Source organism: Lactuca serriola, chromosome 2 (assembly GCF_051521515.1).
Source record: "Lactuca serriola cultivar US96UC23 chromosome 2, Lser_US96UC23_V15, whole genome shotgun sequence".
Taxonomy (NCBI): domain Eukaryota; kingdom Viridiplantae; phylum Streptophyta; class Magnoliopsida; order Asterales; family Asteraceae; genus Lactuca; species Lactuca serriola.
The window spans coordinates 107,247,130-107,319,218 of NC_136409.1; the positions used below are offsets into that span (position 1 = coordinate 107,247,130).

General features: G+C 36.4%; 2 protein-coding genes across 3 annotated transcripts; one reads left to right on the forward strand and one right to left on the reverse strand.

The window, feature by feature from the left end:
* Positions 1–25,420: 25,420 nt before the first annotated feature.
* On the forward strand, positions 25,421–32,574 carry LOC145086608 (P-loop containing nucleoside triphosphate hydrolases superfamily protein). The gene is made up of 15 exons (XM_079024425.1): positions 25,421–25,695; positions 26,213–26,503; positions 26,604–26,782; positions 26,856–27,050; positions 27,120–27,296; positions 28,603–28,976; positions 29,466–29,646; positions 29,736–29,858; positions 30,767–30,883; positions 30,969–31,073; positions 31,184–31,324; positions 31,396–31,461; positions 31,891–32,052; positions 32,166–32,247; positions 32,332–32,574. The coding sequence occupies exons 1-15, from the start codon at positions 25,533–25,535 to the stop codon at positions 32,385–32,387; spliced, it is 2,412 nt and encodes an 803-aa protein (XP_078880551.1). The 5' UTR covers positions 25,421–25,532; the 3' UTR covers positions 32,388–32,574.
* Positions 32,575–32,738: 164 nt separating this feature from the next.
* Positions 32,739–33,868, reverse strand: LOC145086609 (uncharacterized). Of its 2 annotated transcripts, none has more exons than XM_079024427.1 (2): positions 33,472–33,868; positions 32,739–33,354 (listed from the first exon to the last, which is right to left on the reverse strand). In XM_079024427.1, exons 1-2 carry the CDS (start codon positions 33,752–33,754, stop codon positions 32,831–32,833), a joined length of 807 nt encoding a protein of 268 aa, XP_078880553.1. In that variant the 5' UTR covers positions 33,755–33,868; the 3' UTR covers positions 32,739–32,830. The 2 variants fall into 2 exon arrangements, with proteins under 2 accessions (XP_078880553.1, XP_078880552.1); XM_079024426.1 differs by having other exon boundaries at positions 32,739–33,349; positions 33,455–33,867.
* Positions 33,869–72,089: the final 38,221 nt, after the last annotated feature.

Below are 72,089 nucleotides of genomic sequence, written 5' to 3' on the forward strand. Positions count from 1 at the left end.
CTAACTAAGGATATCCTTCGCATGAATCAATTAGGAGGAAGAAAATCATGACGCGATGTGTAATTATAAGTATTCATATATAGGTATAAGTGAAAGAGATGGACTAACTGAGGATATCCCACTCAGAACTAGTAAGAGATAAGACAATCATGACGCTAGTGTGATTAGTCTTCCCTTGATCATGATGTAACATGTGATTAATCCTTCTCAGTGTGTCCAATGTATATTAGCATTCATATGTTGCTTGAATTTATATTCCATTCGGAGGTATATCGTTACTATAATGGGTGATTATTGTGTAGGCTCAAGATAATCAGATTGTAATATTGTGTGTATATTATAATATAAGAATACGATTACAATATATATATATATATATATATATATATATATATATATATATAGAGAGAGAGAGAGAGAGAGAAAAAGAGAGTACATATTTACACTTTGTACCCTTCTACTACTTAGCTATATTACAAACTGTCTAATATTCCCCCGCAAGCTAAGACCGGGTAACGACCTGCAGCTTGGACCGTAAATCAGCAAATCGTTGAGAAGATAAAGGCTTTGTAAAAATGTCTGCAATCTGATCATTAGTGGAAATAAACTGAACAGAGAGTTTCCCTCCAATAACTTTTTCTCTGACAAAGTGGAAATCAACCTCAACATGTTTTGTACAGGCATGAAAGACAGGATTAGCTGATAAGTATGTGGCACCCAAAATGTCACACCATAAAATCAGGACTGATGTCATTGGAACCTTTAGCTCTCTAAGTACAGCTTCAAGCCACGTCAGTTCAGCAACAGTGTCAGCTAGAGCTTTTTACTCGGATTCCATTGATGACCGAGATATAGTTCGTTTTTTTCGAGCTGACCACTAGATAAGATTGTTTCCAAGATAAATGGCATATCCCCCGGTGGATCGACGATCATCGAGACTACCAGCCCAGTCTGCATCCGAGAAAGCACACAAAGATGAGGCATAAGCGTCATTATAGGCATGAAGAATAGACCCCGAGTCATGTTTGATGAGAAGCCCATAATCAGATGTCCCGTGAAAATATCGTAGAATTCTTTTCACAACGGACCATTGATTTTCAGTCGGTGAATGCATGAACTGGCAAACTTTATTTACAGCATAGGTAATGCCTGGACGTGATAAGGTGACATATTGAAGGGCACCAACAACTTGGCGATATTGAACCGAATTGTCAAACAAGGGACTATCTCCAAGATATAAATTTGCAGTTGTAGTAATCGGAGATGGTACCGGTTTTGCATGTGAGAGATTTGCTCGTTGAAGTAGATCCAGGATATATATATATATATATATATATATATATATATATATATATATATATATATATATATATTTGAGATAAAATCACGTCCGAGTTCTTTTGAACTACCTCAATGCCCAAAAAATATGAAAGCGAACCCAAATCTTGAATGGCAAAAATTTGACTCAGATTGTTAATGATCTTATCAATGGCAATAGAATTATTACCTGTAAGAATGATATCATCAACATATACCAGCATATATAAGAGTGTGTCCTTAGAGGAATAAATAAAGAGTGAAGGGTCGGTTTTGGATCCTTGAAACCCAAGGTTATGCAAAGCCTTGGTTAACCGATGAAACCATGCACGGGGTGCCTGCTTTAGCCCATATAAGGATTTGTGAAGTAAACAAAGGTGATCAGGTTTCGTTGAGTCAATGAACCCTTGTGGCTGGCATAAGTACACTGTCTCATTGAGTTCTCCATGCAAGAATGCATTTTGAACATCCAACTGTCTAAGTGTCCATCTTTGTGTAATGGCAAGAGAAAGAACTGTACAAATAGTAGTAGCTTTGACAACGGGGCGGAATGTTTCAAAATAGTCAATGCCCTGTTGTTGCTTAAACCCCTTTGCGACAAGTCGTGCTTTGTAACGAGTGACTTTTCCTATTTGCTCTCGTTTAAGTTTGTACACCCATTTACAGTCAACCACATTTGCATTAGGAATAGGTGGAACAAGAGACCATGTGGCATTGCGCATTAGGGTTGCGTATTTTTCGGCCATAGCAGCCCGCCATTAAGGGGATTTATTGGCACTGGCAAAGGTTTTGGGCTCACTATCAGAGGAGTGGGTGTTGGTAGTATATGCGTAAGGTTTAAAGGGAACCCGTGGTTTGGGATTTTGACGAAGATTGGGTGGTTGTGCACGAGTTTGGGGTTGATCGGTGTGCACAGTAGCAGTCGGCTCGCTAATGGGAGCAGTAGGCTGGTTCGATGAGGAGGAAGAGGGGCTGGAAGGAGAGTCTTCAGTATGAGGGTTGTTAATAGGAGTGGTAGTAGGTATGGTAGAGTCGGGTGATGTAACGGGTGTATCAGATGGAATGGTGGTAGGTATAGTAGTATCAGGTGATGGAACGGGTGTAGGGTAACTATACGGATTTGAAGGAGAAGGTGGTATGGTTGAGGTTTGTAAGGTTTGTAAGAAGGGAAAATGTTGCTCATCAAACCGAACGTGACGGGCTATGTAGATGCGATCGGTTTGTGGGTCAAGGCACCTGTAACCATGATAAGTACTACTGTACCCAAGAAAAACACATGAAAGAGACCGAAAATCCATTTTGTGTTTATTGTATGGACGAAGGTGAGGATAACACACACAGCCAAAAACACATAAAAAGGAGAAATCTAGTTTGTGAGAAAAAGTGTGCTCAAGAGGAGAACATTTGACGAAGTACGAGACGGCATGCGATTGATTAGATAAACAGCCGTGTCATAAGCAAAATGCCAGAAACGAGATAGCACGCCAGATTAAGCGAGTAAAGTGAGCCCTGTTTCCACCACATGTCTATGGCGGCGTTCCACAAAACCATTTTGCTCACTTGTGTGTGGACATGAGCGACGATGAATGATGCCAAGTAGAGAAAAAAAGTTGGAGAAATTTCGGAATTCTCCACCCCAATCTGTTTGCACAGATTTGAGTTTGGTGTTAAACTCTTGTTCAACCATAGCAAGAAAGTTCTTAAAAGTGGCGTAAACATCAGATTTCTGTTTTAGAGGAAATATCCACATATAACAAGTAAAATGATCAACACACAATAAGAAATAATTGTGTCCATCAGAAGAAGTAACAGGAGCAGGCCCCCAAACATCACAAAACACCAAATCTAAAATACGAGAGCTCTTAAAAGTAGATAATGGCAATGATAGTTTGGATGATTTCCCTATATGACAAACATTACAAGGAATAGTTGAAGTTTTATGTAAAACATGAATAGATTATATTGATAACATAGAATGTAAAGCTGTGAATGCGGATGACCAAGCCATTGATGCCATGTATGAACAGGAGAACGAACAGTTGTGAAGACACTTCTAGAGACCGGATGAAAAGACGGAAGATGAAACGAGTAGAGCCCATGTTCACTTGGACCCGTGAGGAGGGTAGTGCGTGAAATCTCGTCCTTCACCGCATAAAAGGTATCATGAAATTCAAAGAAAACATTGTTATCATGACAAAATTGTTGAACAGAAAGAAGGTGTCGTTTGATTTGTGGAACATGAAGGATATTGGTTAAGGAAAAAGTTTTATTTGGAGAGTAAAACTAAGATGAACCAATATGTAAGATAGGTAAACCCTTACCATTGCCAACGTGAATAGAGTCCTCACCATAATATGGTTCAGCGGTGTTGATGCTAGAAGAATCTGGAGCTACATGACTGTTTGAGCCTGTGTCAAGAAGCCATGAAGGAGCTTGTGAACGGTAGTCAGCATGATTGGCTGAAGATTGTTGCCTGGTGCGAAAAGTGGTAGGGTCACGGTTGGGGCAATCGGATGGAATATGGACAATACCACACTGGTTGCATGTTCCATAAACCGTATTCTGATTAGATGCCCAATTGAACTATCCTCTATTGCTTCGATTGTTTGGACCACGACCACGTCCACGGTTGTTTGTGGTGCGACCACGACCACGGTTATGCTGAGATGAAGAGGTAAAGAATGCTTGTGACTGTTGGGTAATTGGTTGTAGGTTGAAACCAAGCTGTGAAGCAAGCTGATTTAGAGCTTGCATGGAATCCTGTTGTGAGGGCAGTGGCTGATGAAATGTTCCTATGGCAGCAGCATGAAAAACCTATGGTGTTGGGATAACAGGAGCTTATTGTTTTATCATTTAATCATGATCTGAAAGAAGTCCATGCAACTCGTTGAAGGTTGTGGGAACCTGTCGAGAAAGGAGAGTAGATTTCAAACCATTATAGTCATCACGAAGACCTGCAATCACAAGCATGACAATATCTTTTTCTTTAAAAGATCCGCCAATATTAGCCAAAGCATTATCATACTCTTTTGCCCGATTGAGATATGCAGAGGATGTTTCGTCTCCCTTCATCTGAATCTTTAGTAACTGTGTTTTTAGGGTATATTCCCTAGAAGATGTATGTGGAGCGTATGCACGCTCTAAGGATAACTAAACGTCACGAGGTGTAGTAGCACCTTGAACATGAGGAAAAGCAGCCTCTGATATTGTAGAGATAATCAACATTCTTACGTGAGCATCATTGGCGACCCATATCGCATAGTTCGGGTTCGGCTGGGATTGTATGGGAGCATCTTTATATGATGATGTTGCTTGTTCAATCAGTGGTGATGGGCAAGGGACGGTACCATCAACATAACCAATTAGGTTGTTTGTGATAAGAAAAGGATGAATCATTGTTTTCCAAAATCCATAGTTTGTTGGAGATAGAGTAAAACCGAACTTATGGGAATTATGAGAGGTTTTCTCAGCCGTTGTGAAAGCAACAATTAACGCCATTGTTAGCAAGAAAGAAAGAAAGAAGATGAAGATCAGAGAAGGTTTGGCGGCAACTAGGTTTAGCGACAATTGTGCTCTGATACCAAGATAATCAGATTGTAATATTGTGTGTATATTATAATATAAGAATATGATTACAATATATATATATATATATATATATATAGAGAGAGAGAGAGAGAGAGAGAAAGAGAGAGAGAGAGAGAGAGAGAGTACATATTTACACTTTGTACCCTTCTACTACTTAGCTATATTACAAACTGTCTAATAGCTCACTAAGCGTTTTTGCTTACCCATTGTTATTAATATTTTTTTGGATTACTAGAAAAGAACCTAACTTGACTGCAACAGCATCCACATTATACTTTTAAAACTCTTATTAACCAATTTATAATCATTATTAGAAGACACTACAATTTATCACTTTTAACTATTTACAAAATATTATTTGGGTTGTTTAAGTTGAACTAAAAATGATATTTAAGTTGACCCTATAAAGTTATATTTAAATTAACAATTTAATTATTTTATCCAAACTGTTCAAAAGTTGTAGCTTTGAAATGATAATGGTTTACATACAACAACATTTTAAAACTAATAAATTAAGTATAATATGTTAAAAGTTAAAGGCATAACTTTATAACTAAAAGTGTATATATATATATATATATATATATATATATATATATATATATATACATACATATATATATATATATATATATATATATTATTTTAATATCAAAATTTAGTTTATATATGATTACACTTTAGGTTTGATATTTATTTAACCTTATTTACCAACTAATAATCATTACTAGAAAGAAATTGAAAAGTCATGGGAGTTTCAAATAAATGTGGTGAAAGGAAAATTGCTTCCTTTATAAGTATATTAGGCGAATAGCCGGGCGTTGCGTAGAATACAAAAATATATTTGAAATCTTTACAAATATATGTTTTTTTAATTATATCAATGACGTTATTGTTAGTTCTTATATAATAACTCGTATAATATGTTCGTATAAATATTGTGTGTTTTGAATTATATGATCATGTAGACATCTTTTAAAATTCTATAATCTCAATTGTTTCAATGGCCCTCTACTTGCGGGTTACTCATGAATAAAATTAAATATAATATGTGGTTTAATGATATTTATAGTTGTTGATATCATTAATTAATTTTAAAAACTTTATTTGCTTAAGATATAAATTTCTATCATTGTAATTTTTTATATCATCAAACATTGTTTTGGTTTTTAAAGGTAACAACATAATTTCTGTATAAAATGTTACTTTTAACTATTGTTGTTGTAAGTTATTTAAAATAACGTATGTGGAAATTCTTAATTATTTTAATTTGGTTTCAGAAATATAACTTTTTAAAAATTTATTTGATTAATATTGTTAATTTCTTTAATTGTAATTATTTAAAGCAACAAACATTGTTTTTGTTTTTGAAGATAACATTATAGTTTTTTATATAATAATACTTTTAGCTATTCTTATTGTAAGTTATTTTTAAGCTACTTATTAAAAAATTCTTAATGATTATAAAAAATAGTTTCATATTTGTTTTTGTTAATTTACGATTACATATCAGGTTTAACACTATAATTTATAATTTTTAATTATTTATAAAATAGTCTCTCGATTTTTTTCAAGTTTAACTGAAATTTTTATTTAGGTTAACCGTTTAACATTATATTGAAATGAATAATTTTATTATTTTGCATAAAATGATAAATTATACAAAAGTTGTGACTTTAAAATGACAATTGCTCACGTATGACAACATATCTAAACTAATAAGTTAATTATAATATGTTAAAAAGTTAAAGTCATAATTTTTATAAATAGAAGTAAAATATGATATTTTAATATTGTATTTTAGTTAAATTATGATTAAATTTTAGTTTTATTGCATTAGTTTGACATTATTAACCAATTTATAATAATTATTAGAAATATTACATAAAATCATAAACAAATGATAGTTGCTTAGACAATATGTCTAAACTAATAAGTTAACTATAATATGTTAAAAAGTTAAAGTAATAATTTTATAAATAGAAGTAAAATATGTTATTTTAATATTGTAGTTTATTTAATTTATGATTAGAATTTAGTTTTTTGTATTATTTTGACATTATTAACCAATTTATAATAATTATTAGAAAAAAATTGAAAAGTAATGGAGGTTTCAAATGCATGTGGTGCAAGTGAAAATGTATCATTTATAAGTATACTAGATGAGTGCCCGCGTGTTGCATAGAAACACCTATATATTTGAAATTTTTACAAATATATGTTTTTTAAATATAATTGTTGGATTTGGTGTCTAAGCCCATAACTATAATTGGTATGTACTTGACTCGATAGTAACATGGTCCTTTAGGTTGCCTTCACCATAGCAACTTGACTGGATGAATTATGGAGAAAGAGGTTAATTCTGATTTATTAATATATTATAAGAATAATATATTAATTGAGAAATCATATTATTTGATTAGTATTGATCAAAAATTAATTTAGAATTAATTTGGTGATCAAAAGAGACTGATTAAATTAAGCGGACTGATATTGTAATTATAAGATAATTGCAAGGTTGGGCTTATGGATCCCTAAGGAAGGGATGGACGAATTCTATGAGGAAGTCCACATAGATTTCGTCCATAGGGGCTTTCTGGAATGATCTTATGGGCTGATTGAAGGTTAAGCAATTGGATTAGGGTTTTACCTAAAACCCTAGTAACTTAGCTACATAAGGAACTCTTAGGACTCCTAAAATCGGCCACTAGAACCCTAGAAGGAATACCAGCTGATTTTGAGCCTCCTAAACCTCTCTCATATTCTTCCAACTTGCTTTTGGTGTTTGTGACTCACTATAGGTGCAACAATTAGGGCACTAAGCTCTTGAAGGTCAACATCTAGTTGCTACAAGTCCAAGGTATTCATCTAACTTTGTTTTGTCTTATGAATTTCAAAAATCACATACTAGTTAGGGTTTATGCTTTGGATAATTTGAATTGTATGTATAACTTGAGAAAAACCTAGATCCAAAACATTAGAGTTGCATGTACACCATAAGAATGTTGTAGTGCTCAAAACCCATCATTGGTATCAGAGATTAGGGTGTTTTTCTGTTGTATTTGATGCCATGGTTGATTGTTCAAAGCTGAAAGAAGTCGAAATATGGACTCTGCCAGATGAACTCGACGAGTCCATAATGGGAATCGACGAGTTGAGCCTACTCGACGAGTATAATGCCTAACATGACGAGTTGACTCGTTAGACTTAAAAAAATTTCGGAATTTAAGCCTTAATTAGATTTGGATAATTACCATAAATTGATTTTACTGATAAAATTCAATTTTTACATTATGGTAATGAATATCCTCATCTAATTGATGGATAATTGTCAAATTTTAAGATAATTACTAGATTATGTGATAAACTAATTATTTGTAAAATTTGATTTGAATTATCTTGTTAAAATAAGTTAGATTATATCAAATTGGTAAAAGATAAAATTATATGATTATTTTATTTGTTTTAAAATTTGATCTAGAAAGTTTTGAAAAGTTTCATAACATGCCCTCAAGTTTTGGAGTTTATAATTTGATTAAAAAGTTTTAATTTTGAAATATTAAATTCTAAACCCTAGTGTTTCAAAAGTTTAAAATACAACCCTTATACTATTATAATATTACAAGCTTAATTATTATTATTATTATTATTATTATTATTATTATTATTACTATTATTATTATATATATATATATATATGTAAAAGATAAGTCAGTCTTATCGTTAGTAGGTCTCCTTCACGAAGTCGGTCGGGGGGGGGGGGGGGGGGGGGGTTGTAATAGGAAACTACTTATAAAATGACGGTTGAATGAGTGTCTACTCTCACCCACGGCTTCCTTGATTGGTGGAGGGTCGTTAGCCGAACGGGTAGGATATGACAACTAATTCCTCATTAATAAGTATAATGACTATTATAAGGTAACTAAATGTTTTCATAAAATTCCCAATCTTAGTTACTTTAGGCAAAATGTGAAAAATGATGCTATTCCATGAAATTGCACTTTACACCTTGCCTAGTCATTAGTGGAGTGTGTGTGGTTAACCGACACACTAACTTGGACTAACAAGGGTGGCAAGGGTAAATCTATGTTTATCATAGATCAATGGAGCGTGTGTGGCTATCCGATACATTGATTAGGTGATAAATGACATCGAGAGTACCAAACACATTTGCATGGTTATTCACACCTTGTTTGTGATCATCGGTATCCCAGTCACAAACTTGAAGGGCATAATCGAGATTTAAACATGCCATTGAAAAGTTTCAATGAATCTCAAAAGAATCTAGGAATTTAAATTCATTTAAAACCTAAGTGTCTATTTTCGTTTTTCATGGTGGAAATTGGTAAATCGACATTTACCTACCTTCAAATCTTTTGCAATTGGATTATGGCATCCCTCTTCCGAATTATAGAATATTGTGTTGGGTCCTAGCCTTAATATTTCATTTGGGTGTTATATTAATGATTCTTATCTAATCTAAACTTTGTTTTTTTTTTCTTTTTCAGATGTCAGGCTCGAACTCCTCCAACACCAACTCCTCGAACCCACTTTCTCTCTTAGGTATTTGTGGGAGGGTCACGTTTGATGGGTCCACCTTTAATGATTGGATTTGCAACATCCGCATGGCCCTTAGATACGAGGAAAAGGAAGACATTCTCAACAAGGAACTCGTCGAGACAAATGAAAACACTACTACTCCCAAAGAAATGGAGGAATATAGGTCTTAATGCAAAGAAACGACAAAGGTGTCATGCATTATGGTAGCCACTATGACTCCCGAGCTTCAAAAGTTCTACGAGGACTATTGGCCTTATGACATGCACCAAGATTTGATGGAAAAGTACAATTAAAGTGCATGTCAAGAGAGGTGCGAGATATATGCCTCATTAATCATGACCAAAATGAAGGATGAAGGGTCTATCACGACCCACTTGCAAAGGATGCAAATATACGTTGATCGTTTGCTCATGTTGAATGTCAACTTCAATGAAGAGTTGGTCATTGATATTATCCTCCACTATTTGCCTCCTTGTTATGAGCAGTTCAAGATGAATTATCATATAAACAAGGATGAAGTGACCTTGAGAAAGCTTCAAGGATTGTTGAGAACTGTTGAAACCGGCTTGAAAGGCAAAGATGTTGCACCAACTCCTACTGTTGCTGCCCCTATCTTAGCTAATGGACAAGGGAAAGGGAAGAAGAGGAAGGTAGGGGTGAGCATTTGGACCGGCCCAGACCGGATCGGCTCTTGGACCGGACCGGTTATGGAGAATTTTGTGGACCATGGAGCGGACCGGATGAGTCGTGTCCGTGTCCGTGTTCGGGTCCAGGTCCGGGTTTTCCGGTTTTTGGACTCGTTTGGACTGGTACAACTTTAATTGCATAGAGTATAATAAGTAATCTACATTGATGTATAACATTATAACTTGCAAAATTAATATGTTTCCGTTTCATGCCTAACTAATCTACATTGATGTATAATATTATAACTTGCAATTTGCAAAAATTAATTTTCCAAATAAAAGCAACTAACATATAAATCAAGTTCACCAACAAAAGTTAAACAATTTTATGACAAACATACAAAAGTATTATCACAACAACAAAAATCATAGTTTAAACTTTAAACAATCAAACTAACAAATTTCATAAACTCATAATCTAATCTTCCATTGGCCTCTTCCCCATATCATTGTCATCCATATGTAACATATTTAAAGCTTGTGCAATCTCTACATAAACACAAATGAAAATGTTGTTAGTATGTAATAAAAAGTAATAATTGTATAAAAAAATAATAAAGATTGTAATTTTTTACCCAAAGCTATATAATCATCGTTCAAGATGTCATCAACGTTGTCAACTATCGGATTTGTAAACTTTATCACCCAATCTTGGGTGCATAACAAAGCTTCAACTATCAATGTCGATAAACTAGTCTGATACTCACTTATAATTCTACCACATGTGCTAAACGCGGACTCGGAATTATAGTATAAAATAATACTAAAAAGCTGAAATATTTCAACTTTGATAGCTCTACTTTGAAGGATTATAACTCAATGAATATAATACCAAAATAAACAAAATTATAGTCTAAATTCATCTACAAACTGTAAGCTAAATGTTGGAAAAAACCGTAGGTCAATCCAACTTAAAACGAATGAGTTATGGATGTTTAAAAAACATCACAGATTACAAAATCTTGCTGAAAAGCTGAATTTTTTCAGCTTTGATAGTTCTACTTTGAAGGATTGTAACTCAGTGAATATAATACCAAAATAAACAAAATTATAGTCTAAACTCATCTACAAACTGTAAACTAAATTTTGGAAAAAATCGGAGGTCAATCCGACTTAAAACGAATGAGTTATGCGTGTTTAAAAAACGTCACAGATTACAAAATGTTGCTGAAAAGCTGAATTTTTTCAGCTTTGATGGCTCTACTTTGATGGATTGTAACACGGTGAATATAATACCAAAATAAACAAAATTATAGTCTAAATTCATCTACAAACTGTAAACTAAATGTTGGAAAAAACCACAGGTCAATCCGACTTAAAACGAATGAGTTATGTGTGTTTAAAAAACATCACAAAAATCTTAATCATGTCCAACCGGTTCTAAACCCGGTAAAAACCGGACCGAACCGGGAAAAATACCAGACCGGATCGGAAAGAAATCTTAGAATTGAGAACCGGCCCGGGGGTCCAAAAAAACGGTCCGGTTCACCGCTCCAAATGCTCACCCCTAAAGGAAGGCTCCTTCTAAGAGCCACAAGGGAAAGTCCCATGATGGATCCTCTTCCAGTGGGACCAAAGGTAGTCTGCTGCTCCTTCTTCTAATCCAAAGGATGCAGAGTGCTTCTACTTTCACGAAAAGGGGCATTGAAATGAAGCTACCCAAAGTATCTACAAGACATTAAGGATGGGAAGATAAAGCCCACCTTTACAGGTATTTACACTATTTGATCTAATAACTCATCACATGCTAGTTCTTGGGTCCTTGACACTGGATATGGTTTCACATTTGTTCTGATTTGCATGGTCTAAGAAGAAGTAGGGATGTGGAACACGGGAAGATAAACTTGATCATAGGGAATAGGAAAGCGTCGCATGTCACCAATATTGGAGTTTATTCTTTATTGCTTAGTAGTAGGTTAGGTTTAGAGTTGAATAATTGTTGCTACTCATCAGAAATGACAAGAAATATTATTTCATTTCATGGTTTATATAAATAAGGTTTTAGATTTTCGTTTAATAATGAAAGTGGTTCAATTAATGCTTTCTTTAATTGTACTTTCTATTTTGAAGCATTGCCTTGTAATGGAATATATGAAACTGTGATGGTTGTAGACAACTTAGGAAATAATGTGTTGAATATTAATTTGTCCAATGGTTTGTACAAGTCATGATTGTGGCATTGTCGTCTTGGACATGTCAACAAGAAGCGCATAGCCCAACTCCAAAAGGATGGAGTGTTGGAGTCATTTGAACTTAGGTTCGATGACATGTGCGGGTCTTGTTGGCTTGGAAAGATGACCAAGTCACCCTTCACTAGTACTTGTGAAAGGGGCGAGAGATTATTGGATCTCATATACACCGATGTGTGTGGGCCCTTTAGATCCACCACAAGGGATGCGAACCGCTTCTATGTGACTTTCACCGATGATTATAGTAGATATGGGTATATCTACTTGATCAAGCATAAGTCAAAAATATTTAAAAAGTTCAAAGAGTTTAAACACGAAGTGGAAAATTAATTGGATAGGAAGATAAAGATGCTTCGATCCGATCAAGGTGGTGAGTATCTTAGTATCGAGTTCCACGACTATCTTAAGGAATGTGGAATTGTTTCACAATTGACGCCACCTAGGACACTGCAGCTGAATGGTGTGGCTGAGAGGCGCAATCGAACCTTCTTGTACATGGTTCGTTCCATGATGAGTCGAGCTTCATTACCTATCTCATTCTTGGGGTATGCCTTAGATACGGCCACCTATATCCTTAATCTAGTCCCAACTAAGAAGGTTGCCAAAACACCTCACAATATGTGGATAGGGAAGGTTCCCTCATTGGCACATATCAAGGTTTGGGGTTGTGAGGCTTTCATAAGACAAGAGACTCACGACAAGCTTGAACCTCGTAGTGAGCAATGTATCTTCATCACGAGGAGAGGAGTTTTCCGAGAGAGAGAACTCATATGCCAAGAGGACAGTGGGAGGCAAATTGATATTAAAGAGCTTTGAGAATCAAGTGATGAAGGAACCTCAAACACTAGCACTCAACCCGAGGAGGAAACTCTTGTTGAATCGATTGATGAGTCCTTACCTCTTAGACGTTCTAGTATAGTTAGTGTTCTACCCGTATTATATGGCTTCCATATAACTGTTGAGGGTGATACATTTATGAGTGATAGTACACTAATAAATATGGATGAACCTAACAACTACAAGGAAGCCATGGCAGGCCCGGAGTCTGCAAAGTGGAAAGAGGCAATGGACAGCGAGATTCAGTCCATGCATGATAATCAAGTTTGGAACTTGGTTGACAATGTACCGGGTCGTAAGATGGTTGGGTGCAAGTGGATCTTCAATAAAAAGAGTGTCATGGATGAGAAAGTGCATACGTTCAAGGCACGATTGGTTGCGAAGGGCTTTACTCAAACTCCGAGAGTTGACTATGACGAGACCTTCTCACCAGTAGCCAAGATCAAGTCTATAAGGGTTATCCAAGTGGGAGACTGTTGGATTAGGTGTATAAGCCCATAACTATAATTGGTATGTACTTGACCCGATAGTAGCATGGTCCTTTTGGGTTGCCTTCACCATAGCAACTTGACTGGATGAATTATGGAGAAAGAGGTTAATTGTGATTTATTAATATATTATAAGAATAATATATTAATTGAGAAATCATATTATTTGATTAGTATTGATCAAAAATTAATTTAGAATTAATTTGGTGATCAAAATAGACTGATTAAATTAAGGGGACTGATATTGTAATTATAAGATAATTGCAAGGTTGGGCTTATGGATCCTTAAGGAAGGGATGGACGAATTCTATGAGGAAGTCCACATAGATTTCGTCCATAGGGGCTTTCTGGAAGGGTCTTGTGGGTTGCTTGAAGGTTAAGCAATTAGATTAGGGTTTTACCTAAAACCCTAGTAGCTTAGCTACATAAAGAACTCTTGGGACTCCTAAAATCGGCCACTAGAACCCTAGAAGGAATACCAGTTGATTTTGAGCCTCCTAGACCTCTCTCATATTCTTCCAACTTGCTTTTGGTGTTTGTGACTCACTAGAGGTGCAACAATTGGGTCACTAAGCTCTTGAAGGTCAACATCTAGTTGCTACAAGTCCAAGGTATTCATCTAACTTTGTTTTGTCTTATGAATTTCGAAAATCACATACTAGTTAGGGTTTATGCTTTGGATAATTTGAATTGTATGCATAACTTGAGAAAACCTAGATCCAAAACATTAGAGTTGCATGTACACCATAAGAATGTTGTAGTGCTCAAAACCCATCAATAATAATAAAGATGTTATTAAATTTGATATAATAATTCGTATGCTAAATTGATATAATATATTGATTATTTTGAATTATATGATAATATATACATATATTATAACTACATAATCTCAATCGTTTGAATGACTTCTACCCGCAAATTTACTTATGAATAAAATTAAATATAATATATGGTTTAATGTTATTTATAATTGTTGTTATTGTTAATTAATTTTTTAAAATTTATTTGTTTAACATTTTTATTTCTATCATTATAATTATTTAAAACACCAAACATTGTTTTTCGATTTTAAAGGTAACAATATAATCATTTATATAGAGTTATTTTTAACTATTGTTATTGTAAGTTATTTTAAGCTACTTATTTGAAAACTTTTAATGATTATAAAAATATTTTTAGGAAATATTTTAGTTAAATTGAGATTACAATTTAGTTTTTGCATTTAGCACTACAATTTATCACTTTTAACAATTCACAAAATATTCTTTGAGTTTCTTTAGTGGCATGAAATTTATATTTAAGTTGACACTGTAATGTTATATTTAAATTAACAGTTTAAGTATTATGCCCAAACTGTTCAAAAGTTATTGCTTTAAACTGATAATGGTTTACATACAACAACATATTAAATCTAATATGTTAAAAGTTAAAGACATAACTTTATAAATAAAAGTAAATATATTATTTTAATATTGAAATTTAGTTTATTTATGATTACACTTTAGGTTTGATATTTATTTAATCTTATTAACCAACTTATAATCATTATTAGAAACACTCTACAATTTATCACTTTTAATTATTTACAAAATATTCTTTGGATTGTTTAAGTTCGACTAAAATTTATATTTAAGTTGACCTTGTAATGTAATATTTAAATTAATAATTTAAGTATTTTATACAAATTGTTCAAAAGTTGTAGCTTTAAAATGATAATGGTTTACATCCAACAATATATTAAAACTAATAAATTAAGTATAATGTGTTAAAAGTTACAAAACATAACTTTATAAGTAGAAGTAAAGATATTTTTTTAATATTTATATATGATTACACTTTAGGTTTGATATTTATTTAACCTTATTAACCAACTTATAATCATTATTAGCAAGAAATGGAAAAATCATGGGAGTTTCAAATGAATGTGGTCAAAGGAAAAATGAATGGGAGTTTCAAATGAATGTGGTGAAAGGAAAAATATATGTTTTTTAAAATATGTTTTAAATATACTAGGCGAATGCCCGCGCGTTGCGCAGAAACACCTAAATAGTTGAAGTATTTACAGATATACGTTTTTTTTTAAATATAACAATAACATTGTTGTTAAATTTGATATAATAATTTGTATACTAAATTGATATAATATATTGATTATTTTGAATTATATGATAATATATACATCTATTATAACTGCATAATCTCAATCGTTTGAATGACTTTTACCCACGAGTTACACATGAATAAAATTAAATATAATATATGGTTTAATTTTATTTATTCTTGTTGTTGTTAATTAATTTTTAAAATTTATTTGCTTAATGTTTTAATTTCTATCACTATAATTATTTAAATCAAATATTGTTTTTTTGATTTTAAAGGTAACAATATAATCATTTATATAGAGTTATTTTTAACTATTGTGATTGCAAGTTATTTTAAGCTACTTATTTGAAAATTTTTAACGATTATAAAAATATCTTTAGGAAATATTTTAGTTAAATTGAAATTAAATTTAGTTTTTGCATTTACCAGTTTTAACTATTTACTAAATATTATTTGGTTTTTTTAAGTGGAACTGAAATTTATATTTAAATTGACATTGTAATGTTATATTTAAATCAACAATTTAAGTATTTTGTCCAAACTGTTCAAAAGTTGTAGCTTTAAACTGATAATGGTTTACATACAACAACATTTTAAATCTAATAAATTAAGTATAATATGTTAAAAGTTAGTGACATAATTTTATAAGTAGAAGTAAATATATTATTTTAATATTGAAATTTAGTTTATTTATGATTATACTTTAGCTTTAATATTTATTCAATATTATTAACCACAACTTAAAATTCTGCACAAAAAAAAAACATAACTATATCTAGTATATGATATGCAAATAGTCAACTTCAATGTTCCTAAAAACTAAAAAACATAACTTAAAATTCTGCACAAAAAAAGCTCTGTTTAGGGCTGTGTAACTCGGCAAAATCTTAAACAATTAAAATATTTTTTTGATCCAAAACCTAGCAAAGACAGAGAACTACAATTTGAAAAAAAAAATTGCACCATTTCGAGCTCGTATGAAGATTTTATAGTGGTTCAAATGTGGGGCAAATTTTCTAAAACATGTTGAAATACTAACCAACAATCACAACGATAATTGTTTAGGGTTGTATAACTTAGCAAAATCTTAACCAATTAAACTATTTTTTGATCATAAAACGTAGGCAAGACAAAGAACTACAATCTGGAAAAAAAAATTACCTCATTCCAAGCTCATATAAAAATTTTATAAGGGTTCAAAGTTGTGATAAAAAATATATAAAAAACTGAAATAGTAAAAAAATTGCTTTTGTACATATAAATAAAGCACAAACCAATAATTTTTTTTTGCAATGGATGAACACATATTACCATCTACATTAGATACAAAGATGATCAAACAATAAATCAAAAAAATTATCATCTTCTTCAAAATAAATGGATCAAACTATAAGCACTTAAATCAAACTAAACTTCACAAACACTAATGAGTTAGAACAAATGAGCGATTTAATCCATTATATGAAAAAATACCTTAATTGAAGAATTGTCGGGTTGCCAAGAATCGACTGGTAGAAAAATAGCTAGCACCAAAATCAATCTTGAAATTGATTTTCAATTTAAGTGCACCAAAATCACGATTACGATTAAGTAAGGTGTAAGGCATAATCATGCACACAATAAAATCAAATGTAGTCCAGTCCAAAATCATACTTGAAATTCAAGAATTTGATTGTCGAGTAGTCCAAAAGCAAACTTGAAATCAAAGACATCAATCCAAAATTAAAGTTGAAATCGAAGTGAAAAAAAGATGTTGAATGTAGAATTCAGGGATCGAACTGCGGAAAGCGGGTTTTGATTTCCATGTCTTATTTTTTTTTTTTTTTAAATATTTCTCTGATGCCTTCGCGTTTCAATTCCCCTATTTTCTTTATAAATAATAGAGAAATTTAATAAATTACACGAATGGTCCCTATGTGTGACATCCCCTAATTTCTCGGCCAGAAAAGACCGATTTAATTTATGCTTTTTAAAATAAAATCATAGAAATCTTTTTAAAAGATGTTGCGGAATTGGTCCCCAAAATAATACATGATAAAAGTTTATCAAAATCATTCCTTAAGAAATGTATAGTTTTATTTCATATCAAAACCTCGGGATGTCATGTTCCGATACAGATCAAAAGCATAAACAAGACATTATAAGCCTTTCAACAGTTATTTACAACTACTGACATATAATCAAAAATCTCTCATCATCTTCCGACTATGCTCGGGGTCCACTACCTGTAATCATAAAAAACTGAGTGGGTTAGGCTTGGGAGCCTGGTGAGCATATAGGGTTTTCAATCCACAATAATAATATACTTATTAAGTTCACCAATCAACAATAACCCTGATTACCCATTCCCGTTGTCCTCACTTTACGTCCCTAAACACCTATCACAAGGGATCTAGCCTAAGGATTATCATCGGGATGGACACTACTGCTAAGGGGTTTCCTCAGCCATACATGTCCTAAAGGCAACCATGAGGGGGATGGAGTACGCCAATGAACATTTAAGTCATCAACACCTACAAGTTGCGAACCTGCTAGTGTTTCACTGGACTGTCTAGAAAGGTCCGTGGTCATCATCTATACTCCGCTAGATGACAACAACAACAACAACATCGAGGCCTCTCACCGTTTTAACACACATCAGCTATTTCATCTACCCATGTTCTACCCAACATATTTTGTAGATAAAATACATATACAGTTTAAAACTTGTATAAAACATTTATTCAACAGTCACCTCAAATAAAAACTTAATATAATTACACATAGCACGTATTTTATAGAAAATACTTCATATATAGGTGTAAGATGAAAGTGACTACACTCACATGTTTTGATGAAAATCGGGCAGCAATTCGTTTCCTAAAACGATCGTTTTTAATAAAACCGGAAGTTTTATTGAGAAACCGGGCTCTGCAAAAGTCGGGCTTCGAAACCGAAAAGATAAATTTTTCGGGCTTCACGGGCTCTTCATGGCGTATTTCAGGGCTTATAATTGATACCGGGGCTTCGGGGGATGATAATATGAAAGAAATATGGAGAAAGGGGCTAAAAATGACAAGTTTTCAAAATACCCTCGGGAGGTCTCGCACCCCCTATTTATAGGGGCGAGGCTTCTGATCCAACGACCAGAAAGAGGACACGCGTCGCAGATCCGAAGGCTCGCAGGGAGGGCTCGCACGTGGGCTGCGCATGGCTCGCACATGGCTCGCACCTGCGAGGGGCTCGCTGTCGCCTCCCGATTGGACCGTGGTCTAGTCTGAGGCTTCCGATGTGGCTCCTTCTACGAGGCTCGGACACGAGGAATGGAACACGCGTCGGACCTCTAGCGGACCACTTCGGATAAGGCCACGTGCTCGGATCACTCAGCAGGACACGTGGCGCGTTTTGAGCGAGGGTAACGTTGCAGCTCTTGACTATGCACGCGTAGCTAAAATTATGCGAGCTCCGTTTTTGACGTTCTTTATATGCACGCCTAGCTAAAATTATGCTCTACAACTTCCCTTTAGACTTCGTCGGCTAATTTTGAATTTAATTTTTTTATTATTTTTTTTAACAGACTGGGACAGGAAATCTGTTAAAAATTCATAACTTCTTCATCCCACGTCCATTTTCGTTAGACTTTTTACCGTTGTGCTACTAATGACGAGACCTTCAACTCTCGTTTAGGTTGTGTCGGATAAAAATCACTCGATCTAAAATTCAAGTTTTTAGTTGTTTACTGCTAGACTGAAACTTCAAAAAATCATAACTTCCTCATATGAAGTCAGACTTGGGCATTCTTTTTATCGAACTTCTCAGTTTAATGAATACTACAACTTTCGTTTAGATCACTAAGGCTAAAAAGTAGTTTATCAAAAACTCATTTTTTACGACATTCAGCACCGTGCCGGTTTTGTCACGAAACTTCGACAAGTCATAACTTCTTTGTTATAACTCAGATTTTGGTATTCTTTATATCTCCGAAATCCTTGTTTCGACCACTACAACTTTATGTAAAGATATCGGGCTTATCTCACATTTTAATTTTGACGCTTATTTTTATTCTTAATTAATTAAACCCTAATAATTAAGCATAAACCACATAATTCACATAATATTCACATAATTCCTTTTCATTTCTTCAAAATGAGTTACAAAGGTTAACCTAGACTATCACCTCAATATAAATGCCTAGGCTAGAAACACGAGTGTTACACTATGGCTTGGGGTAATTTGCGCACTTGGTCCATAACTTATTTTTTTAACTAGGAAAGTTCATACTGCTTGTTTTTGTTATACGCTTGGTTATTGTCTTACCTAAAAAGACTATTATTTAAATAGAGAAAAATTGTAGGGTATGTAAGGTAATGTGATGGGGGGTGAAGTTGGGGGGTGTGTTTATTTAAATAAATTAAAAAAATCAATGGCAAAATAATTTTTTTAGGTAACACAGGGACCAAACGCGTAATAAAAACAAACAATAAGGACCTTTCGAGTTAAAAAAATAAATTAGGAACCAAACATACAAATTACCTTAAACAATATGAACAATTCATGTGGTTTACTCATGATGGAAATGGAATTGAATTTTTTTCTCTTTTTCTCTTCATTCTAATACAAAACACATGATGGAAATGGAACTGAATTTTTTCTCTTTTTCTCTTCATTCTAATACAAAAACAATAGGGTAATAGTGTAACGCCTGTAGATCAGGGCTAGTCAATTTAGAGACGATAGACGTCAAAAAATGAATTTTTGATGAAAGATTATTTAGAATGAATAATCTTAACTAAGTTATAGTATATGTTACAAGGTTTTCGTGCATATAAAAACGCCGAAATCTGAGTTATAACGAAGAAGTTATGACCTGTCGAAGTTTCGCGACAGAACCAGTACGACACAGCGCGACGTAAAAAGTGAATTTATGTTAGAGCGATATTTAGCCTTAGTGATCTAAACGAAATTTGTAGAGTTCGTTAAACCGTGAGCGTGCATAAAAAGAACGTCCAAATCTGACTTCGTATGAGGAAGTTATGATTTTTCTAAGTTTCAGCTCAGCAGTATGCAGCCCGAATACTCGATTTGAGATCGAGCGGTTTTTAGCCGAAACAATCTAAATGAGAATCGAAGATCTCGTCAATTGTAGTGAAACGATAAAAATATAGGCGAAAACGGACGTCGGATGAAGAAGCTATGAATTTATAACAGATTTTTCCAGTCCCGGCCTACTAAAAATAATATAATAAAAATAAATTTAAAATTAGCCAACGGAGTCTAAACGAAAGTTGTAGAGCGTAGTCTCACCTACGCGTGGATATAAAGAACGTCGAAAACGGATCTCGTATGCGAAAGTTACACAATTTAGAAGTTCGACGAGTCAAATTACGCCCAGCGTAATTTGAGTACGCCCAGTGTACTCAGTCGGATGCAACTTGTCTGACCAATACTCGAGTGGCACCAGTCGACGCACACAATGACGTCAAAGTACGCCCCGCGTACTGAGTACACCCTGCGTAATTTGAGATTACGCCTCGCGTAATCCCATACCCTCAGCCTATAAATAGAACTCGAAATCAGCCATTTTCTCTTGTTCAAACTCTTTCTTCTCTCTAGTTTTTGCCTCGTTTTGCATGCCGTCTATACCCCGAAGCCCCGGTAATATTTCCGAGCCCCGAAGCAAGATCCGAAGCCCCGAGGATCCCGAAGAGCGTTATTCCCGAGCCGAAGCGCTGCCCGCGAGGAGCCGGTTTTTGTGAAGATCTTCCAGATCTACGGAGAAACACTACTTCTGCAAGCCGTAGTGCTGCCCGATTATCTTCTGATCAAGTGAGTGTATAGTCACTTTCATCTTACACATAAATATGAAGTATTTGATAAAATACGTTTTATGTGTGTGTGTGTGTGTATATATATATATATATATATATATATATATATATATTGTTGTTTATATGCGTGAGTGTATAGTCACTTTCATCTTACACATAAATATGAAGTATTTGATAAAATACATGTTATGTGTGTGTGTGTGTGTGTATATATATATATATATATATATATATATATATATTGTTGTTTATATGCGTGAGTGTATAATCATTTTCATCTTACACATAAATATGAAATATTTTATAAAATACGTGTTATGTGTATATTTATATATATTGTTGTTTATATGCGTGAGTGTATAGTCACTTTCATCTTACACATAAATATGAAGTATTTTATAAAATACGTGTTATGTGTATATTTATATATATATATATATATATATATATATATATATATATATATATATATATATATTGTTGTTTATATGCGTGAGTGTATAGTCACTTTCATCTTACACATAAATATGAAGTATTTTATAAAATACGTGTTATATGTATATTTATATATATTGTTGTTTATATGCGTGAGTGTATAGTCACTTTCATCTTACACATAAATATGAAGTATTTTATAAAATACGTGCTATGTGTTATATATTAATTATCTATTTGAGATGGATTTGGAATTGATGTTTTTATACGGGTGTTAAATGATTTAAATTGTGTTTGTATTTATATCTACAAAAATGTTGGGTAGAACATGGGTAGATGGAATAGTTGGTGACGATGCGACTTCGTGCCTATTTGATAAACCTTGGTGACGATGTGACTTCGTGCCTTTTGGTGTAAACCCAGGTGACTATGAGACGTAGTGCCTATTGTGTAAACCCTGGTGACTATGAGACGTAGTGCCAATTATATGAACCCTGGTGACTATGAGACGTAGTGCCAATTGTATGAACCCTGGTGACTATGCAACGTAGTGCCTGTTGTATAAACCGTGGTAGCAAATGGACTATGTGCCAGTTCCTTAGGTAAACCCTTAGGAATGAATGAAGAAAGTATAATCGATTCTTAGGGTAAAACCTTAATAAATAAAGAAGATAATGGGGATGGGTATTTGGGTTGATTGTTGATAATTGAATATAATAAATGTATTATTGTGGGTTGAAAACCCTATATGCTCACCAGGCTCCCAAGCCTGACCCACTCAGTTTTCTTTGTATCACAGGTATCAATACGAATGCATAATTCACTGAGAGAATAAAGGAGATGTAAATCATTAGTGTAAATAATTGTAAGTTCTGTTTATGCTTATGTGTCTGTATCGGAACATGACATCCCGAGATTTTGTTATATAATGAAAATACTTTTTTTTAAGAAATGCTTTGATAAATTCTTATCATATTTTTTTTATTTTGGGGACAAATTCCGCAACAATTTTCTTTAAACGAGTACTCTGATTTTAAAAACAAAGCATAAACAAATCGGTCTTTTCTGGCCATGAAATTGGGGATGTCACAAATAGAAACAATTTTGTTTCCCTAAACCAAACATCCCACACAATTGGATTCCAATTTCTATTGTAATTCTACCAAATACCCCTAAGGCTAAGGGGAGTGGGCCTCGCTAAGGAGGTCGCCACCGGTCGTCAAGGGTGCTAAACACCGCCCCTTGGCTTGCGCCAAGGGGGTCGCCAGCAATAGGTCGCCAACACCATAACGAGAAGAGAGAGAAAAAGATCTGGTGGTTGTTGGCCTGTAGATGTCGTAATCTCCCTCTACAATCACTCTCTAGAACCCCCTTTCTCTCATCCATGGTGTCTCTCTCCTTCTCCAAACTAGATTTCATAGTTTTTCTTTTTCGATAAATACCCAATAAACTTTCTTTTACTTATCGAATCTCAATATGTTTTCTTGTTAATTAGTTGTCTTATATGTTTCAGATATGCTCAATAAGATGTTGCTGGAATCGAATTTGACAGTAACATCCTTATTGATTAGTCATTTTCATTTGGAATCATGCTAACTTGAAGCACCTGATTATATAATTGAGTCTTTGATAAGTGATAACATTATTATACTATGTGATTTGGTTTACAAAGTTCTGAAGAAGAATCAATTTTGAGGAAACTGTTATATGATGTTATATTGCAAACTAATTCCTCAATTTACATCAACTTATTCGCCAAATCTTGCTTACCAGGTTCTCTCATCAAGATGGTGTATTTCTCCACTAAAAGAGAACAACCTGTTGGGTTAATTCAGAAACAGGGACAGTTTTGGTCCTAGGGGTATTTTGGGAAAACTTTCCAAATTTAAGGTTTGGAGTTAGTTTAGGTTTCTAGTCAGTTTAGTATAAACAGGGTATGGTTGTGTGACATTTTTAATTAAGCTTTTACAGTCTTTGTTGAATAAGATAGTTGGAGCCAAAGTAGTTTTCCCAGATTTCTTCTACACAACTAACATTTGTCTCATAAATGAATCAAGTGAATTGATCCCTGTTGAAGTGTTAAAGTCCTACTGTTGTTTCTTTGCCTTGTTTGTGTGGCGTATTCATAGAATCAAGTTACTTGATTCACACCCTGTTTTGCCCTGTTCACTTCTTCCTTCTTGTTATGTTCTGTTTTTCTTACAACAAGGTTGCATCAGGTGGTATCATCAGGTGATATCTAACACAACCTACAAATAAAACATAGAGAAATGGACGTATTCTTAATGGAAGACTTTACATTTTAAAATTTGAAACAAGCAAAATCAATGAATGTTTGGATTTTATATTATATTAAATGTTTGTGGTTTAAAAAAATAAAATTTGTTTAATATTCATACATAAAAAATGTTTGTTTATTAAAATAAAGTGATTTAATTAAATTAGAAAAAGAAAATAAAAAATAAAGTGTTGGGAGTGTTACCACTTCTTACCAAATGCTAACCTTAGGTGTTAAATAGAAAAAAATAAGGTGGCAACCAAAAAGCTGATGTGCTAAACTGCTAGAAATGTTACCACTCCCTTAGCCTAAAATTGAATTCCAATTTATGACAAATTGTAATTCTTTGATAGATTCCAGTTAATCTACTCTAATAAATGAAATGTTTTTTTTTGCCACTTGTCATCTTTTCATGTATTTTGCCACATGGCATTTTGTGGTAATTTTAAATTAAATTATATCTACATGTTATTTTATGGTTTTTTCTTTATATTTTATTAAATTTCATATATGGTATTAAATGGATACTAATTTTAATAATACACTTTCTAAATTTAAAATTTCTTATGTTTTAATGTCATTAAATTATGAACAAAATTAACCGGTGTTTTTGGTAAATATAGTCTCTACATCTCCCTTCTTATATTCTTATTTCTTCTCTCAATGATGATTTCTATACAAAAATCTATTATATTACTATATTATTATATTATTTCATTTATTAAAAAACTTACGGTTAAAAATTAATTTGGAATGTGATATAGAAGAACTTTTGATTTTATCCTATTTTATTTTTCGAATGTATAGAGTATCTCACTGAAATATAATAAATATTGTTATAATATATTATATTTAACATTTTATTAATTTATTTTTTTAACTTTTGTTATGTTGTAAACGAATCCAACCGAACCGATTATAACTTGATATTTTTTTAAATCAATTCGTGTATTATACGAATATTCATGCCTACTCTATACATATTCTAAAAACCAATCTGCGTTCAAAGTACGGACAAATTAGTAAGAAAAACAACTTTAGTGTCCGAAGTTAAATAAATTTATATTACCTGACAAATTGATAAAAGAAAAATAACTTGAACTTGTACGTGAGGCTATGTGGTTTGCACTTTATTGATTGGTAGGCTAAATTGCTTCACCAAGGAAGTGCATGAAGTAAGAACAGCGCCACAACCCCTTAGCAAAGCATCACCGCCGTTTTACGCTAAAACCCTACCGGCGATGGCCTCTCAACCACCAAAGAAGAAACAGAGAAAGAGGAATATAGTAAGACAGAGCGCGGGACAACTAGAACGATTCGACTCACTCCCATGGACCTCATCACTTCCCGATACCGACGACGATCCGTTCTCTGCACTCGCCGGATTGAATGACTTCGAAGGAGGTTCGTATTTGCTCTAGCATCAGCTCATTCTATTGATTTTTGGAAATGATAACTTGTTTTGCTGATATTTTAGGGTTTATAGGTTTTTAGCTCACTAGCTATTCACTTTCTTCTTCATAAAAGACAAGAAGTAATTGAAATTAAAGAATAGGAGAGTTTGGAAATACTTGCTACAATCAATCCAGTTTCTTTTCTCTACGAAAAATATAACTTCTGTTGATATATATGCTTCATTGTTCGAAGGCTCAAAACCAAATGTTACAAATTTACAATATCTGAATGTATTGTAGAAAGCAAAGAGAACGCAAGTAATGAAAATTAAAGTGTTCCTAGGTTATTGTCTTTCATCAATTTAAGTATCCATTAGATGCTCTTTCTGTTACTTTCTTTTGTCTAGTTTACATCCTTCCTATATCAAGACAGATTTGTAGATAATGTTTATATTGTATCATGAAAAAATGGATCCATAAGCTGTCTCATTAGTATCTTAGTTGACTATTCAGCTTTGTTGCTGCAGGTGTTCTGTCTCTTGAAGAGATTGATGAATCAGAGTATGGATTGGAGCTTCCAAAAGGATTTCAAAAAGGAGGGAAGAAACCAGAAAAACTGACAAAAAGGAAGAGGGAAGAAAGTAACAGTGATGAAGTTGTTAAGGAGGAGGTTAAAAATGATGAGACTGTAGAGGAGGTTATTGATGGTGAGACTGAAAAGGAGGTTGGAAAGACGAAGAAGAAGCAGAAGAAAAAGAAAAAGAAGAAGACTAAAAAGCCCAAGGAATCCATGGACACTGAAGAAGAAACAGCTACTGGTTAGTGTTACTTTAGTTTCAAATCAACAAGTACTATACCATGTTTTAAGCTCTATAAATTACTGTATTGACAAACTTCCTTCAAAAATTCTTTCAACAGTTGCAGAAACCAATGATCAAGTTGATAAAGAAGAAGATCAAGTTGATGACTCTGAATATCATGCATGGTATGAGCTTAGGCTTCATCCATTGCTTATGAAATCAATATCCAGGCTCAAGTTCATAGAACCAACACCTATACAGAAAGCTTGTATACCTGCAGGTGCTCATCAAGGAAAGGTCTGTTAGTAATTTGACAAGTTTTCATGCTACCGTTTTATGTGGTTCATCTTTTAACATTTTCCTTTGTCAGGATGTGATTGGTGCTGCAGAGACAGGGTCTGGTAAAACACTGGCATTTGGATTACCGATTTTACAACGCCTTCTTGAAGAAAGAGATAAATTAGAGAGACAGGTGGAAGAAAAAGGAGAGGCGGATGAAAAAGTTGTTTCAAAAGGTCTTTTAAGAGCACTTATTATTACTCCCACTAGGGAGCTTGCACTTCAGGTACCCTAAACCCTAAACCCTAAACCCTAAACACGAAACCCTAAACATTAATGTTTATTCCTCTCTTAGGTCACTGAGCATTTGAAGCAAGTGGCAAAAGGGACAGATGTTAGGGTTGTTCCCATTGTTGGTGGAATGTCAACAGAAAAGCAAGAAAGACTTTTGAAAACAAGACCTGAGATTGTTGTTGGAACTCCAGGGAGGCTATGGGAACTAATGTCAGGTGGAGAAATTCATCTTGTTGAGGTGAGTTGGAAATTTTTTTGATGTCTAATATATAAAAACTCAAACTAGGGTTAAATGCAAGAAATAGCAACATACCTTTATTTATTTGTTTATTGTAGCATTCTACTTTTATTTTTCCCTATTGTAAGCTGCAACATTATACTTTGAAAAAGTATGCAGTTATATTAATGTCATCCAAATACAATATATATTTTCCAAATGGTATAATTCGGTAGAATTTTTAAAGTACAGTGTCTTGATAGAAAATAAAATAAAAAATTACAATGCTATAATTGCCTAGAATTTTCAAATCAGAATGCCTTAATAAGAATAAATTGAAAGTACAATGTTGTAATAGAAAGAAATGAAAAAATAGGATGCTGTAGTAAACAAATAAATAAAAGTATGTTGCTATTTCTTGCATTTATCCCTCCCTATTACAACATTGTACTTTGAAAAAACTACCCAACTATAGCAATGCCATCCAAATACAAAACATATTCAATGCTATAATTTGGTGGATTTTTTAAGGGTTAATCTAAAAACAAACCTTATATATATATATATATATATATATATATATATATATATATATATATATATATTTTCAGATTAAACCTCAAATTTATTTTTTCCCTGAAAAAGAGCTTGCATTTTTTCATTTTTTTTTGATCTGGCCCTTTAGTCATTTTTTCCCGGTTTTATGCAGAAAAGTCCCATTATTTTGGGAATCTTTTTGATAAAACCCTAAATGTTTTTTTTAACAGAAAAGTCCCATTACTTTGGGAAAATCATATAATCTGTCATTTTCTATTAAAATAAAAAAAAGGACTTTTTTGTTAATTTGGGCAAACTATTAAATAATCGGGACTTTTCTGTTCAAAAATAAAAATTTAGGACTTTATCAAATTTTTTCCCAAAATAATGGAACTTTTCTGCATAAAACCCTTTTTTTTCCAAAAAAAATTGTAAAATGCGAGGGTTTTTTCGCAAAAAACTAAAAAAGTCAGAGGGTTTATTTGGAAGCATTTAGAAGGTCGAGGTTTTTTTTTCAGAAAAAAATACAAAGTTGAGGGCTTTTTCCGAAAAAACGAAAAAAATACAAGGTCTTAAAAATAAATTCAAGGTTTAATCCAGAAAAAACACAAAATCTATAAGGTCTTTTTTGAGATTAACCCATTTTCCAAAGTACAACATCTTATTAAGAAACAAATTTATAACTACAATGCTATAATTGGCTAGATTCTTCAAAGCACAAATAAAAACTGAAAGTAAGTACAATGCTATTATTAGTTATAATAATATTAAGTGTTGATGATTTTTGCAGTTACATTCACTGTCATTCTTTGTGCTGGATGAGGCAGACAGAATGATAGATAATGGTCATTTTCATGAGCTGCAGTCAATTATTGACATGCTTCCCATGATTCGTGAAGGACATCAAGAAGATTCTGAAAACTGTGTCACAGCTTCAGGCTTTCAAAAAAAGAAAAGACAGACTTTTGTGTTTTCAGCAACTATTGCCTTATCTTCTGATTTTAGGAAAAAACTTAAACGTGGATCTGTGAAAACAAAATCAGATGGTGAATTGAACTCAATTGAAGCGTTATCTGAACGTGCTGGGATGCGTTCTAATGCTGCTGTTATTGATCTCACAAATGCTTCAATTATGGCAAATAATCTTGAGGAGTCCTTCATTGAGTATGATAATACCCCTTCCCCTTTTATTCATCTGTTTGCTTTTTTTTTTAATAGAGTAAATTACACGAATGGTCCCTATGGTTTGGGATAATTTGCACGCTTGGTCCCTAACTTATTTTTTTAACTCGGAAAGTCTCTACTGTTTGTTTTTATTATGCACCCGGTCCCTACTGTTTGTTTTTCTTACGCCCTTGGTCCCTGTTTTACCTAAAAAACTATTATTTAAATAGAAAAAATGGTGGGGTATGTAAGGTAAGGTGAGGGGGTGAGTTTGGGGGTGTGTTCATTTAAATAAATTAAAAAAATCAAGGGCGAAATAGTCTTTTTAGGTAAGACAGGGACCAAGCGCGTAACAAAAACAAACAGTATGAACCTTCCGAGTTAAAAAAATAAGTTAGGGACCAAATGCGTAAATTACCCTAAACCATAGGGACTATTCGTGTAATTTACTCTTTTTAATATTGAATTTGATTAAACATCAATTTACAGGTGTCCGGAAGAAGATAAAGATGCATGTTTGTATTATATTTTATCTGTTCATGGACAAGGGCGTACTATCGTCTTTTGTACATCAATTGCAGCCCTTCGTCACATCTCTTCCCTCATGCGCATTCTTAGTGTCAATGTTTTGACCCTTCATGCACAGATGCAGCAGCGTGCTAGACTCAAGGTTATTATTTGTTAAACATAATTATTTTGATATGTAAAAAAAAATTATATAAATCATAATTGTTGGTTGAAATTGAAATTGAAATGCAGGCGATTGATCGTTTTCGTGCAAATGATCATGGAATACTTGTGGCTACTGATGTTGCAGCTAGAGGTCTTGATATTCCTGGTGTTAGGACTGTTGTTCATTATCAACTTCCTCATTCTGCAGAAGTAAGTTGTTTGTTTGTTTTTATCTGTTATATTATTTATTGAATTTTCTATCTTCTATGTATAAGTATATAATAAATAAGTAACTTTTTGGATTCTGTGTTCCCAATCACAACTATCTAACTTTTGGGATTGGTGGCAATGGAAACTGGAAAACTGTAAAAAACTAAAAATCACATTTTTAATTTACATACCATTTGGAAAACAGAAAATTTTCATTTTCTTAAAAACCGAATCAACCAAACCAAACGCAGGCTTAATGTTACTCCTTCATATTTAATATTTCTTTGAGTAAATTACACGAATGGTCCCTATGGTTTGGGGTAATTTACGCGCTTGGTCCCTAACTTATTGTTTTAACTCGGAAGGTCCCTACTGTTTGTTTTTATTTTGCGCTTGGTCCCTACTGTTTGTTTTTGTTACGTGTTTGGTCCTTGTCTTACCCAAAAAAACTATTATTTAAATAGGGAAAAATGGTGGGTTAGGTAAGATAAGGTGAGAGGTGGGGTTGGGGGTGTGTTTATTTAAATAAATTAAAAAATCAAGGGCAAAATAGTATGTTTAGGTAAGACAGGGACCAAACACGTAACAAAAACAAACAGTAGGGACCTTCCGAGTTAAAAAAATAAGTTAGGGACCAAACGCGCAAATTACCCTAAACAATAGGGACCATTCGTGTAATTTACTCTATTTCTTTAGTTTTGTAATATATAATAACAAAAAGCAGTCAAGAGGTTTACATATAACAACACAAGTAATTGGAGTGCAATGGAAACCGGAAAAACCTTAATTAATTAATGAAAAATTGCAATGTAATATAATTTTTTTATAGAAGTTTTGTTTAGATTATTTTTTAGTTTTTAAAAATAACCAAAAACAGAATTTTTATAATGAGTATGTGAAATTTTCAGGTTTATGTTCATAGAAGTGGTAGAACAGCTAGAGCTTCTGCGGATGGGTGTAGCATTGCGCTAATTTCACCAAAAGAATCATCAAAGTTTTCTTCTTTGTGCAAATCATTTTCAAAGGTTAGTTTTTTATGCTATAAATAATACTTGTGTTTTTTAGTTTTTTTTTAAAAAAAACTCATTCTGGTTTGGTTTACATTTTCAGGAAAGTTTCCAGCAATTCCCTATAGACTCTTCATACATGCCTGAGGTAATAAAGCGCTTATCTCTTGCACGCCAAATAGACAGGGTTTTGCGAAAGGAATCACAGGTAAAAGTAAATTTAAATTTCATTTCTTTACTTTACTTACATGATATCAACTTACTTACAGTTTATTTTTTTACTTGCCTATAAAATATAAATTACTTTACTTGTTGTAGGATAAGGCTGATAAGACCTGGTTTCAACGAAATGCTGAATCAATTGAACTGATTGTAGAAGAAAATGACAGCGAGGATGAAAGAGCAAACACTATTAGAAAAACCAAAGCAAATTCTGCAAAACTAAAAAACCTTCAACAGGTTTGGTTTTTTTTATTTTCATTAAACCATAAATTATTTTCTTCATGCTGATTTTGACTATTTTCATGCAGGAGCTCAAGTCACTGCTTTCTCGTCCATTGCAACCCAAATCATTCTCTAGTCGATATTTGGCAGGGGTAATTCATCATTACATTTTATATATATATATATATATATATATATATATATATATATATATATATATATATATATTTTTTCCCTTTTTGAGGATCATTGCAAATTTGTAATCTGTTTTTTTCCTATTTACTGTTTGCCTGTTTGAATAAACTACTTTTTAGATAAAATATTGTGTTTCGGATTAAACCTCAATGCTTTCTTATCAGAACATTATACTCTGAAAAATCTGTTATTTGGATGACATTTCTAGAATAGGGTAGATTTTCAAAGAACAATGATGCAATAGGAAGAAATGAAAGTATGACACTATAATAGACTAAATCAATGAAAGCACATTGTAATGATAAAAATAAACTTTTTCTTTCATGACTTGTTTTCAAGAATATTAAAAAAAAAATGAACCTCCTTTGAGTGTTTCTCTTTTGCAGGCTGGTATTTCACCACTTCTTCAACAGCAATTTGAAGAATTAGCAAAACAGAAACTTGCTGAAAAAGAAAACCCGAGAAATAATAATAACAAGAGGAAAATGGTTGTTATTGGTCATGATTGTATCGAACCACTCCAAGCACTCAGAAGCAGTGGCCATGAGGTAATTTTTATTCCCATTTTGCCCTTTTTCCTTTAGGCCCCATTCATTACACTTGATCTCTCGTTTGTGCAAAAGACGTGAATACCCTTCTAATCCTGGATTTATGTTTTCAGGTTTCCATGGATCTTAAAGGGGCAGGGGAAAAGCGAAGAAGCTTAGACAACCTAAGAAGAAAGAGGAAAGAAGATAAAAAACGTAAAATCCATCTTCCAAAAAAATAAAAATAAATAAATAAATCGTTTTTTATTTTGTTAATGATATTGAATTTTTTTTATTCAGGGTTGCATGATCAAAAGAGAAAACAAAGGAAAAAGCTTAAATCCGGAGGCGATTAGAACCTTAATTAGCAAAGCAATCATCAAATTTTGTTAAGACTTGAAGAGTACATTAATTTCATGCGATACTTTTCCTCCATGAAAGACTGAATTTTTGAGAGGCTGTGGTAATTTATATTTTATATGCACATTTGTTTTCTAAATACTGAAGAAAGAGAAATACAAGAAAAATATAAATTGTGAGGAACATAGCAATGTATTCTACTTTGATGTACTTAATTTTTTTAATCCATAAAAACTTAAAAGTATTTGTTACATATTTCATTAACAGCGAAAAGATGTAACTATGTAAGTATGTTCCTACAATGGCAATGTAATTTTTTTTACCAAAAAAATAGCAACGTTCTTGCATTTTGCTGCAAAAATATAAATATATTGCTACTGTTTTATAAACAAATAAAATATTTTGCTCATTATTTGTATAAAAGATCATTGTAATCTTATTATAGCATTCTAGTCCATGAACCTAAAAATGGGAAGACTGCAATCAACAATCTAAAAAACAATGGCGTCGTGCTTCGTCTTTCTCTCCTGCTCAATTTACTCTTCAATGGCTTCCGCTTTCCATCTGTAAACGACCCACTTTTTCTATCCAGTTCTTCCCACCCACCAAAACTCGCCGATGAACCACCACTTTTTTTATCACTTGGACCACCGTCTCCGGCCACCCATGTTTGATACCCGGGAGCCCTTTTTCTTTCCCCTCTGGGGTACTCTTCTTCATCCATGTCCACATAGCTTGCACCATCACGTCGCGGCGGCGGTTTCCTCTTACCCTCGCTCTTGCTCTTGCCTCGACGTCTGGTTTTATTCTTCGGTCTTCCCCAAACCGTTTGAAATAACATAGAAAGCGCCGATTGGCCGAGGGGAATAGCCATCGCCATAAGGAACGCTTTCGGACCTGACGTCAACAGTAGAGACGAGATTATCGCCGGAAGGAACCACCCAAATGATCGGAATACCTGCACTGGTTATAAATAACACACTGTCATATGTCAATGAACTCCGATGGCGGATGCTATTACTTTCCGTTTTCAGGACTCAAAAGTAAATAAACATTAAATCACCTTAAAAATCCACACACCGTCAATGAAGTCTTCAAGGATGTCGAGCCACTGATTTGCATCATCGTCTTCAAAATCGTCATCGTCATCGTCGTCTCCGGAGTTAAAATCGAAGCTTTGTGTTCGGAATGTCTCTGCGTTCGAGTCCCAGCGGCGTGCCTTTGTGTGAATCCGGCGTGGGAAAGTGGGAGTGGGGTTTAATGGGAAGAAGGGTTGGGAGATGGCCGGAGCCGGCCATAGTTGCTGATTGCGAAGAGGCGGCGGCGTAGGGTGTATGTGTGTATAGAAGATTAAGAAAACCATTTGTTTGAAAGGTGGTGGACGGTGGATTTGAGCTTCAATTCATCTGATTTCCGATCGGAAACATTATCCACAAGGTAACGTCCACTCCGGATTCTTGATAAAAGTGTTGCTGTTTTCATTTGGTTCACTACTTATCATGTCTAATTACATTTATGCCCTTGTGCGTTTCGAATCTCACCCCTTAATACTATTTTTTTACATTATACGGGTAATTATAGTGTAAAAAATAATTGTACCGGTAGCTATAGTGTAAAAAATAGTGTAAACACGAAAGTCTTCCAACCCATTATATTATATTTAACATTAAAAAATATTTTAGATATACTGTTCTTTATTAAACATTATATTTAGTATTAGACTATCCATATGTAAAAAACTTTCAATATTTGCAAGACTATTCAATATAAAAAATGGCCACACCTATCATATAAAGTTAATTATTATGGTGTATTATTTATTAAATAAATATAAATTATAAAGTAATATATTATTATGTTACAAGTTGATAACATAGATGATCTACTTACCACTTGAAAGACTTTCAATATTTGCAAGACTACGTAAGCATGCCATGTCATTTGAAAGTGGTTTGCAGTTTCATTTGCAAGACCGATGTAGATGTTCTTACACTAAAATCTAACTATATATATATATATATATATATATATATATATATATATATGGGGAAAAATGAATATGTGGTTGTTATGTACCTAAGCTTAGATATAGAACTTTTTAAACGACGTAGTTTTAAACAAAACAAATCCAATTTCATTTTATCTTAGTTTTGTTTTAATAGAATACCATTGTATTAAGTTCAATTATGGTATGAAAAAGATCAGTTATATATATTTTTATTGCAAATGATTATTGAGTTTATAAAGAAAATAAAAAACCAATAGTTTTTAACGAATATAACTCAAGTGTTTTGTATTTCAATTGAAAAAATATATCCAATGATTTTGTGAAAAACTTGATTGAGTTATGACATGTTCTTCTTTTATCTTTTATTCTATTAGTTTTCATTTAGAATTTAGTAGGGTTAATGAAATGGTCACAACTTTTAATGCTTTAAGTTCTTAAACACAATAAAGAAAAAGAACATAAATTTTATCGATTTAGTAAGTCACATGATTAATAGAGAATAGTAAAAGAGATATCATGATTAGTTTGGATATAAATTGATCAAAAACTACATTGTTTGGAGGGTTCTATATATAAGCTTAGGTACATGACAGCCACATATTCCCTAAGCCCATATATATATATATATATATATATATATATATATATATATATATATATATATATATATATATATATATATATAATGTTACACTAAAATCCAACACTATATATAATGTTAGGTATAATATAGAAGTGAAGCATTAACGACTTTTTTAGTGTAGGAGAAGCCTAAAATGAACCCAACCTAATCCTTCAAATCCATTTGCCCTATCCATATTTCTCATGCCTTCAAAAATCCATTCCAAATCCATTTTACTTTTAACTTCTTTCCTTTTCATTCATTCAAACATAATTTTCTTTTAGGTACATAATCACAAACTAATTAAAATAACACAAAATTAATTTTAAAATAGTTAAAAACTAAATTTTAATTTCTAATTTTAAAATAATAACAAACTAATTAAAATAATACAAAATTAATTAATAAAAATATTAAAAACATATAAAACTAATTAAAGCATACAAAACTATTTTGGTACAAGTCTGTATGCATGATTTACAAGTAACAAAAGCTTGAGAGTAGAAAGAAAAAACAATGAAACCTACCATCATACACTTTAATGCTACCTTATGAGTTGTCAGATTCGTTGCCATAATGATACTGTTGGTCGTCTACTCCTTTAACATCAGAACTCCGTACGCCCTAGAGAATACACACTTTTGCAATATTTATGCATTTTTAAGAGGAAAATCTTCAGAAAAGTCCATTTTTGGGAAAAGTTACCCTTTAGTTCCAATTTTTTTTAACAAAAAAAACCCAGGAAACCGGATAAATTGAACATTTCAACCATTTTCATCTGCTGACCCTCATTTAACGGGTAACACTTGATGATGTTGCCAGTAGTTGTTGAGGTGGTTGGTGACTCATTAAATGTAGGTTAAATTTAAAGGCTATCAAACTCATTTGTGCCCTAAAAACGGACCAGGCAACGATCGAAGTAGGAGCAGCAAGAGATATCGTCTTCATCTTTTATAAGGAGCCAAAGATCAAATCAAGCTATGATGAATAGTCTCAGAAGCATTGTGGTGATCTCGTAGGAAGATGTACTTCATGGACTCCAATAAACCCGTGAAGAAGGTTTATAGGCTGCCAAATTACCATGATGAACTCAAAGATTGCAAGTACTTTCATTGGGTGGATCATCCTCTACCAAACTAGTGGTATGCAAACCTCTTATTAGAATTTCACAACAATGTCAATTTGGAGAACCATGCAATATTTGGGGAGGTTGGGTAAGAACAACCTGCAGGGAACCTTGAACTATTTGGAGACTTTGTGGAACAACTAGCGACACACAACTACCGTTGGAGGGAGTGGGCATTCAACATCAGAATGGAAATGAAGGTGGAAGATGTAAATCCTTGTTTTATGTGGTTGTAGTTTCTTTTGTGTTTGTGTTGGTTATGTGGAAGGATTGGTAGGATAAAAAGTTGTTATGACTAAGGATTGTTAGGCTGGTATGAATGTTGTATGTTGTGTCTCATCAGATTATGAATGAATTAACAAGTTTATGAATGTCACACCCCTAAACCGAAACGGCGGAAACGTTCGAGGGTGGAGGACGTCATGTACAATATCACAACAATTGCATCACCGTAATTAAAGTAAACACAACCATTACATTGAAATATAGGTGTTTACATCTGTTTGATACATAGGCTGTATACATCAAAAGTATAACAAAAAATAAAAGACATGACTTTATACACTCCGTCTTCTCAAAAGCCTGCTAGAGTACCTGTCTACTGATTTCTTGAGAATACAAACGATTTTTAAAGAGTATCAACATTAAGCTGGTGAGTTCATAAGGATGTTTTTGTAATGAAAACTTGTGATCGAATCTGTATAAAAATGTTTGTATGCTTTCCAAGAAAATCCAATATTTTCTAACATATGTGTTTGTTACTGTGTTCCATAAGGTATTAGTTGCATGCCTGGTTACTACCAAGAGTATTGTATATCATTACTTTAAATGAAAACCCTGGCTACCACCAGTGTATTGTATAGTAGTTCTATTAATTAAAATAAAAATAATGAAGAATGAAATCCCATAAACAAAATGTTAGTTTATACTATTGTGAGTCGTATAACCATGCTTGATATGACTGATGACCTCTACGACGTTCTTCAGGCGTCGGATGGTATGCTATTTGTCACCCCATGCATGCCTGCCTAACTGTAGCTAGCAGTTTAGGTGTAGGATTGTCAGTCCCGAATAGATCTATTCACAAATCTCACGCTCTCCCTCCAAGAGACTCTGGTTACATTAAAGGATAGGATTTAGCCCGTACCCCGAAGGGTACAAATGAAAGTGTCCCTTATGCTCAACATGTTACAAAAGGGATAAAATATCTCAAAATACTTTATAAAAATAGGTGATCTTTTAGTTGTATCAATTGCATAAGTTTTAATCGTATAGAGGTTTTGTGTATAAAGTTCATTAAAAACTATTTGTGTTTGGCTTGTATCCCCCCCCTTTAAAACGCTAAAATAATAAAAGCGTAGGGGTATGAACTCACAGATGATTGTGTGTATGTGCCGGACAACGAGACTGGAATTGAGGACCCTCGAGTTGTAAGCGAAGTTAACGAAATCCTATCAATAATTAAACACATATTTGTATCTAAAATTAGCGATTTCATTAGATAAAGTGTTGGAAAAACACTTGCTTTCGGTTAAGGAATGTTACCGAGGCTCGATCGAAGTGGAAAAGTGGGTTTGCAACCAAGATTCACAGTGCAGGGCTAATTACGGTCGTGATGGGATTACGACCGTGAACTGTTCTCGGCCGCAAACAGTTTACTGCCTTTGAAGGGTTTACGGTCTTTGAAGGTTTGAAGGGTTCACGGTCTGTTCTTGGTGAAATATGAAGATTTGAAGGGTTCACGGCCGTGAACTCAAGAACTACAATGTTTGAATCGATGAAAAAGCTGGTGTTTGATGCTCCAAAACGTGTTTTAAGGTGGATGGAGTGATAAATGAAGAGAAAACTTGAGAAATCTTGGGTTTTTCGGGTGAGGGTTTTTAGAGAGAGAAAGTGTGTTTGTTGCTAGAAAAGTATGAATGAGGGTAGGAACCACATATTTATAGGCTGGGAGTATGGTCGGTGATGGGATCCAGCCGTGAACGATTTATGGCCGTGATCGGGTTCACGGCCGTGAACACCACTTGGACCGGAAACAAATTGATTTTCGAAGAAATCTCGGTTTTTTCGCACGATTTTGGTTCCGAATCTTATATAAAGTTTGATTATATAACTTAAATGATTTTCCAAACTGTAAGAACTTGACAGAACTAAATAAAAATTCAAAATCTATTTAACGAAATCGACTGACGTTAACGGAAAAAGGTTCGGGTTGTCACATCCCCCCGGATAGAGGGAATTTCGTCCCGAAATTCTAACATAGAAAACAATCATGTACTCGTAAAAAGATGCGGGTACTTCTGTTTCATCTGATCTTCACGTTTTCAAGTGAATTCAGGTCCCCGCTTGGCATTCCAACGGACCTTCACTGTCGGTACGTGACTTTGCTTTGTTCGTTTGACTTCCCGATCCATGATTTCGACTGGTTCTTCCAGAAAATTAAGGTTCTCATTGATCTCGATCTCATCAAGAGGGATCAAAAGGGTTTCGTCAGATAAACACTTTTTAAGGTTCGACACTTGGAAGACGGGATGGATGTTGCTAAGCTTTTGGGGTAAACAAAGTTTGTACGCTGCGGGACCGATCCTAGCGAGAATCTCGAATGGTCCAATGTATCTCGGATTTAGCTTTCCACGCTTCCCAAAGCGTATCACGCCCTTACAAGGTGAGACCTTCAACATAACATGGTCACCAACCTGGAACTCCAAGGGTTTTCGTCGTCTGTCGGCATAGCTTCTTTGTCTATCCCTAGAGGCTTTCAGTCGCTTTATGATTTGTATGATATTTTCCATGGTTTCGCGAATGATTTCCGAGCCTGTGAGAGTGTTGCCGGGGACTTGGACCTTAGCTAGCTGCATGTCACCCACCTCATCCTAACACAGAGGGGATCTGCACTTACGACCATAAAAGGGCTTCAAACGGCGCATCCTTGATACTGGTATGATAGTTGTTGTTGTAGGAGAACTCGACCAAGGGAAAATGGGAGTCCCACGACTTACCAAAGTCTATAACACATGCTCTCAACATGTCTTCCAAAGTCTGAAGGGTTCTTTCACTCTGCCCATCGGTTTGTGGATGATAAGTTGTGCTCATATCCAGCTTAGTTCCAAGAGCCTTCTGTATTAACTTCCAAAGTCTTGAGGTGAATCTACTATCCCGATCGGAGATAATGGACACAGGTATACCATGCAGACAGACTGTCTCTTGTATGTAGATTCACGTCAGTCTCTCCATCTTGAAAGTTTCTTTGATTAGCAGGAAGTGGGTGGATTTAGTCAATCTGTCGACAATTACCCAGATGGTATCATACCCACTCGGAGACTTGGGCAACTTGGTGATAAAATCCATCGCAATCCTTTCCCATTTCCACTCAGGTATTTCTGACTGTTGAAGCAGACCTGAGGGCTTTTGATACTCCACCTTCACCTTGGCCCAAGTCAGACACTTGCCCACGAAGGTAGCGATCTATGCTTTCATATTTGGCCACCAATAGAGATTTTTGAGATCCAGATACATCTTATTTGAACCTGGGTGAACGAAGTATCGAGTTCTGTGAGCTTCGCTCATGATAACCTCTCTGTAACCGCCGAACTTTGGGGTCCAGATCCGGTTCATGAAATAGTAGACTCCGTCTCCCTTGATCTCTAAATTCTTTTCCATTCCCCTCAAAGCTTCATCTGGCATGTTATCTGGTTTCAAGGCTTCCAGCTAAGCCTCTCTGATCTAAACGAATAGATGAGAATGGAAGGTCATAGTCAGTGCCTTCACTCTGTGACCATAGTACTCTTTCTGGTTGAGGGCATCTACTACCACTTTGGCCTTGCCTGGATGATAGCGTATATCACACTCATAATCATTGAGTAGCTCCACCCATCGCCGTTATCTCATGTCCAATACCTTCTTATCGAAATGTGCTGTAGACTCTTGTGGTTGGTGAAGACAGTGATGGGTTTTGAGCAATACATCAATCCTATGGTGTACATGCAAAACCTAATAGCTTTGGATCTAGTTTGTCTAATGAACATGCAATTGAATATCCAAAGCCATAAACCCTAGATCTAACATATTATAAACTAAATTAGGGTTTAGAGAATTACCTTTGATTGTTATATAGCAATAACAATCAATTCCTTGCTTTGATTGACTTCAGAAAGCTTAGTGCCTCAAGTGTTGCACCTCTAATGGAGTCACAAACACCACTAAGCAACAAGAATGATTAGGAGAAGAGAAGAGGCACTCAAAAACGTCTGGAAACCCTAATCCAAGTGTTAGCCACGTTTTTGGTGCCCAAGGGTTCCTTATATACTTAGGCTATTAGGGTTATAAAACAAGGAAACCCTAATTTGACTGCTTAAGCCCTAAGCAGCCCATGGACCCCTTCTGGAACATGCCTTAGACGATTTCTAATGGGCTTCCCCATAGAATTCATCCAACCTATTATTCCAAGGTGATCCATAGCCCAATTTTAATTATCTTATAATTACAACTCCAGTCCCCTAAGTTTAATTAATCTCTTTTAGCCACAAAATTAATTGTTAATTAATTCTTGACCAATATTAATTAAACAATATGATTTCTCCTTTAATAAATTATTCTCATAATATATTAATAAATCATAATTGAACCTTTCCCTCCTTAATTCATCCTACATATTGCTATGGTGAAAGCAACCCAAAAGGACCATTCTCATAATCGGGTCAAGTACATATCAAAATAGTTATGGACTTAGACACTAATCCAACAGTCTCCCATTTGGATAAGTCTAATAACTATTCTGCATAACTTCAGAACCTGATCAGCAATCGTAGCTTTCAAAAGCCGCTGTCAACTCTGATCTTATCAGATACGCGTGTCCTTTAGATAATGGATCATATATTCCTCCATTCTCAAGATATCGTATAGACATAAGACATGAATTTTAATCATTCTCTCTATACTCTTTCCCGACTTCCGATTCATGATGACTAACAACAGACTACAATTGAACACATCAACTTAGTCCCGGCTTGGCCAAGTGCTTAGGTGTCATCACTAAATCATCGAGGGCCCCACAAATATCGCTTTTATCCCACTTTAGGTAAAAGGAATGGATAAACTTCGACTCAAATGCTCGCTTGCATTTACTAATTGAATCACACGCAACAATAAGTTTTATAACACCAAGTTACTGGTGCATTTACTTATTATCAATGTGCAACCGACCAACAAATAACAACTCACATGTCTCAGTTTCAAGAATATACAATATTATCGACTCACAATCACTCGTGATAAAATCCAAGAAGTGATTCACGTGAGCGTGGGTTTAATACAATACTCTAATCTTATTAAAGCACTCATGAACTCTGCATCAAACTTGTGATATGTCTAAACTCTTCAGACAATCTACATACTCTTCATGACAGTCTTCCTTCATACCTACTTCCAATGTATGACCGACTGTGGAGGTTCCAATAACCTAGTTATTATGGAAGTCAAAACATGCAAAGTGAAACACAATGATACTATTTAATCCTATATGGCCCCAAAACTTTTGAGCGTAAATAAAACACTTTTATTTAAACACCATATTGATTACTCATTTTGCATTGTTTACTGTTTCAGAAAATCAACTTATTATTCAAATTACAACAATAGTTGTCCCATGCACCAAGCATGCACACTATGTTTCCTATGGTCCTTACTTTGTGAAATAGATCAATTGAAAAACTTTTCCAATGATGCTCATTTCACAATTCTCAATCCTTATCATTAGTGTAAGAACACAAAGTTCTTGCCACTACTAGAATATACTAGATTCTAACATTTTATGCAACGATCCTTTCGTAAAGTCATAGCACAAAAGTCACTAAGACTTGACCAATGTAATTACAAAGTACTCTATCAGAAATTGTTACAAGACAATTTCATAGACGCGAAGTCTCACATTCAAAGTACATTCCTTTGAACATCCTTCTTGCATAAAAGTTTCTAATCTAGACATAGACTCTCAATATCCAACTCCCAATATGGAAACATTTCCATTTTTTCCATATGACAACTCATTCTTAATAGAATCTTATCTATTCATAATAATGTCGATATGGTCCATCCAATACCATAATTCCAACTACTCACAAGTGACCAATCCTCAGCGAACTTTGGATCGTCCTTTGATAGTTGTTCAATTATTTTAGTCAAAACCGATTCTAGTCCTTTTTCCCTCTTAATGCGCTAGACATTTGGAAAATTTTAGAATGGTCAAATATTATAGCATTTGCAATCGATCTTATACCCGAAGCGTATGGGACACGATGCATAATGTATTACATAAAGATATGATACTTTATCAATCTTCTGCCATAATATTTTATGTGTCACGTTATCACAATTCGAACTATGAAGAGGGATGCCGTAATCATAATCGAAATTTAAGAACACACTATGTATCCTTCGACTAAATTTATTAAAATTTATCAATCTAAGCTTTAGATTTTGAAACGAATTATAATATTCTCTCCCTTAATTATAGCAAAACAACTTTTCAACCCTTGCGACTTTGCAAAGTATAACTCTTGTTTTCTATAATTAATATTGCTAACTTGCAATACTTGCCTTAATAATCATACAAGCATAACATTTATGCTCCTACTAGCTTTGACATGTATTCAGAAAACAGCTGAACTTCCAGAAAACAATACCTATTGAATTTCTGAAGTTCATATTTCTAATACCAAATGCTTCGATAAGCCTTTATCTAAGCTTCTTAACTTTATACACCTTTGCCTTAGCTAGCTCACATGTGTGTCTAGACAAATTCAGAACTTATGTTACTAAGTCCCAAATGTTAGACTAATTGCAAAATCTCACAATTTGAACTATGGAAAGGGATGCCGTAACCATAATCGAATTTGAGAATACAATTTTCACAATTGCTATCTTCTTAAAATCTCTCTTAGTGAAAACATTTCTTCACAATCATTTTCATGAAGGAGGGAATCTTATGATAGTTAGATTTCATGGTGTATGTGTTTCTATCCATGTGAATTTGCCAAAACCAAAGTTTGCGACAAATCCAAACTTATATGGATCGAACGTGCTCGATCTCGATTTCTTGCCTTATGGTAGCACGAGTGCCCACCATATCTTCCAAGTAGTTTAGCAACTTATCCTTACATATCAATGTACTTTCCATTGATCAAGGTGCTTTGTCTTTATGCATTCAAATGAGAACTCATAGAACTCACATGCATAATTAACTCAATTGGAATGACACAGAAACAAAATAATGTCAACACAACAGGTTGTAAACCTCAAGTCTTGTGCTAGTGATGATCGATAAGGTTTATTCTTGATTTGGTCTTGAAACTTTTTCAAGATCATTAAAACTCCCACTGGCCTCTTGACATATATGATTCTCTTGTCAGGAAACTTTCCTAGACAAAACAAATATTCAAGAGTTAGTGTAGTTCTTATCAAGACAAAACACTTCACAAAATTGGTCCTAGTTGGTCTTTGTCTTATCCAGGACATCGCAACTTACCAATTTCAAATGTGCAAGAATAAGAAATTTTTTCCAAATTCCACATTTGATGAGTGTTATAAACCTACTTAAGACTTTTCACTCAATTCACAATCTTGGAGTATAACTCTAAGACTCGATGTTGGAACGAAGTATGATTGACTTCTTGATTTTAACCATTTTCACAATTCTCGATTCCTCTTCTTAGCCATATAAATGCACTAAGACTCACTTAGAGGATCAATTGAGACATGGTTATTAATCATTGAGACTAATCATAAAAACACAATAAAAGGTACTCTACCTTCTTCTTAGAATGAAGAAACTTTTATCTTTCTGCCTACTTGATTCTTCTTATTCGCTCTGCTATTCATTGAAACATTTTTCAATCAACTCAGAATTACACTTAATCTTATAAGTATATTCATATTTACTAAACTTTAGTAAATCAACAAATATCTTATCTCTCTTTGTGGTGGACTTGATCAACGCACAACCTAGTGTACTCGATCTCCTAGTCCTTCACTTGACACTTTGTCAAAGAATTAGTCTAATTTCCAAATATGAAAGTTTTCATTCATCATACAATACAAGTTGCATGATTCCAAGTTTTTGTCCAATTGAAACTTGGGCGATGAGAAACTCTACCTATTTGGTAAATTCTTGACATTTCCACAAATAACATAATTAAGAATCAAATCCATTATTGCTAATAACAGAAACCTTCAAACGTCAATTTTTCATACACGCCATTGCAATGATAAATAAATAAGATAAAATCAAAATTTATTTTATTGCGGAAAAATTGTCCTTACAATGCATTCAATTAAAAAACTATGTTATTACATATTTCTTAGCAATCTATTCTAACTCCAAGTAGTAGCTCAAAAATCCAATCTTCAAGCAATGCGATCGAAATCCATTTCTTCACGATTAGATTCAACCCACTTCTTCCCTTAAGCTTCCTCTCTTTTCTTCGACCCTACAAAACATCAAAATGTAATCTTATCACATCATGTATTAAGAATCTAGAATAGGAACTTAAAAGAGTTAGTTAATGGATTTTACCTGAAGTAGAGTCATATGTCTTGACTCTCCCATCTCTTAGATCTCTCAGGTAAATAGGGCAGCTTCGTCTCCAATGCCCCTTTTCTTGGCAATAAAAGCAAATGGACTCTTTTGGAATGGCACAAGGAACTATCTCAGAGTTTTCCTTTTCTGGATCTCCAATGTCACCATTTTCAATGTCCATTGAAGTTTGGGAGTTTGATTCACCAGACAAATTTGCTTGACCAGCACGCCAAATCATTGCTGATTCAGTAGCTATAAGCAAATAGGTGAGATCAATGAGGGTCACGTCGTGGTCCATCATATAGTACTCTCTAACGAACTCACTATATGATTCAGGAAGCGACTGAAGAACCCAGTCAACAACCAACTTACCTGAAATCTTGACACCCAACATCCTTAACCTATCAATGTGTGACTTTATCTCTAAGACGTGTGCACACACAGGTTTCCCATCTTCATGTTTACTTGCCAAAAGGGCTTGAGTGATCTTGAAGTTTTCAAGTCTTCGAACTTGTGGGCTAGGGAGAACAATTGGAGGAGGTGGAGGAAGTGAAGCATGATTTCTTGTTCCTCGATCATATCATGGACCATCATCTTCCTTCGAAAACTTATTCCATGTGATTTGGGAAGACCATGATTGTCAGAACTAGACATCTACAAAACGGGAGAAAATTCAAGTTAAGTTAATTAGAATCCTTGATGTAACACCTAAATGAAACATCAAGGCTAGGATCCAATACAATACTCTACAACCTAGAAGAGGGATGCCGTAATCTAGTTGCAGAATATTTGAAGGTAGGTAAATGACGATTTACCAATTTCCACCAAGAAAAGCGAAAAAGAAGTTTAAGTTTTAAATGAATTGAAACTCCTAGATCTTTTGAGATTCATTGAACTTTTCAATGACATGTTTAATCTTGATTATGCCCTTTTATTTGTGATTGGGATGCCACAGATCACAAATAAGGTGTGAATAACCATACGAATCACGTGGTGCACCCAATGCTACTATCACCTAATCAATGTGCCGGTTAGCCACACACGCTCCATTGATCTATAATAAACATCAAGCCACCCTTCGATACCAATGTCATCCCCAAATTAGTGTGCCGGTTAACCACACACGCTCCACTAACGTTTGACAAGGGTACGAAGTGTAATTCAATGGATTAGCATACAATTTCACATTTTGCCTAAAGTAACTATGATTTGGGAATTTGCAAAAGCATTTAGTTACTTTGTACTTCATTATACTTATAATGGAAGGTTTATGGCCTATCCTACCCGTTCGGCTAACGACCCTCCACTAGTCAAGAGTGCGGTGGGTAAGAGTGGATACCCATTCAATCGTCATTTTATAGGCAATTTCCTTAAACACCTCTTATAGACTAGCTTCGTGAATGAGGCCTACTAACAGTAAGACTGACTCTTTACTCATATATATAATATTAGACTTTTAATGTTACATATATATAGTATAGAGTGTATTTTACACTTTTAAAATACTAGGTGGTCTAATTTAATAAATTATAGTTTTAATTTAATTAAATGTAAACCAAAACTTTATGGGTTTATTAAATCTCCTTTAATTATACACTTTAACTAATTAATAAAACCACAAGGGTGTGATTTGAACTTTTCAAAACAATACTAGGGTTTTAGAATTTAACATTTCAAAATTAAACTTTTAATCAACTTTTAAATTCCAAAACTTGAGGGCAAGTTTTGAAACATTTCAAAACATTAGGGTTTAGAATTTAAATATATTTCAAAATTAAACTTTTAATCAAAAATTTAAATTCCAAAACTTGATGACAAGTTTTGAAACTTTTCAAAACATTAGGGTATAACTATTTAAATTTCAAAAACAAAACTTTTAAGTTCAAATTTAAACTATAAAACATAAAGGGGAAAATTGAAACTTTTTCACAAGATAATTCAAATCTAAATTACAAATAATCAATCTTTATCAAATAAAACAAAAGATTATCTAAATTTTTACAATTATCTTCTATTTTGGTAAGGATATTCACCCAAAATCAATAAAAACCAGATTTTATGAATTAAAAACGTTTATGTTTAGTATCCCAAGCCAAAACAGCAAGCAAATCGCCAAAAAACGCTGCCAGACTCGCTGACTTGTTGAGTCAGCACTGGACTCGTCGAGTCCAACCTCAAAAATAAAAAAAATTTCGTTTTTCAGCCAATTTTCGATCAAATAAGCATCAAATTCACTAACAAATAGCCCTAGGCTCTTATACCACTGATGGGTTTCGAGCAATACATCAATCCTATGGTGTACATGCAAACCCTAACAACTTTGGATCTAGTTTGTCTAATGAACATGCAATTGAATATCCAAAGCCATAAACCCTAGATCTAACATATTATAAACTGAATTAGGGTTTAGAGAATTACCTTTGATTGTTATATAGCAATAACAATCAATTCCTTGCTTTGATTGGCTTCAGAAAGCTTAGTGCCTCAAGTGTTTCACCTCTAATGGAGTCACAAACACCACTAAGCAACAAGAATGATTAGGAGAAGAGAAGAGACACTCAAAAACGTCTGGAAACCCTAATCCAAGTGTTAGCCACGTTTTTGGTGCCCAAGGGTTCCTTATATACTTAGGTTATTAGGGTTATCAAACAAGGAAACCCTAATTTGACTGCTTAAGCCCTAAGCAGCCCATGGACCCCTTCTGGAACATGCCTTGGACGATTTCTAATGGGCTTCCCCATAAAATTCGTCCAACCTATTATTCCAAGGTGATCCATAGCCCAATTTTAATTATCTTATAATTACAACTCCAGTCCCCTAAGTTTAATTAATCTCTTTTAGCCACAAAATTAATTGTTAATTAGTTCTTGACCAATATTAATTAAACAATATGATTTCTCCTTTAATATATTATTCTCATAATATATTAATAAATCATAATTGAACCTTTCTCTCCTTAATTCATCCTACATATTGCTATGGTGAAGGCAACCCAAAAGGACCATGCTCATAATCGGGTCAAGTATATACCAAAATAGTTATGGACTTAGACACTAATCCAACAGACAGTGCACTTGGTTCTGTAGAGATAATGTCTCCATATCTTTAATGTGAAGACCACTGCTCCCAACTACAGGTCGTGAGTTGTATAATTGACTTCATGCACTTTCAGCTGTCTCGAGGAATAAGCAATGACTTTTCCTCACTTCATAAGCACACAGCCTAGGCCCTGATTGGATGCATCGCAGTAGACACCAAATTCCTCTGTCCCTTCTGGCAGAGACAGGGATAGGCACGCTGCAAAAGGCCCGCTTCAATGTTTGAAACATACTGTCTTGCTTTTCACCCCAACTAAAGGATACACCTTTCTGAGTTAGGGTGGTCAAAGGCTTAGCAATCCTGGAGAAATTTTGGATAAACCTATGATAGTAGCCAGCGAGAGCCAAGAATTGACGGATTCAGTGGGTGTCTTCGCTGATTTTGGAAGGGTCCACATGTATGCCTTCCTCGCTAACCATGTGACTGAGGAAAGTTACTTTTCTGATCCAAAACTCACATTTAGACAATTTCGCATATAGCTTCTCCGCCCTTAAAATTTCAAGCACTAGCCTCAAGTGCTGTCTATGATCTTCCTTACTCTGAGAATAGACAAGTATGTAATCAATAAATACTATCACAAACTTGTCTAGGAAAGGGCGGCACACCCGATTCATCAGATCCATGAATACCATTGATGCGTTGGTTAGACTAAATGGCATCACTACAAACTCATAGTGACCATATCGAGTCCGAAATGTTGTCTCAGGAATATCACCTTCATGGACTCATAACTGATGGTACCCTGATCGTAGGTCTATCTTCGAGAAGTAACTGGCTCCCTGAAGTTGATCGAAGAGGCCGTCAATTCGGGGAAGAGGATAGATGTTTTTGATGGTGAGTTTGTTTAGTTCGCGATAATCTATACACATCCAAAAGGATCCATCCTTCTTTTTCACAAACAAGACCGGGGCTCCCCAAGGTGAGAAGCTTGGTCTAATGAATCCTTTGTTGAGTAATTCATTGAGTTGAGTGGATAACTCTTGCACTTCTGTCGGTGCTAGACGGGAAGGGGATTTGGCTATAGGAGTGGCTCCGGGGATTAAGTCGATTCTGAACTCGACTTGGCGTTCGGGAGGGATTCCGGGGAGATCTTTGGGGAAGATATTAGGAAAGTTGTAGACCTCGGGGATGCTCTCGAGATCCTTAACTTCCTGCTTTTCATTCACGACATGGGCTATAAATGCTTGACATTCTTCTCGAAGATATTTCTGGGCTTTGATGTATGATATGATACAAAGGTTTTTGCTGAGTTTATCACCATAAATGATGAGGGCTTCGCCATTAGGCAGATTAAGGTGAATGGCTTTCTCGAAACAAATGATATCGGCACGATGAAGACTTAACCAGTCCATGCCGATAATGACATCAAAGCTTTTTATGGAAACTGGCATGAGGTCGATTGGAAAGGAATGATCATTTAGGGTAAGGGTATAGCCTATGAATACGTCGTCAGTGATCTCTTTCTTATCGTTAGCCATCTCGACAGTAAAAGTTTCGGTTAGAGGTTGGGACTTATACTTGAGTAGATGCTTAAATGCATGACTAACAAAAATTCTCTCCGCACCTGAATAAAAAAGGATGCATGCATAAGAGTTGTCGAGGAAGAACATACTCATTACTACGGTGGGATCCGCGATAGCCTCCTCCTGGCCCATAACTAGCACTCACCCTGTGTTGCCAGCCGTTGCCTTTGGGCAATTTCTCTTGAAGTGCCCGGTCTCTCCACATCCATAACAGGCTTGACCGACTCCAGCTCCAGGAGGCTGATTGGTTGGTTGGACTGGTGTCTTGCAGAAACGGGCTGTGTGACCCTTTTTGCCAGAGCTATTGCACAACATCTTGCGGCACTACTCGTGATGATGAAAATTACATTTATCGCACCTTGGAAGGGTACCGTGTTGGTTGGGCTGATTGGTTGGTTGGATTGGTGTCTTGCAGAAACTGCCACCATTTGTTGTTTCTTTGAGGGCTCCTGTGAATATTTGCCTTTGCGCTTGTTCCACAACTTCTTTTTCTCACCACTCACTTTTGGTGGTTCGGGAACGGCTGTTACAGGTTCATGATCAACCCCCTGATCTATCAGAGTCTACGCTAGGCACTTGGCGCAGTCAAACGTTAGAGGTTTTGCAGCCAAGACATTCCCTTAAGTTGGGGGTGTCAATCCCCATATGTACCTCTTGATTTTCTCGCTTTCCGGGGTGACCATCCTGGGACACAGAAGAGCTAGGTCACAGAACCTCGCAGTGTACACAACAATGTCGGAACCCTTTATCTTCAGGTTTCAGAGCTCGTGCTGCAATTTTTGCATCTCGCCCCTTGTGCAATACTCTGCAAGCATTAACTCTTTCAAACTCTCCCAACCCATGACATTAGCTAATGGCAGAGTTAGGGATTTTACTCGGCTATTCCACCAAGTCAGGGCTCTATCGGTGAAGGTGCGCGGCGAACTTCACCTTGCTTGCCTCGGGGCAGGCACATATCTCAAAAATTGATTCGATATTCTCGAACCAACGAGTGAGGGCAATGACACCTCCATTGCCGTCAAAGGATTTGGGTTTTGCTTTCATAAAGTCTTTGTAGGAACACTCCTTCTGGTGTCCCTGACCACCATCAAGATTAAGGGGATGGGTACCACTTCCCGATCCGCTAGAGCTGCCAGAATTAATCTGCGACATAGCGGCAGCCACATCGGCTGTAACTGCTGCTTGGAACATAGCAGGATCGAACTGAGGAGGTGGCGGCGTTGGATCTGTCGGGGGATTGTTGTTCTTTCTGTTGGGTCTCTTCCTCGGAGGCATCTTACTCTAAAAGAATCACGAAGAAGAGGATGGTAAGTCCCTTAGAATCAAGTGATATGAAACAAGACATATCTCAACCTAATAGACAAAGTTTTCTACTAAGCGATATACAAAGAAAGGCTACCGATACAAGTGAACTAGCACTATGAAAGAAATAATTAGCAACACTTGGAATGAATCTCTACACTGAGTTCGGCTCTAGCTAAAATACTCCTATAGTATTTTAAAGTTGTATGTTATGTTCTATCGATCACTTGTTGTATATAGCTTGGTAAGTTTTAGGCCTGTTGTAACACCACAGTCACTCCCAAACACATGTTAGTCGTGTCTCAAATAAATATAGTTGATTAGACTATATTAATTCCAGACATGATTACATAACTATCCAGGTTTAACTGCAGTGTCCAACATCCAAATACTTTTGTTTTGTTCTACTTGTGGTACTGTTTATGGCATGTATGTATACTTGTATACTTCATATAAGATACTTATATTTTAAAAGTATACTTTTAGTTCAGAGCACTTCGTCCCCTTAATGTTTATAGTTGTATACCATGTAAGGTTCGGTATACTTAGTTCACTATAAACAATAGATCTGATACCAATCTGTTACACCTCCACCCCGAACATTTCTGTCATTTCGGTTTGGGGGTGTGACAATGTATGAATTATAAATGTTTATACTATTATCATGAATAGAATCAATGTATGAATCATTACATAATGGAGTTAATGCACAAAGGACTCAATACATAATAGACTCATTAAACAAAAGGAATCAATACATAATGAACCCAATACACAATGGACTTAATAAACAAAGGAATCAATACATATTAGAATTTCACAACAATGGAATCATTCATGATTGGATCAGTATAACAAGACAATGTAAGCATGAATAATATAAACATGGAATCAAATTAACCAAACATAAACATTATAAATTATAGAGCACGTAGTAATATTAACCAAAGCTAAAAGTTTTTATGGCTAGTTATGTAAATGCCTAAAAACATGATCAAGGGGCCAAAGCCTAAAGCTTAGATGGCTATAAACAAAAAAAGGCTATCAAAAAAGGGTTATCAACATTTACCCAAAGCCAAGAGTTTTGTACATGTTCTTAACAAAAGTAAGAGTTAGAAACTCCTTAATATAGATTAAGTAGGTTGTATGAACTCATCCCTTCCATGATTATCAACCACCACTTTTTTCAGCAATATCTCTGTTATCATATCTGAAGGCTTCATCCTTCTTAATTGAGCCACTTTTATTCTCTTTGAAGGCTTCCTACTTCTCAGTTGTTATGTGTCAGGTTGTAACGCCTGGTTCCTTGTATTATTCATTTTATATAGAAACTCGACGAGTTGGAGGCCCCAAACTTGTCGAGTAGAGATGAATTTGGATGCGGATTTGTAAACATACTCGACGAGTTGAGAGGCCACAACTCGGCGAGTAGGCTGGCTGAAATGAAACCCTAATCCTGGGGTTTTGCACCCTATTTAAACACCTTAACCCCAAGGTGTTGGCCTCATCTCCAGCCTCCACTGCCCAAAACCCTAATCATGAAACCCCAAGCCATTTGTGGTGATTATGAGCTAATCTTGTGCATTTTTGGTGAGTTTGAAGAAGGAGAAGCTTGCAAGAGGAGCAAGAACGTGTGAGAGGAGAATAGATCCAGAGGTTGGGCTTCATTTCTGGTTCATCTGAGGTATAAAGCTTCAACCTTGTCCATGTTAAGTTTAGATCTAGTCTTAAGGTGTTTTGCTACATGTTTTGGTCCAAGTATGTTGATGGTTGGAATTTGGACATTTCTTTTGGGCAAACTCTCCAGATCAAGGGCCTTGAAGGACTTCATGGCATAAATGTGCCAACTTTATGGCCATGGAAGTCCCATGCAACCTTTAGACCATCATTTTGGTTTTCTAAGCCCCATTAGGTCATGCATGCAAGTAAAGATGGGAGTTTTACGTGACCAAATTGTCCCTAGAGCCCAGATCTATGACTTCATGGTCTATCTTGAAGTTGTGAAGGTTTTTGGGGTTGTATGTAAGCCCTTTTGGGTTAGGGTTTGAGTTTATGCCTTGGTAAGAGGTTCTTAATAGGTAAAGTTGGAAACTTTAACCTTCTAGACGTATTTTCAACTTAGATCCAAAGGGTAGGGCCTTGGTTTGATGAATAGGGACTCAATGCATTAAGAAAGTTGACAGAATGAAGAACTCGACGAGTTGGGTCGAATTGTCCTGATTTTGTTAAAAAGGAAGAACTCTGCGAGTTGGATCGTGATTTCAGGATTCTGTGATTCATGGGAACTCGACGAGTTGAAGGGAAAACTCGACGAGTTGGTTCGCGATTCCTTGGTTTTATGACTCTCGAGGAATCGACAAGTCGAGTCAATTCGGAGTGTTGAATTTGACTTTTACTTTGACCAAAGTTGACCCGTAAGGAGTTATGAGTATGAAAGGATACTTAAATGAAATCTTTTTATGTTTAGGAGCTTGAGTTAGGTTATAATGCCCGCAGATACGGGCTAGTTAAATTAGAGACAATAACCGTTAAAAATGAATTTTTGATGGAATATAATTTTTAATGAATAATATTAACCAAGTTATAGTATAAGTCACAAGGGTTCCGTACATATAAAAAATGCCGAAATCCTAATTATAACGAAGAAGTTATGGCCCGTCGAAGTTTTACGGCGAAACCGGCACGACACATCGTAACATAGAAAGTGAATTTTTGATATACTACTTTTTAACCTTATAGACCTAAATGAAAGTTGTAGTATATGTCAAACCGAGAGCGTGCATAAAAAGAACGCCCAAATCTGACTTCGTATGAGGAAGTTATGATTTTTCTAAGATTTGACGTAGCAATGTACAACCCGGAATTCGAATTTTAGATCGATTCATTTTTTGCCAACGCAGCCTAAATGAGAATTGAAGATCTCGTTAATAGGAGCTCAACGATAAAAAGACAGACAAAAACGGAGTTCGTATGTAGAAGTTATGAATTTTACACGGTCATTTAACAATGTAATCTTCTCATACTGTTAAATTTAAGATTGGTCGAGAATTAGACAATGGAGTCAAAAGGAAAGTTGTAGATCTTGTCTTACCTAAGCGTGGATATAAAGAACATCAAAAAAGGAGTTCGTATGCGAAAATTATGAATTTTTAAAGATTGGCTGTTTTACGTGCGTCCAACGCCACGTGTCAGCACCAGACTTCGTCTTGGAGCCTTCGCAAGGCTCACGACGTGAGCACCCTTTTTCACGACGTGAATTGGCCCAGAAAGCCTATAAATAGAAGCGTACTCACCCATTTTCTTCACACCTTTCTTCCTCTTTCTCTCCCATTACCCCCAAGTCATTTCTTCCTTTCCCCTAGCATTTCCTAAGTGCTAGAGGCGAGTCCCGGAGCACCGGAAGGCTCCGAGAAGAAGAGCTTTCAGCTCGGAAGTTCTGCGCCCGTAGATTCGACTCCTAACCAAACCTCCTTGTAAGTGAGTTATGCTTACCCTACTTTAAGTATAACTTATGTTTAAGTTCATTATCGTTATTATGAACCTATAAACAAGATTTATCAGTGGTTCCAAGTCGTTATGCTGATTAATCTAATTACGGGGATGATGTCTAGGTTGTGATTTAGTGAGGTGTTTAAAGTGAGATTTCCAAACAGTATACTTTGTATACCAAACGGAACCTACATCCGATATGATCCTACCTGGTTGTTCCCAACTTGATAGATCATGAAAGTAGACTTTGAGTTAATGAAGAATCTAGACTAATAATTAGTCACAATAAATATTAGACTAAAATCTAGTGGTAATAATACTAGGTTTCGTCGAAGGAAATCATATTGTTAAGAAGTGAAGCGCTGCTCGAATTTCGAGTCGCACTTTAACAAGTGAGTGCATAGTTACTTTCATCTTACACATAGATATGAAGTATTTAATATAAATTACATGCTATGAGTGCATAGTTACTTTCATCTTACACATAGATATGAAGTATTTTATATAAATTACGTGCTATGTGTGCATATTATCTATATACTTGCTATCTATGCTGGATGAACGATTTTATACATGTTTTAAATGATTTAAACTGTATATGTATTTTATATGTACAAAATATGCTGGGTAAAATATGGATAGATAAATGATGAGGGACGAAAGTTGATATAGAGGAACATTGGCAATATGGACATAGTTCCCTATAGGTCAACATTGGCAGCAATAGACTTAGAACCCTATAGATGAGCATTGGTAGTTGCGCCATAACCTATAGATGTTTCGATCTATAATGTACTCTAAACATCATATCAACTCCGCTCTAAGGATTGTATTGGCAGCTGCGCCTAATAGAGAACATCACAACCCTGACAGCTGCGCTTAAAGGATAATATCGACAGCTGTGCCTCATAGAGAATGTCATAATTCTGGCAGCTGTGCCTAAATGGTAATATTGGCAGCTGGGCTTAATAGATAACATTAACAGCTGTGTCATTGGCAACGATGGACTTCATGCCTATTCCTTAGGACAATCCTTGGGAATAAATGAATGAAGAATAGCTGATTCTTAGGGTAGATCCTTAAGAGTAAAGAAGATAATGGGGATCGGTAATTGGGTTGACTGTTTGAAGTTTAAACATAATAACTATATTATTGTGGGTTGAAAACCCTATGTACTCACCAGGTTTCCAAACTTGACGCACTTAGTTTATTTGTATCACAGGTATCGATACGAAGCTACATTACACTAAGAGACTAAGGAGATGTAGATCACTAGTGTAAATGAATGTAAGGTCTGTTTATGCTTATGTTTCTGTATTGACGATGACATCCCAATATTTTAAATAGGAACAAAATACATTTCTTCGGAAATGCTTTGATAATATATTTATCATGCTTTTCTAGGAACAAATTCCGCTACATATTTCTTTAAAAGATACTCTGATTTTCAAAATAAAGCATAAACAAATTGGTGTTTTCTAGCCGTGAAAATGGGGATGTCACATGGGTTGATATTCGGAGTCGAGGATTTCCAGCTACATTCTAGTATTCGAGGTTAGTTACCTTTGTGTATGAGTGGGTCGAAGGCACTAATGTCGGCCCACTAGTAGTTGTTATAGTAGAGATGATTGTCTTTGTGATAATTGTCTGGTATGCCACTATCTGTTATGATTTATGTGATTATTGCTATGTTATTATGTGGTACTGGTATGGGTGAAATAGACCCCGTAACCGCTTAGAATACACCGGAGGGTAGGCCGGGCACTAGATATGTTTGACAATATGTTTATGATACGTCATTATATGGTAGTGGTCGGGGTGAAATAGACCCCGTAACCGGTTGAAATATATCGGAGGGTAGGTCGGGGACCCAGATATGCCTGACAGGGTAGGTCGAGCACCCAGATATGCTTGACAAGGTAGGTCGTGCGCCCAGATATGCCTGAAAGTATGTGATTATGTGGTATGATGGGGGAACTCACTAAGCTTTGTGCTTACGGTTTTCAGTTTTGGTTTCAAGTACTTCTTCTTCAAAAGGAAAGGAGTGGCATGATTGCAGCGCATCACACCATGATTTCCGCACATGTGATATTTTGGAGTTATACTCTGATGATGTTTTATTATGACATGTTTTGATTATTGGCATTTTGGTTTTGATTTGGGAAGACACTATGGATGTTTTTATAATTACTTAATTAAAAATGAAATTTTTGGTTTTGAATTTTGGGATTTTACAAGTTGGTATCAAAGCCTTGGTTTGAGGGATTCAGACACACTCTCGGATGTGTCTGGACTCAAATGAAGGTTTGAGAGATTTTTACAAGAAAAATAATTTTTCTAAAATTAAAAATTAAGGGTTTTTATAAAGAATGAGGAGTGTGATGCATGCAATCGGCCAGGCTCAACTACGTTTTCCCCAAGATACCCATATATGTTATGTTATGATATGAAGTATGAATATGTGAACTGCATGCTAGATTAGGGCTAAAGATCTAGGAAGGATGCCTTGTATGCCTATTATATGTGCTTATTAAACTGCATGCTAGTACTGAATAGTCAGTGATATGTTGGCCTGATTAGGATATGCTTGGTTTTGGTTACTCAATGCTTGAATGATGCTTGCTTTGTGCTTTTTGGAGTCCTAGGTATCTTTAATTAACTAGTAAACGAATACGTTAAGTTACATATTACGAGGACTAAATAATTTCAGAAGGTTAGGTCTAGCCCTATTTCGCAACTCTTGTGTGAGTCCAACTGTTGTAGGGTAGGACCTCTCATTCGAAGAATTATCTGGTCTTTGTAATATGTAATGGTACTCGTGAGCTAGTTAGGGAAAGATAGCAGGTACTTGTTATGCAGCTGATAGCAGAGTGTTGGATTACCCTAGGGCAGGCCTAGGATGAGATCAGTATAAGAAATTATTTGATTGCGAATCGTATACATGGATAGGAGGCGGCTTTGGTAAACCAAGGCAAACCAATAAGAAACTATGGATAGATGTGGAAGGTAGTATGAGCCCGTACTACTGAAAGCAGAGGATTCGTACTTGACTCTTTGGGAGCTGCGGGAAACCAAGAGTGGCAGAGTGTGAGACCTCTCGATGATACGTATGACCCTGATGATTGTGTGTTGTGTTTCAGAATGGTGGTGACACGTCACAGAGCAGGAGGTTCAGGGTCTGGGTCAGGTTCGGGTATGGGTTCTGAGCCACTCGATGATGGATTGCGCGAGTTCATTGCATTTAAGATTACGAGAGGAATCCTTAAGACGACTCCAGTGATTTTTGGGTCGATCAAGGAGGGTATAATTGAGCTGATGGAGGATCGACTTAGGGCATTCAGGAGTGACATGGGACCTGGTCAGTCAGGGACTCGCATGCTCTCCTTCAAGGATTTCAGGGGATGCGGAGCACCAGACTTCTGCAACGTGAAAGACCCCATTACGGCGAGACATTGGATCGAAGACATTAAGTCTACACAGATGACGAGCTTTTGCCCTGTGGGGTCAAAATTCAGATTTGATGCTGGTTTTCTGAGGGAGCGAGCGATAGACTAGTGGGAGACGGTTAGTGATACATTAGGAGCCCCAACCATTGATGCCATGACCTGGATGGATTTTGTGTCTAGGTTTCTGGCAGAGTTTGTGCCAACCGTGGAGATTTAGCAGCTAGCTAGGGAGTTTTTGGATATGATACAGACTACAGAGATGGTGGCGGAGATTACTGCCAAGTTCAGGGAGAGGGCCTTGTTGGTGCCCCAGTGCGTGGGTGATGAGGAGATGAAGAAAACCCGATACCATGATATGTTGAGAGCTGAAATTCGAAAATATGTCAGTTATTCGGCATACCTGAATTTGGATGATATGATAGCTAAGGCACGAGAGAGGGAGATTGATATAGAGCACATTCGGAAGAGGAAGGAGGAGGCTGGGCAGACGACTGCGGTTTTAGCGAAGAAACCTAAGGGATTCGACTCGAGGTTGAAGGGCCAGCAGGGCTAGAGCCTTTATACGAAATACGACAAGCCACATGAGGGAGTTTGCAGAGATGAGGGATTGGGCTGCTATAAGTGCGACAAGACTGGGCACTTTAGCTAGGATTATACCGCCCCTACCCACCATTCAGACATCAGACCTGATTTTCTTCCATTCCAATCAATGGGGCCATAAAAAGGCCAACTACCCGAGATTAGTATCATGAGCGCCAGTGGCGGCGCCAACTCCAACGACCCTGCAGATCACAGATGGCCGCCAGGGCAAGTCAGATGCTCCTGTGATGAGGAGCTGATCCTTCCAGTTAACAGCCGAGGAGGCACGTGTCGCACCAGATGTGGTGACGGGATCGTTCCATGTGAATGGTATCCCAGTGTTGGTATTATTCGACTCGGGGGCTACCCGATCATTCGTATCTCTTGCACTCAGCAAGAGGTTTGCAAAGTCTATGAGTATGTTGGATTGTCCTTTGGAGGTCGAGATTGCGGATGATCGATTCGTTCGGGCATCAGAAGTAAATAGAGATTATGTCTTGAGGATGTATGACAAGCGTTATCTTGTGAATTTGGTTCCCATTCCTTTTCGTGGGAACAAGGTCATCATAGGCATGGATTGGTTGAGACCTAATGGGGCAGTGATCGACTGTGAGCAACAGTTGGTTCGGGTCAGGACCCAAAGTGGGGGAGAGCTAGTGATTCAGGGTGAGACACCGCAATGTGGACCAATCATGTGTTCTGCAGTGAGAGCCAGACGCTACCTTCATCAGGGATGTGCAGGTTTTGTCACCTACGTTATGGATACCTAGGAAAAGGGTAAGGCGGTTGTGGATGATGTGCCAGTTGTGCGGGAGTATCCAAACGTTTTCTCGGAGGATTTTCCTGGGATACCTTTGAGGAGGCAGGTAGAATTCAGGTGTGGCTCCGATAGCCAATGCACCATATCGGTTGGCTCCTCCCGAGATGTAAAAGTTGTCTACACAGCTGCAGGAGCTGTTAGACAAGGGATTTATAAGGCCAAACAGTTCACCATGGGGAGCCCCGATCTTGTTTGTGAAAAAGAAGGACGAGTCACATCGGATGTGTATAGATTACCTAGAGTTGAATAAGGTAAGGGTGAAGAACCGTTATCCCCTCCTGAGAATTGATGACCTATTTGACCAGCTTCATGGAGCATCTTGGTTCTCCAAGATAGATCTGCGATCGGGTTATCACCAGATGTGAGTCAGGGACGACGATGTGCAAAAGATAATATTTCGAACTCGCTATGGTCACTATGAGTTTGTGGTTATGCCTTTTGGGCTCACCAATGATCCTGCCACGTTCATGGATCTCATGAACTGTGTATGCAGATCGATGCTGGATCGGTCTGTGATAGTTTTTATCAATGACATCTTGGTGTATTCCAAGACTTAGGAGCAACACGAGGAGCACTTGAGGGAGGTGCTGGAGACACTGAGGAGGGAGAGACTTTTCACAAAGTTCTCCAAGTACGAGTTTTGGTTGCGCGAGGTGTAGTTTCTGGGGCACCTCGTCAACTAGAACGGTATACTGGTCGATCCGGCCAAGGTAGAGACCGTGATGAGATGGGAGGTTCCGAGGTCTCCATCCGAGATTCGGAGTTTTCTTGGTCTGGAGGGTTATTATCGGAGATTCATCCAAGATTTCTACAAGATTGCTATTCCACTGACCCGACTGACTAAGAAGTCGGTGTCCTTCCGCTGGGGGCCTGAGTAGCAAGCGACTTTCGAGACTTTGAGACAGAAGTTGTGCGAGATACCGATATTGACTCTGCCAGAGTGAATTGAGGATTTTGTAGTGTATTGTGACGCATCTATCACAGGTTTAGGCGCGATACTGATGAAGAGGGGGCACATCATCATGTACACCTCGAGGCAGTTGAACCCTCACGAGGCGAATTATCCGACACACGAGTTGGAGTTGGGGACATTTTTTTTTGCACTCAAGATTTGGCGACACCACCTCAATGGGGTTTACTGTACTATCTACACAGACCACAAAAGCCTGAGGTACTTGATGGATTAGCCAAATCTGAGCATGAGATAACGACGTTGGTTGGGTGTGGTGAAGGATTATCACTGTGAGATCCTCTACCACCTAGGGAAGGCCAGTGTGGTGACCGGTGCTCTCGGCCGCAAGGCGGCTACGACACCGATTTGGGATATATGCCTGAGGATGACAGTGACTACTACACTGCTGGAGCAGATTCGGGAGGCTCAGGTCGAGGGTATGAAGATGGAGCGCAGAAAGTGCGAACGGATTATAGGGCATGTGACTTCATTTGAATATGATGGCCGTGGATTGTTTACCCTACATCATAGGGTCTGGGTTCCTTACTGGGGTGGAGTACGCCAGGTTCTTATGGAGGAGGCGCACAAGTCGGGATCCTCCATTCACCTGGGGGCGACGGAGATGTATCACAATCTTCGCCTTGATTATTAGTGGCCCTGCATGAAGCGGGACATAGCTTGGTATGTGTAGCTATGCTTGAATTGCATGAATGTCTAGGTAGGGCATCAACGACCTCATGACAAGACGTAGCCGTTGGAGATTCCCATGTTGAAATGGGAAGACATCACTATGGATTTCATCACAAAGCTTCCCAGGACCACATGTGGGGTAGATTCTATATGGGTCATCGTGGATCGGTTGACCGATAGTGTACACTTCATACTGATTTAGGAGAGTATTTTGGCCGAGAAGATGGTAGACATCTACATCAGGGAGGTAGTAGTTCGGCATGGGGTGCCAGTTTCTGTGATTTCTGACATGGATGTGCGGTTCACTTCCAGATTATGGAAGAAATTTCATGACGAGTTGGGTACTTGCCTGCACTTCAGCACGGCTTTCCAACCGTAGACGGATAGTCAGAGCGAGCAGACCATCTATACTTTGGAGGATATGCTACGGGCATGTGTTCTAGACTTCGGTGGTAGCTCGGATACCTACCTTCCCTTGGCAGAGTTTTCCTATAATAATAGCTACCACGCCAGTATCGATCAGCCTCCCTTTGAGATGCTTTATTAGAGAAAGTGCAGGACCCTGATATGTTGGGGTGAGGTGGGACAGAGGGCCATAGGGATTAACGAAGTGATACTCAAGACGACAGAGAAGATCCAATAGGTCCGGAGTAGACTCTAGATGGCCTAAAGTCGGCAGAAGAGCTATGCCGACAGACACCGATCAAACCTAGAGTTTCAGGTCGAGGATATGGTCCTTCAGACTTTTAAGGGTTATTGCCCGGGTGGGCAAGGTGGCGTATAGGTTGGATCTTCCGGAAGAAATTAGACAGATCCACAACAGTTTTCATGTCTCCCAGCTGCGTAAGTGCTTAATGGATGACTCTGCAGTTGTGCCTTTAGAGGATATTCAGGTGGATGATAGCGTGAACTACATGGAGAGACCAGTAGCTGTTCTCGACCGGAAGAAAAAGGATCTGAGGAACAAGAGGGTAGAATTGGTGAATATGTAGTGACAGCACCGCAAGGGCTCAGAATGGACATTGGAGCTGGAGGATGAGATGAGGGAGAATCTTGAAAGAGGAGCAAGAACGTGTGAGAGGAGAATAGATCTAGAGGTTGGGCTTCATTTCTGGTTCATCTAAGGTATAAAGCTTCAACCTTGTCCATGTTATGTTTAGATCCAGTCTTAAGGTGTTTTGCTTCAAGTATGTTGATGGTTGGAATTTGGACGTTTCTTTTGGGCAAACTCTCCAGATCAAGGGCCTTGAAGGGACTTCATGGCATAAATGTGCCAGCTTTATGGCCATGGAAGTCCCATGCAACCTTTAGACCATCATTTTGGTTTTCTAAGCCCCATTAGGTCATGCATGCAAGTAAATATGGGAGTTTTACGTGACCAAATTGTCCCTAGAGCCCAGATCTATGACTTTATGGTCTATCTTGAAGTTGTGAAGGTTTTTGGGTTTGGATGTAAGCCCGTTTGGGTTAGGGTTTGAGTTTATGCCTTGGTAAGAGGTTCTTAATGGGTAAAGTTGGAAACTTTAACCTTCTAGACGTATTTTCAGCTTAGATCCATAGGGTAGGGCCTTGATTTGATGAATAGGGACTCAATGCATTAAGAAAGTTGACAAACTGAAGAACTCGACGAGTTCATAGAGGAACTCGACGAGTTGGGTCGAATTGTTACGATTCGGTTAAAAAGGAAGAACTCGGCAAATTGGATCGAGATTTCATGATTCTGTGATTCATGGGAACTCGACGAGTTGAAGGGAAAACTCGACGAGTTGGTTCGTGATTCCATGATTTTATTACTCTTGAGGACTCGACGAGTCAAGTCAACTCGGAGTGTTGACTTTAACTTTCACTTTGACCAAAGTTGTCCCGTAAGGGATTATGATTATAAAAGGATACTTAAAGGAAATCTTTTATGTTTATGAGCTTGAGTTGGGTTGACATTCGGAGTCGAGGATTTTCAGCTACATTCCAGTATTCGAGGTGATTTACCTTCCTATATGAGTAGGTTGAAGGCACTAATGCCGGCCCATTAGTAGTTGTTATAGTAGAGATGATTGTCTTTGTGATAATTGTCTGGTATGCCACTGTCTGTTATGAATTATGTGATTATTTCTATGTTATTATGTGGTAGTGGTAGGGGTGAAATAGACTCCGTAACCGGTTGGAATACACCGGAGGGTAGGTCGGGCACTAGATATGTTTGACAGTATGTTTATGATACGTTATTATATGGTAGTGGTAGGGGTGAAAGAGACCCCGTAACCGGTTGAAATATATTGGAGGGTAGGTCGGGCACCCAGATATGCCTGAGAGGGTAGGTCAAGCACCCATATATGCTTGACATGCTAGGTCGGGCACCCAGATATGCCTAAAAGTATATGATTATGTGGTATGATGGGGGAACTCACTAAGCTTTGTGTTTACGGTTTTCAGTTTTGGTTTTAGATACTTCTTCTTCAAAAGGAACGGAGCGGCATGATTGCAGCGCATCACACCGTGATTTCTGCACATGAGATATTTGAGAGTTATACTCTGATGATGTTTTATTATGACATGTTTTGATTATTGACATTTTGGTTTTGATATGGGATGACGCGATGGTTGTTTTTATATTAATGGTTTTATAATTACTTAATTAAAAATAAAATTTTTGGTCTTGAATTTTGGGATGTTACACATGTATTCCTTCCTTATCCATCCCTTCATCAACCATCCCCTCCTTATCCATGCTCTCCTCATGGTTGCCCTCCTCATCCATTCCTTCCTCATTCATGCCCTCCTCTTGCATAATATCCCCATCCATCTATTCCTCATCTCCAAGTGCTTGAGTTTTAGGGACTCCTTCAACTATTATTTGGCAAGAAAATCCAACATCATGTAACAAGCATAACAAAAAACAGTTAAGACATATTAAGCATCATAACATGAAGAATGAGAAAGCATACATGTGACATATCAAGCTGCACAAGTACTTCTTTTTGACATTCAAGTTTTTGTAATTCTACTTCGTTGATTCCAAGTCAATCCATAGTCTCTTCTGTAGTGTACTTTGACAGCCTTAGGTTGTTAATTTGAAACCTTATATCACTTAGGCTAAACGGTGTTGTAAATTGCCACCGCTGGTACACTGGCATGGCGTCTTTACCGCTGGTAAACATTGGGACTCACCAAAAAATTTACCGTCGATATAATACCGGCGGTAGGTTTCTACCGATAGCAAAACTTTGAAAATCGAACGATGGGTTTGGAATGGAACGTTGCTAACGGTTGGCAACGTCTACTTTCTCATCTTCTTTTTTTTCTTTCTTTTTTGTAAACAAATTTATATATATATATATATATATATATATATATATATATATATATATGTATACACACACATACACATACCATTCTTCCAAAACAATACCAAATTACACACTTTACACACTAATTTTCATTGAAAATGTCTTCCAACAATCCAAACTCTTCCAAGAAAAATGCTCCAAACCAAAATGTTTCCAATACATTTGTACTTTTCGGCTACGATCCGTTTTCACCACCACCTTACCGGCCATAAATGGATGGTTTTCCTACCTATTATTCACATTTCTAAATGCCACAACAATCCTAATTGCAATCCAAATTGCAAACCCAACCATCCCAAACCCAATTTCAATTTAAATCCCAACCGCCGTTCACACCTTCAACCGAAATTCTTTCCGATTCCGAATACGAAGAACAATAACCTCAACAAAAAAGGGAAGGCCGATCTGAGAAAATGGACACAAAAAGAAGAAATCGAGTTAACAAAGGCATGGGTCGATATATCCGAAGATTGTGGCACGAGAAAGGGTCGATCCTAGCTCTAGCAATTTAATAGTCACTTAACTACTAGGTAACAAGTTCATGTAATTTAATGGTTACTAAGCTACACTTAACTTGAATTCAAGCAATAAACGTCACAAATATTAACATGCTAGGTAATGATAATCAAACACAAGCATAAACCAATTAATTAAATCCATAAATTAGATAACTAAACCATGAGTTAAAGTATCATCTAGCTAAACGAAAGCAACTAAATTCAGCTACTCATGGATGAAAACATAGACACAATCTCTAAAGAAATCGACATAATTAAAGTAAACCAAATTGATGTGATAATGTGTTCTCCAATCTCTTGATCTCTAAGTAATTCTCCTTTAAAAGGATGTTTTGTGCACTTTTTGGACCCTACAATCGGTTTTTCAGAATAATTCTCCACTAGAAAACTCTCTAAAAGCCTCCTAAAAGCCTCTTCAAATCGTAAGAGTGAAGGATAATATATAGTTTTGAAAATACGTGCTTCACGACGTGAACAAGGGTTTCACGTCATGACTTCGGTACAAATCTTTATCGGGCAAGGATTCTGACTTCCCGCGTACTTATCTTCTAGAATACACACTCCACGCCGTGATGTTGATGGCCACATCATGACTAGGGTTTTTTTGCTGGAATTTTCTTCTTTTAATATTTAATCCTCCAAACTTCCAATTCTTATCAATTTCGGTCCCTATTCTTCAAGAGTGTTCCTTTTTGCTGCAAAATATAAATTTATCCAATAAGTACGTATATCTTTGCAAATAACCAAAATATTAAATAAAATGCAATAACATATTGCCTAAAAATGTGTATAAACATGACAATATCAAGTGTAGAGTTGGAATCTGCCATGTACGCGGAGCGTACTTCTTGTTATGCTTAGCGTAGCCAATTGCAAATCCGACTCCTCTTGCCCAACACTCTACACCCAACATAGAGAAGTGTACGCCATGCGTACAACCACCATTAACTTTCATTGACTTTTGACCAAATGTGCCTTTTTGACAAGTTATGAGGGTTTTGGATCTTAGGAGGGGAAAAATGGTCTTTGCCCAAATTATGGATTAGATTTAGCTTGGGATTAGTGAATAATGAAAATTACCTTGATTATTAATTAGGGTTAATGGGTGTAATTATTAGGCGGAGTCTAGTTTCGATAGTTCGAGTGTGAGTTCTATCAGTCATTTGTGCAATGTGAGTCTCCTCACTTATACTTACCAACGTGGTAGTATATATTTATATATGTGATGACCAGATGAGTCTATGTGTTATTACTGTGATATGTGTTACCTTATGTGTGTTGGGACTTTGGGTAGTCTCTAGGGTTGCTGATAACCGCAGGGCATGCTGTTTGCCCACTAAGAAGTTATGGCCTTTGGAAGTTTCATGGTTTTTAGGCTTAGCTGAGTACACATGGCGTACACAAAGAGTACGCAGGGCATACTAGTGAAGAAGGAAGTACGCTGTGCATACCTTGGAGTACGTTGGGCGTACAGACCAGGATGGTCGCGAATGTTCTTTGGAGTACGCTGGGCGTACCCGAATTACGCTGGGCGTCCGCCAGTCAGATCAAAACCCTATTTTAGGGTCTTGGACCCTATTTAAGCTCCTTATCTCCTAACCTAACCCTAATACCTTTAGCCTCCATCCCTCTAAACCCTATAAATCGACCCTTAGCCCCCGTTTGAGTGATTGTAGAGTTTCAAAGTGATTTTTGGTGTGTTTTGGTGCTAGAGGAGGAAGAAGGAACTTCTTGAAGAGTCATTGTTTGACTTGGAGCTTTTAGATCCAAGCTTTATGCACCTATATCTATCTTCTGGAGGAATAAAGTCTCAACCTTGACAACTTTTTCATGTAGATCTAGCTAAGTGGTACATTGATATGGTTTTTGGTCCCTTTGAGGTGGTTCTTGTGAGTAGAAGTTACTCCAGAAATTTTGAGCCTCTTATTTGGTCCTTACTGAGGTTATGGAGTTATAAAGTTTAGATCTTGAGAGCTATAAACCTTCCATGCATGATTTGGTAGTCATTTGATGAAGTTTGGAGGTTAGATTTTAGATTTAGGCCCCATTGAGTTATGTTAAGTCATAAAGTTGGAAACTTTATGACTTAAGAAGTCCCTTGAAATCAGATCTGGAAGTTTGGACTGAGGTCTTAAGGTATTAAGAAGTTCTAAGACATTTTGGGAGTGATTTTGACCTTTTGGAATTTATCTTTGGTGTTTGGGATTCATTAAGCCATGCAAAGGCTTAAAGCATTCGACTTTATGGGTCAAGTCACTTATATTAAGCCATTTTGAGGTTTTGGACGTCTTGGCTTAATGAATTGAGAGCTAGGATTGAGAGTTGGTCAACAGGAGGAGTACGTTGGACGTACAAGCCTGTACGCATAGTTTACAAGCCCTTAAGCCAGTACACTTAGCGTACAAGCTAAGTACGCCCCGCGTACTCAACAAAATGGGATTTTGGTTTTTGTGTTTCGGTTTGGGCCATCTTCTGGGCTTGTTGTTTTGGGCGTCGTTGGGCCATCAGGTTTTGAGTTGATATTTTATTTGTGGAGGCCCGTTATGGTCTTGGGCCCAATTTGGAAAAATGGGCTATGGACTGGGCCACACGTGATTTTTTTAGCATTTTAGGCTTAAGTTTTTGGATTATTATTAGGCCATCAGAATATGAAGTGTATTGGACTGGAAAGAATGATTGGGCCTCATGGCAAGACTCACGTTGAGGTTTGGGCCCAATTTAGAAAATTAGGCCATTGACTGGATTATGGACATTATAGAGTTGGGCTTTTGTTTGGGTTATGGCCTTAGTTCCGGATCATACCGGGCCGTGGGTAGAATAGTCATTTTACCCCATGCATGGATCAAGGATTTTGGTATGGGAACCAACTGCTATTTGGGTATATTGATTAGTATTGATAGCTCGGGAAGTAGACAAGGCAGCATCAAGGATTTCTTTGGGGAGCTTCTGCATTCGAGGTGAGTTACCTTCCAGTAGAAATGGGTCTAAGGCCACAATGCCGGCCCATTAGTAGGTGTTGTTTGATAGATGATTGTCTTTGTGATAATTATCTAGGTTTGCTACTATCTGATATGTTTTATGTGCTAGCATGATATGACGTTATGAACTGAAATCCTAAACTATACCCCTTATAGTTTACTAGTGTTTTACTAGAAGTGTTATTGAAAAGACTCATTTTACTACTAAGCTATGCTTGTACTTTAAAAATGGAGTTTTGTTAAACTATAAAGTAACATAACTTTAAAGAGTTTTTGAAATGTTTTGATCACTTATAAAAGTCATAAGCAATCTTTTGAAAGATGTTTAACAAACATTTACACACTTATCAATTGTGTTCAACTTGTATCCCCCCTTAAAAGCATTTAAAACCGTTTAAAAGATTGATTACGGGGTATGAACTCACCTTATGTGGGTGATTCAAACGAATATACGCGTAAGGATGAGGAGTTCCACGAATGAAGTCCCAAGACACAAACGAGTCCTAAATGACATATATTGGCATGAATATAGGGTTTATAAGCAGCTAACATGCAAGGAAGCAATCTTTGGGACTAGGAAACACTTGAGTTGAACTGTAGAATCACATGTGATTGATCAAGGGAGTGTTCACGACCACCAATGGTGTTTACGGCCAAGGGAGTTTACGGCCGTAAAATCATGGTCAAACATGTCTAAGTGTGTGGTTTAAGGTCCTACAACATCCATTAAGGGTTCAAGGTCAAAGGCTTGGACTTAAGAAGGGTTTTCGGCCAAAATGGCACATTTATAGTGGTTTACGGCCAAGGGAGATGCTCTTGGCCGTAAACTCCTTTTGTTCTTGAGAATTGGATGATTTCAAAGTGTAGATCAAGTGTTTCTAGGATACAACTAGTTAAGGGAAGATTACACACGATATTGAAGCTTGAAGGGTTTATTTCGGTCCAAAACACTAGTGTGTTCTTGGTGAAAGTTGAACATCTGGCCAAAAGTTGATTTCCATGGATGAAATCAAATGGTGATTCAAGAGTAAGAAGGATAACAACAACTAGAAGGAAGAACCACTTACATTTTGGAAGATCAAGAATGAAAATCTTGATGATACTTGAGAGAGAAATCAAGTGTTCTTGAGGTGAAAGTGAAATAATGAAAGAAGCCCACCTTGAGTTTACGGCCGTAAAGTCAAGTGTTGTGGCCGTGAACTCCTTTTGATGATGATTAAGGCTTGAATGTTGCACAGTGACTTTAGTAGGTACTTCCTAACACTCATTCCTTAAGTGTACTAGGCTAAAACTCCTTAGAATGACCTTTAACAAGGCTAGAACTCATTAGAAACGAGTCTGACACACACTTGAGTTGAATGATTAGATTTATAAGACAAAATTTTCAGGTTGTCACATCATCCCCCCGTTAGATGGAATTTCGTCCTGAAATTAGCTTTCCTAGTAGTACTACTGGGGTTGCTCTCCTGATTGGCAGAATACTCACTCGTGGACCTGGCAACTTTGCCCTATTGTCCATGATAGGATTCGTACTTGGTCCATCTATCATTACCTCGCGTATACAAGTCGTATATAATCTAGGATTAGTAAGATGGTCGGATGTGCAACTCTTCCCCAGGTCCACAACCAAACAGGGAGCAAGAGATAGGGCAAAATCATACATACTAGATCTGCGTAATCATAATCGTATACTACTCTCGCGTATACACTGAATAGCGATGGGTGAGCTATATTCGTCCTTAGCCTCTATGATGAAACTTGGTCTGTTGGACGAGTGGTATTTCGCGACGTTCTGCTGAATATACAGTGGCAAGGCTTCGGAAGGCAAAGTACTCTTCGCACGAGTACTTTGGGGTTTAGAATACGAAACACAAAACTGAGGTCTAGGTTGGACTGTCGTTACGAAAGACAAAGGTTTCGTGAACTTGACGATCGAGGCGATAGAAACATATGAACTTAGTATGGTGAGGACCATGCCAAATCTTGACGAATGATAGAAACAGACCCTTTACTGAACAAAAGTTTGGCCGATTTTGAAAGAAACGTTTGTTATATGATAATGTACTCCTAGTGTGTTCGTCAATGTACTCTTTGTAAATGTTCTAGTGCTTTCTGTTTTCCTTTTGATGTTAACACTTCTACGTATCGTACCGCGATGAGCGAGTACATACAATGAAAGTGCTTTGATAACTAGTGTCGATACTTTAAACTACGATCCTCTTTGGTACCACTACGATCACTTGTCATATACAATTTATGAATAATTAAGATGAATAAGACAGTCGACTGAGTAACTCTGCCTCAAATCCACAACCAAACAAGAAACAATAATTAAGGCGGAATCACTCACTCTAAGTCTGTAACATCTTAGCTATGCACAACCCTGATGTACATAATAAGCCATCATAACTTCTCTGAACGGATCTTGTAGTTCTTTCTGATATTGTGACTTGTTTCAATACGCGAGTTATTATAATTACTTTTAAGTGTTTTTCCCCAAGTTTTAATCTTATATAAGTATAAATTAAATTTTAAATTAATTACTATTTCGAAAACGTACCGCTGCTCGCTGGCGACTCTGGGGTTGATTCTCTTGCGGTGATCATCAGAATTCGCCCATCCGCTCCTGAGTTCTTTCTTATTGGGCAGTCCTCCTGGTAGTGTCCAGTCTCACCACAACCATAGTAGGCTTGGTTTTCTTCAACTCCGGGGACTTGGGAGATCGGTTGAGCTGGTGCCCTGTAGAAACGGATTGCGTGTCCCTTTCTATGGTAGTTCAAACACTGCATTTCCCGGTATACTTTGGCGTGGTGATAGTTTCACTTTCCACACTTCGAGAGGGTTCCATCATATCGACTGGTAGGTGTTGGATTAGTAGGTGTTGTAGCGGCATACATAGTGCTCGTTTGTTGCTCTTGCGGGGATTCCTGTGTTGTTTGCTTCTTCTTCCTCTTGTTCCCCGACTTTTGTCTATAGTACTCTTCCTTTGATGGTTCGGGAACTGGGACTTCTACGCCATGGCGGACTCCATGGTCGATGAGTTGCTAGGCCAGGCGTTTGGCACTATCGAATGTGGCTGGGTTAGAAGACAACACATCTCCTTGGATCGTGATAGTTAGACTCCAGATGTATCTTTCTATCTTCTTGCTCTCTAGGGTAACCATCCGGGGCATAGTGCTGCCAGGTCGCTAAACCTGTCAGTGTAGGCCACTATGTCTGAGCCGACCATCGTGAGCTCCCATAGTTCTTGTTCCATCTTTTGAACTTCACCCAACAGGCAGTATTCTTCCAGCATCATCTCTTTTAGGTTCTCCCAACCTTTTGAGTTAGCCACTGACAGGGTCAGTGACTTAACATGGCTATTCCACCATGTTAAGGCCCTGTCAGAGAAGGTGTAGGCAACAAACTTCACTTTGCTCCCTTCCGGGCACGAACATATTTCAAAGACCAAATCTGTTTTCTCGAACCATCGCATCAGGGCGGTGACTCAACCATTTCCATTGAAGGATTTGGGTTTGCAGTTCATGAAGTCCTTGTACGAACACTCCCTTGGGTGTTCGTGAGTAACTCTGGGGTTGTCTAAGTGGGTACCACTACTAGATCCGAAGGTACCCCTTTCACCGAAATCAGTTAGAGCAGTTGCCAATGTGGAGGATATCACTGCTTGGAAAGTAGCATAGTCGAATTGAGGTGGAGGTAGTGGCGGTTGAGTAGGAGTTATCGGAGTAGTGCGTCTGTTCGATATGCGAGGAGGCATCTTTGCTAAAAGAATACAAAGATGAAAGGGAATAAGTCTATAGCAGTGGATAAAAGCCGAAAGGTGAAAGAAAGGTTATCCTAGTTCTAAGTGTATTGGGTCTTGACTTCGCAGGTTTCTGGAAACGATTCATAAAAGAGTCTATACCTAATAAACTTTATGAATTAGAAATGACTATCCTCGAATGAATATCTGTGACCTGAATAACTGTTACCAGTTGCATGTAAAGAAAATAATTCTAACACATAGGGTGAGTAGTGTTTCCACTAACTCATTAAGTTAACCAAGATTATTATTTATTAGTGTGACACATATGAAGTCTTAGTTACTTCGGTTGATCCTTCTTCGAAAACTTCTCATGAACTTGCCGTTGTTCCTCATTGACTCTTCTGTTGACTGCTATGAGGGAGTGGTTACACCTATCTGGGTTCGTCATACGAGAATGGAAGTGTCTAAAGAATCTATGAGTTTTAGGGTAACTTTATGGGGTGATCCTTATAGAGTCCTCCTATAATTGTACAATGTATACAAGTTGTATATAATTTAAGATTAAATAGGCCTTTGAATAAGTGATACTACTCCAAAACCACAATCAAACAAGGAACAGGTGGTGAAGCGTAGATCACAAATTCAAAGTGTATAAAATCTCAATTATATAAAACCTTGGGAGTATACATTTGCAAGATTATAGACCTATCTGTAAGGGTCTTTTAAGTTATCACAAGTTATTTATATAGTGCCTAAAATACTCCTATAGTATTTTAATGTAATGTACTTAGTATGTTTCAAACTTGTTATCATGTTATAGTGTGATAGAATACTCCTATAATATTCTAACTTTCATGTTCTGATCTAGAGATCCCTTATAGAGTT

Coding starts and splice junctions, on each gene's coding strand:
- LOC145086608 (XM_079024425.1), top strand. CDS start 25,533: ATGGCCTCTCAACCACCAAAGAAGAAACAGAGAAAGAGGAATATAGTA. Junction 27,297..28,602: donor GAGAAATTCATCTTGTTGAG/GTGAGTTGGAAA, acceptor TGATTTTTGCAG/TTACATTCACTGTCATTCTT. Junction 28,977..29,465: donor CTTGAGGAGTCCTTCATTGA/GTATGATAATAC, acceptor ATCAATTTACAG/GTGTCCGGAAGAAGATAAAG.
- LOC145086609 (XM_079024426.1), bottom strand. CDS start 33,754: ATGGTTTTCTTAATCTTCTATACACACATACACCCTACGCCGCCGCCT. Junction 33,350..33,454: donor ACGGTGTGTGGATTTTTAAG/GTGATTTAATGT, acceptor TAACCAGTGCAG/GTATTCCGATCATTTGGGTG.